This window comes from Acipenser ruthenus, chromosome 2, assembly GCF_902713425.1.
Source record: "Acipenser ruthenus chromosome 2, fAciRut3.2 maternal haplotype, whole genome shotgun sequence".
Lineage (NCBI taxonomy): Eukaryota > Metazoa > Chordata > Actinopteri > Acipenseriformes > Acipenseridae > Acipenser > Acipenser ruthenus.
This window is the reverse complement of record NC_081190.1, coordinates 81,634,795-81,706,883: the sequence shown is the minus strand read 5'-3', so window position 1 is coordinate 81,706,883 and position 72,089 is coordinate 81,634,795. Positions and strand designations below refer to the sequence as shown.

The following is a 72,089-nucleotide window of genomic DNA, read 5'->3' as shown; positions in this document are numbered from 1 at the left end:
ACAAACAATTTGTTCCTCTCAACAGTTTGTATATACCTGTATGTCGATGAATGAGTATCACAGTAAACATTCACATACTTTACATGCAAGTCTATATTTTTAGATGTATTTACCTTTACATTATTGCGTTGTTCTTTGTGTTGTTTGTAAAGCTATAGATTTTATCTGAATGTTCTGTGGCCATCTAGCTGGAGATGGTGCCCACTAAATACCTGATTGGTGGATGAAAGTTTGGAGGAGTATTTAGTAATACACACATGTCATTTACACAGTTTAACTCCTCTTACCTGGTAATATTATTTTAGGATAGACTTTAGGTTTATTCTTCTTTGCTGCACAGTAAAGCAAAAAATACACTGTGCTGGTGAGAAAGATCCCACAGAATTGTGCAAAAACGTAGTCAAGGTCTGAAAGGCATGACAAACAAAGAAAAGTTAGTAACATGTAACAACCCCCCACCCCCCCTACCCCCCCAGACTGCTCCATAAATTATATCCACACCAGATTCTGCTACTCTCAGTAACTTGCGGAAGAGAATGTAGCAATCAAGTTCTATCACAAATGCTGTTATTAAAGAAGGGTGTGAATTGTTACACGTAAAATATAATAATTGTTTGGTACTAATGCTGTTTACATATATATGTATGTAAACTGTTACCATATAGGTTAAAAAAAAAAAGCTTAGCTTGCACCCCTTGCTTTCGGGTTATACTTGTACTTTGGCCATTTCACCTGGGGAGGGAATTCTTTCCAACCCTTCGATGCAGACTTTTCTGTTATCAACCAAACTGCACTGCTGAGGCAAAAATGCCCTAAGCAACAGACTACCAGAAAGTACCGGTAAATGTATTAAAATGGAGAGCTTCTTACTAATATCATAGCAGATATTTGAAAAAATATTCAAATGAAAATACATGTTTGCTATAACAATGTGTAAAAATAAATATTGTAAAAATATATTTATGCAACCAGGCTTACCAAACTGGCTTGCTCCTGCATATCTACTGTCTTTGTTTTTGGCATGATTCTTGATATAAAGTACAGGGACAAAAGCAGTGCCATACAGCAGTCCAGCAACCACAGCTAATGCACAGCCTCTAAAGAAGGATAATACTGTTAATGAGGGCCGGCTACACATGCTACAAGTATACATTTAATGTTCAAGTCTCCTGAAATCAATATTGGCAACCTGTCCCAAAACACATATGCATATATTAAAGAGTTTTAGAAATAGAAACTTTCATTTACATCTATCACTGGTTCAAATAAATATGTGATTGATCTGTGAATATCTGTGATCTTGCTTCTGTTTCCATGACCAGAACTGCTTTGATCTTATGTGTGTCAATGAGTGGAGAACATCTCTGCAACTTAATATACAGGACTACAGTAAAGCGGTTTGAATTATTTTTCTGTTTCTATAATGATCAAATGGGAAAATATTTTAAAAATTAGCTACACAGTTAAAGGCAATCAAGATGTAATCTGGTAAACGTGTAGAGCTTGGTATGAACTAGCCTAACTAAACCCTTTCACTCTCTTATTTTTAGTGGTGCAATCAGCACCCTAATTTCGTATTTGATTATCGCAGGGCTTCTCAAACTCGGTCCTGGGGACCCTCTGTGTCTGCTGGTTTTCATTCCAACCGAGCTCTCAATTACTTAACTAGACCCTTAATTGAACTGATAATTTGCTTAATTATGACCTTTTTACTTGTTTTCAGCTCTTGAACAGTTGCATATTTCAAGTTAGCTATAGCATTTGATAAGTAACTGCAATGGTTTAAGAGCTGAAAACTAGTAAAAAAAAGTCTAATTTGATTCATTAGTACTGTAAAATGATCTAATAATCCAGTAGTTTATCCCAACTAGTATATATTGATCCAATAACTTTACAGAAAAAAACTACCCTAGGAAAAATCATTGACTAGTTTCAGTGTCTTAAATTGAAAAATGTTGACATACACACATATTAATTAAGATTATGATTAGTTTACTGTCTAGCTGAGTGGAGTTATCTTTCCTGAACAACATCATCAGTTTACAGTTGTGAGTAGATTTCCCACACCTGTATACAAGCCTGCAAAGCTGAAGAGTTTAAATGAAACTGCCTTCAAATCTGTGCTTTACAAAGTAAAAAGGAATCGGATCTGTTTACTTGAAATGTGTTCAACAAGAATGGTAGAGACTGAGAGCTTTGAAATCAGTAAACAAGAAATTAGAGAGTGTTAGAGAAGCCAAACTTCATTGGGGTCAATATAGGAGCTGCACATCTTTAAAATGTGCTTTCCCCATGCTACATTTAATTAAATACATAAATACATATTTACATAGTAATATGGAACATACATTTAACACGTATTGCATAGCTGCTCTTTATTTTATAACGGCAATGCTTTCTTTTAACAAAACCAACGTTATCAATATTAATTAGCTCAAACTAAGAAAAAAATAAGCATTTGTTTCATGTTCCATCCATCTCAAATCGAATTAGCAGGATTTAACAACGTGAAGGACAATACTGATGATAACATCAACAGTATCTGCAGCACAATCTCATTATTGTAGAGTGATTAAGCCCTGCAATGAGATAGCTTGGGAATATTGTATCCAGAATGAATATATTGGTATCCATGACTATATAATTCTACAGATGCAGACAGTTATACAGAAAGATAGAATAGTGTTTACACATACATAATTCGTTTCTTCTTTGGTGTAAGATTATCTACCCATGACTCATCCAAAGAACCCTGCTCATTATTGTTTATTCTCTGTTTAAAAACAAAGTCAAAATATATCATTAAACAAAACAGTTTTTTTGTGTAACATTTGAAAATACATCAGTAACAGCAGAATCCCTATTCTTCAATTAATACAAATAATAAATTAATCACACTAGTGCTATAGTTTAGGCATATTTGTTATCAACACTTACTTTGCCAGGTTAACTCTTGATAAGGTCAAATTTGATTTTATTGTCACTATTTACAGTAAGAGCAGTCCCATTGTAGTGATATTAAAAGGGTTTGCCTGCATATACTTTTAACATGCCATGTTTTCCAGTGTACATAAGACATCGCCTACAGACAGCCTCTAACACTTAAAACAGTGTGTAGCTACAGTGATTGCTCCAAGAGTCTATTTTCATAGCCATGCTGCAATAAAATATAAAATGAACAAAAGAAAACTAGCTGAAACTAAAGCACTGGGGGTACTTGAGAACCAGCGTTGAAAAACCCTGTTTTGAGTACTTTATCAAAAAATGAATGTAACATTTAAAATAAATACAAAAGTTAATTATAATGCTACATCAAGTTTACTTTTCGTATTGCAAGTGTATATTTTGTGTATAAAGCACTATGTAATAAATACGCTGTGTATAGGCTGCCTATTGTTGTTTTAAGACATGTCACTTTGTGCAGTTAGGTCTGCTCAAACTGTGCGAAACTACATCTAATAAGAGACACTCTATACATGGCGTATTAACTTATTATAAATGACAAAAAAGTGTTGTTTTAGAACTTCAGAATTATGTTGTATGTTCTATGCACAGGATGACATCTGCACAAAATATAAGATGGAAGCACTGAAATTCAGAAAAATCCTTATACAATGACTTATAATAAAACATACATATACTAAAATTGATGTGCTATACTTACACTATCCAGCAGTAATGGTGTTGTCTCTGTTGAACTTGTAGAACGCTGAACTTCACTTTTCACAAAGAAAAAGATAATGGCACTAATTTTGAAAGAAAATTAAAAAAAAAAAAACAAATCAGACTTTTTCAAATGACAGATATTTCCATTATGGCAAATGACTGTCACTATCACTGAACATTATGTCTACTCACTGTCTCAGGTTGTTGATTTCATACCAGTAAAAATGTAAATATGGGAATCAAACAAATTGTTTTACAACATATTTCAATGTTGTATAAATATTGAGACATACAAGAATTAGGTTTAATTAATATTTTGTTTTAAATAACCTATTTATTTGATTTTCTATAAATATATTGCTTTTATTGTTTATTGCTTGAACAATTATTTTGAACAAAAACATGAAAACAATTCATAGTGGTAAAATTGTATTCATAAAGCAACCTTCTAAAAAGCCTGCAGTCTGTTTTACCTCAACAAGGACAAGCCTGCTCCAGAGTAGTTCAGGAGGGGATGGGCAACTTCTTCAGGGTCTATCCCAAACCAACCAAACCTGAAAAAAAGCACACCTCCTAAAATTAGAGCTATCACAAAAAAGCAGACCAACCACAGGATGTATATAACAGCTTAGAAAATGTACAAACTGATCTTTCTGATTAGCTGAAATGGATTCCAATACATACTCCACGCACATTCATGCTGTACCGTATAAATTTATATGAGGGAGGGTTGCCGGAATAATTATTTATGGCCATCATCAAGTATTTAGCAATATATTTTCACTGCTGCCAGAGAGCCTTATTTAATAGTCAGAGGAGGTGGAGTAATACTTCATGGTGCAGCATCCAACTGAATTCTTGTGAGTACCTTTGCAGTCAGTTTGACAGATTCACCGTTTTACATCTGCAGTTTTTGACACGCTATTTTTGGACATCCTTGTGGAGTCGATGCGACTTTGTGTCAAAGCTGTGATCAAGACAAACAGTGGCCCAACCCAATATTAGGTACAACATATAACATAGCAAGGCAGTGTAGAGAGAGAGAGAGAGAGAGAGAGAGAGAGAGAGAGAGAGAGAGAGAGAGAGAGAGAGAGAGAGAGAGAGAGAGAGATTGAGACTGAGTGATTTAACATTTTGTGGACGACAAAATACACTGCGGTTTATACAATAAATAAAAATTGTATTAAAGTTCAGTAGCACCTGCCACTTGAGATCAGAATGCTTCTCTTTTCAGGCAGCTTACTTTTTAATTTTGTATTTTCCTTGTATTCCATACCCAGTGAAGAAAATAAAAACAGAACAAAACAACAACTTTGCTTCTGGATTAAACCAACCTTGAACTTGCCCATCCCATTAGCAGGTTAAATGATCCCCAAATTAAAACTCCAAGTCCTAAACCAATGGTTTTAAGTATTGGTACTACTGTAATGTTACCTGTGGCAGAGACAGAAAAAGAGAATATATACTGTATATATATACTGTAAATCAATAGCAACATACGTTATGCCATTATACTTCATATTTAGAATATGCTGTACATGTGCTCTAAACAATATTTTAAAGAATGATCAATCTCTGACATTCACTTTTATTGAGATTTTAAATCCTGTTATCCTGCAATAACAGGAAATGGTACAGTTTGGATTAACAAACGTCACATAGGTTCCTGTTCACAGCACAGCACATAAACATGGATTCATTCACATTAATAAATGGCTCTAAATGGCCTTACAGAAACCTCTTAATATGTTTGCCTGAGAATGTGGAAACAAAACAGTAAGTTATTCTCAATTTCTACTTTAGTTTAAATTGTTTTAAACATTAACACTGAAACCCTATTTTGAAAATTGAGCCATTGCTATTTAAAAATCATGTATATATCTCGATTTTTGTAAACATTAAAACATACCTCGCTGAAATTAAACTAAACATTTTTTCTTACCAGTGGCCCAAGTGACCCCCCCTACCATAGCAAGAGGCCAAAATTTGGGACATTGAAGTATTATATTCACAATTAAAGAAACAATCCATATTGCAGCACAGAGAATCCACTGGAAAAACATTCCTGAAATAACAAGCACACACGGTCAATGCAATCTTTTATTTATAGCAATACTTCTCAAATCATTAACTGGCACTTATTTTGAGATTAAAATGTTAGTCCATCGTATCCCTGGCCTCCTGTTGTGCTTAAAGGCAAACAAAAACAGTCTTCCAGAACTCTCCTTGTTAACAGCTCTCTGAAAAACTATCGCACCTTAGAGGGATCTTATATCATCAACACTTTCTGAATAATTAATTTCTTACCTATCATATTAAATGTTTTCTCTGCATGTTTGTGTTTACTGTTTTTTCTTTATAGATCATTGTTTACTACAATTTGCTGCTGTAGTTGTAATTTTGGAAACACAGGTGCTGCTACAAGGGGTTGTACCACATACTGGTATCTATTTTGAAATAAACAACTATTTGACAGAGTGGTTGCTTTGAAAAAAGGGCCCATTATGTCAGTCTACCCCAAAAGCATAATCAATATTTGCAAATTCAAACATCGTACACCTGTGTTAAACCAAATACTTCTATTATGCCCTGGATAAGGGCGTCTGCTAAGAAATAAATAATAATATTACACCAACATAGTATGAAAAATTTTAAAGAACTGTACTCCACAGATGTTTCTATTGTTACAATAATTATAACAGCTATGCTGGATGTTAAACAATTTCTTGTAGTTTGCATGTCTTAAAAAGATACAGATTTGTTGTATTTCCTCACCATCACCGGTGTCAAATTTCTTCACAGGAACAAAGTTGCTCCCAAAAAAGACAACAGAAACTGCACAGGATATGTAGCCATAAGCCAGTTCAGTACTGTTGTTTGTAGTCTGACTGTCTGTGACCAGGGACCAGGTTCTGAAGGCATGCTTCTCAACAATGGTTTGGTTCCTCACATCACCTGCTTATTTGAAATTACACAAATTATTTTTTCTGCAGTAGCACTAGCATAAACATCCCTTTGTTTGTGTCTTAATCCTTTCATGCATGAAATATTGTTTTTTTAAAAAGCTGAAAAAATAAGTTTTGGACACATAATACATATATTTTCCATTGCTTTATATGAGGAAAAAATTGCATCTTCATATGGGCTATCATGCATTTGTGTCTTCCAAATGTCCTCATATAAAAACCAGAAGAGGTCGCCATATGAGGTCGTCATGCATGTAAGGGTTAACATACTAGACAATTTTATTAACAAGGTCAGCTTTCTATAAAGTAGATGGCACAGAAGTATAAATTAGGAAGGAATGTTGCTGTGACTTTTGCTGAGGTCTAGGAAACGTCACAGTACTGAAATTCGATACCAGGAAGCAGAAATGTACTTTAAATAATACAATTAAATCACAGCTAAATGTATTAAAATGTTCAAAACAAGGTCCTGTATTTAGGCTACTGGCGTTATGCAGTGTTTAGTTTTACCCGTGACATTAGATTATTGGACACTCATTGGGTAAAATCACGTCAAATACATTTTGAATCATCAATAATCTGTATACTGCACAAAGTATGACCGATATTCACAGGCGTATGCAGTCAGTACATCTACTTTGCCTAATTTACCATAAATTCTTCTAAACGTGTTATAGCTGTAACTTGTGTGTACTTCTAAGCACTAAACAACCTTATTACTTTTTTATGTGAAAAAAAGTATAAATAAGGAATCAAACTTAAATGACTGTATTTAAGACCATATTTACCTGGTTTACTTGTAAGAGACACAGCCGAACAAAAAAAACAAAAGAAGAGGACAGAAATTATAACTTGGCATTTTCTAAGAACCGGCGGAATCATCGGATTCAGAAACATATTTCTTGTTTTGATTTGCGTTCTGTATATTTTTTTGTTATACAATACTGACACCCTCAATTAACTATTATATGAACTGTATTAGGAGTTCCTCAAAGACCACATGACAACTTTCAATCGCGTGACACACTGTAGCGCAGGCGCAGTTGCCGGTGACGTTTGCAGTTTACATCTTGCACACAAACAGAAAGCAACTGGATGCGTTTACGACGCACAGGTTTATTTCATTCTGTGCAAATTATGGGTGCGTTCACGGAGATCATTCTGTGCAGATTCTGTGCAGAATCCGACCAGTTTAGCCAATGATCTTCTGAGAATGATCTTCGTGAACGCACCCATTGGCTAAATTGGTCAGATTCTGCACATAATCTGCGAAGAATGATCTCTGTGAACTCACCCAATGTGAATATTCTGCGCAGAAACCGTTCGAGTTCGGCGCATCGGCAACCACATTGGGTCATCATCACTCACCCTGCTTCTGCCACATAGTCAGGGGTTGTGAATAACAAAAAAAAAATCGCCTTCTAGTCATGTCGTGTTTTATGTTTCATGAATGACATAATAGATACGGACCCTTAACTACACCCTTACAATCACTGCCTATACAAATGTCATTGATATTACAATTCCTAATAGTATCATTGCAAATGACTAAAAGGTATTTTGTAGTAACTTATTACAAATAAAAAAAAAGCTTCCAATGGCACCAATACTACAGATCCATACATGTTTAAATGCTGAAGCAGTTTCATAATAAAACATCGTATGTGGATGTTTTCCTCTACCCTTGTTTGCATGCATAAGGAAAATGAGTACAGCAGAAAATCATGAAGTAAACAATTTCAGTGAAGTTTAATACTTGCGATTTTAGAATAGATATGGCTAATGTTGAACACAGTATCATGTATATATGTGTCTTTTACTAAAGATGATTCATTGAATGAAAAAAGATTTCCATTTATATTTATCTTACTACATACAATGTGCATAACTGGCTGATATGCAATTCTAACAGCACCCCATTTCACCCTCACAGTCTGTTCAGAAGACCCATCAGAGCTTTCTCTGCTACCTTTCGGGGAGAGAATAGTCTGCCAGGTGCAATTACTACAACCTTGAAGTTATTAATGGAACTGCACAGGACCAGAGCAAACATTAACAGTTGTGCAATTGCAAAGCATTGAAAAGTGTAAGATGAGTAAAATGGAATGGTTTAGATAAATCTATATAGTATCAATTGTGCTCTTGCATGTGCAATTACTGGTAAAACAATCAGGTGTGAAACAAAACTCAATTGCTATGGTCCTCGTTTAACAGCTAAGTAGAAAAAAAACCCAAAACATATAGGTATGTCTTGTTATATTTGGAATGATAATGGGAAAATTGTGTATTTTATTCAAAGCACACATTTTAATATAAGTTAGAAATTCAAGAAATATATTTAAAATGTATTTTAAATATCAAAATATACACATTACAATGTTTTAAATTAATTTCACCAATCAATGAGTGTTCAAGTGTAACAATACACAATGAGAAGAACTACTTTTAAAAGCAAGAGTACCCTCTTACTTATTGAAATGACTCCACGGGGACCTCTTAAATTCAAACAAAGTGCAATTCTTCAACACGAAGTTACTTTCTGGTTACGTTAAAAGAGCCAAGGACAGGAGCAGAGAGACTGGCCAAGGAAAAATTAACTGGGAATACTTTGAGGTATTTAAGGGTCATTGAATGAGCTGTTTCTACACATCACTAAGTGTAAATGTTTATCATTAAAGACAGTCGTCACGGTTATTTAGTAATGCAGTACTTTCCACATTTTACATACTTCAGGTATGTGATTTGCAGTCAGGCTGTTGACAGTGTATTGTCAAAGACTGTGGGAGCACCACCAGCAACTGGCTCAATTTCCTCCACACCATTATTTCCCAGACCCAAAGCTACACACTCATGCCCAACTCCAGTAACATGTGCACCTCACATATCACCACCTTCTCTAGCACCCTGCACAGAGTCCACTCCCTTTCCTTCCCACATTCAAATGCTTCATACACCATGCCTTACCAGCCCTGCACCCATTATCACCCCATCCACTTCTCATTCACAAGCACATGCACCAAAAAGGAAAATGATTCAATCCACTGATGGCACATTGACTTTTTTACAGCAATATGAGCAGCATGCACAGCGACAAACTGCTGTTTATAGAATCAGTTCTGGAGAGACATGATGACAACCAAGGACGTGAAAAGAGAAGAAAAAGGTTGCGAGACAAAAGGGAGCAAAGAAAAGCGAAAATGTTAGAGTGTTTAAAACAGATCTCCACAAAACAGGACTGGATTACTTCTATGATTTATGTCCATTTTCTGCTTACAAATCTTTTCAATTGTAATCTTATTTTCTCCTTGTCTTTTGTGCACTTACACAAGCCTAAATATTTTACAAGGTATTCTATTTTGACTTAAATTCAACTAATGACTTTTGTGTGGGTAGAGTAAGGAATTGGACACACTAAACACATTTACTGACCAAGCAATGTTTATGAGTACTTGTTCCAAAAAAATCGAATTCCACATACAATACTATAATCTACATGAATGGGTTTTAGAACATATGCAGTAATACTGGAGATCAGTTTTTTGGCACATAATATTTATTATAAAGTTGTACTCAAAAGGAGCACACTGTGGCAAAACAATGAAAAATATTTTTAACAGTATTTACAGAAAATTTACATTATGTACACTGACAGTGTAATTTCAGTTAAATGTTATAATGATGCAGTTATTTCATTTATTTTATTAATGCCAGAATTATCATTTTGCAGAATATATGGTTGGTTATTGACATCCTCAGGTACATTGTCACCCACAGCCTCATCTAACCCTCTGATGCCTCCAAGCAGATACTGTGAAGGGTGCAAGCTGCTGTGACAGCTGTGCTGATGTTTTGGATGCTGTGCACGTGCAATCCTTTGTCTCCGGAATCGGTTCTTCAACAGTTCAATCACCATCCTGGCCGATGACAGTTTCTGTTTGACTCTCTTCTGTTGCAGTGTTAAATGCCCATTGTCACGGAATTGGGTCATCAGGTATTGCGACTACGGCTATGCAGCATCACCAATGATGTGCAGATCCCCAGGTAGAAGAGATTGTTGGTTTTCCTGGAGTACTCTTGCCACCTCTGTCATGTGATAAAACACAAGCATAATGCCAGCTTCCTGGATGACCAACATTCAACGAATGAAACGTGCAGTATTGTCACAAAAAGCAGTGAGGTTTACAGAGTGGAACTGCTTGCTGTTGAAATAGGAAGCTGGGTTGTCAACATTATGTGGCTTCTCCATGGGTATGTAGCATCCATCAACTGCACACAGTGTTTTAAAGAAACCAGCTCTCAGAAAACCCTGTTCAATTTCATTGACAGCAGGGTCTGTGGGCCAGGAAATCTTGTATGACAGGTGATTAGATCTGATGGAACACTCCTCATGAAGATGTGCACATATTAAAGATTTGCCGGTGTTGAACCTATCTGCCATTCCTCTGTAGGACTCCTGGTTTGCTACTGTCCAAAGAGAGGCAAGCACTGTGTTCCGAAATGGCAATTTTCTAGCATGTGGATCTGTGTAGTAGGGATGTAGAGCTCTCATCAGCTACTGTAACACTATTAAATAAAAGCATATTTTAACATGTTTGTTTGTTGTTGCTATTTGGCTAATTCCATACTCAAAGTTAACTGTACATGCATTATATATTTACTCTAATGGTATAACATGTATACAATATGCTGCCTACCTCAACTTGTCCTGGAGCAAGTTGAAAGTGATTCTGGAACTCAGTCAAAGTGTAACGAGGCATCCCTTCTGAGACATATTCTGTAATTTTAGCAACAGCCCTGGAGTTAAGTATAGATTTCTCATTTATTATATTAAAAACCTCACAGTGTAAAAATTGTAATTATCAGTAGCCAGGTATATTAAAATAACAGGCACTTGTGTAAAGATGTTAGACCACTTTGTGCTTTAGACATCTGAAAGAAAAACTTCTAAAATGTCCCACACATTTCACATTTTAAATAAAAGAGCAAAGCCAAAATCCCATTTGCCTTAATTTTGCTTGTATTACCCATGACAGCACTTGTCAACGATACAATATATTCAGAGAGAGACAAGACAGATTTATAGATTAGATCTACACAGCTTTTGTATATGTCACAGGTTGCTCAGGTAAGTTTATAACACTATTAGTCACAAAACTAAGGAAAAGGAAAACAAAAAATAAATAAAACAAACATGTCTACTGGCGCCATAATGTAATATTTCTGGGGATATATGAGTAGCACTGGGAGACTATAGTTAGCACACTGGTAGCACTGGGACTATGGGTAAAACACTGGGAATACTGGGAGCATTGGGGAGAGTGGGAGAGTATAAAGCACAGTACACTATTAAAATATTTTGATGCTTTTATATTTGTAACTAGATACAAATTGTATACTAGTGAGCACAATTAGCACTCACGTTTTGTACTTTTAACTTAAAAAAAGTTTAACCTTTCCACAGGTATCCTGGCAACGTTTATCTCCTGCAACCTTTATTTTTATGTTTATTTGCTCCATTCTGAAACAGTGCACAGACGTTTAATAGTGGTGAGGCGTCCGCTTTAATCTAAGTGAGGGATGAAATGTTTCCTATCCCTCACAAGCCTAATAAAGTAAACTAAACAAAAAAATGTGGGGAAAATGTTAAACAAATAAACTATTCATCATTGTTTTAATAATTCAAAACTCACCTATGTACCCAGTGGTATTTTGCCTTTTTTACACCAGAACCTTCATAACTCTTAGCTAATCCATCGAACATCGGCTTCAGGAAAGGATCATCCAATTCTCATTCATTACAGTACAAGATGACGTCAGCTCCACTTTTCTGGCAACTTTCCTGATGTGGTCAGATCTGATCACCTGCCCAAATGTGCCCTGCATACATTTGCTGATTGCTGGTTCCTGACGTTGATACTCCTGTAATAGACAGTCCGTCAAAAGCAGTAACTGATGTTCCACACCAGCCATCACAAGCCACCAATGTTTCTCTGACCATATACTCCATAATCACCATCCCTGACATTTTATTATTATTATTATTATTATTATTATTATTATTATTATTATTATTATTATTATTATTATTTGTTTATTTAGCAGACGCCTTTATCCAAGGCGACTTACAGAGATTAGGGTGTGTGAACAGAATCATTTACAACTACGTCTCACCCGAAAGACGGAGCACAAGGAGGTTAAGTGACTTGCTCAGGGTCACACAATGAGTCAGTGGCTGAGGTGAGATTTGAACCGGGGACCTCCTGGTTACAAGCCCTTTTCTTTAACCACTGGACCACACAGCCTCCTCTTCACAATAGTTTTACACACTAAGAAGGTAGGCAAAGTGTGCTTTCTCATATTTAAGGTGCATCAGCTCTATAGTCTAGTTTGCCGTGTCATTTGCAGATCTAGCAGAGCGTGCTTTTGAAGATTGTGCATTTTTGTAGCTGTATTCATTTCTTACTCACAATAAATGCAGCATAACCATCAGCTTGTGTCACCCAAATCTGTCCCCAGGTGTTTTCAGCACATGTTTCAAATCCTAACAGGTTGTGGTCTTCAGATTTAGCAGGTGGGGCATCTTTCTTGTGTGTCTCATATTTGAGAAGAGTTGTTATTTCATTATGAAGGCCATTAGTATGTCTTTCCTTCTGATGAAAGGACCCTGTAGCAGTGTGGAAGCCCTGCCGGTATAAGGGTTTGTGTATGGGGGGAATATTGGGTTGGCAGGGAAGGGGTTAAATTCCTCCCTGCAAAATGTGGATGGAGCCGTGACTTGAATAAGTGATGATTAATGAGGCTCCAGTCGCAGGTGTATAAAAAGGGTAATCACAGGTGTTAATGTTAGAGTCAGTGTTGTTGATAGAGGTGAAGGTGCGTGCCGTTGTGTTGTGTTGTGTTGTGTTGTGCTGTATGTTCATGAGTTTTGTAGATCTTTTATCTTTTTGTTTGTTAATGTGGGGCAGCAGTGTGGAGTAGTGGTCAGGGCTCTGGACTCTTGACCGGAGGGTCGTGGGTTCAATCCCCGGTCAGGGACACTGCTGCTGTACCCTTGAGCAAGGTACTTTACCTAGATTGCTCCAGTAAAAACCCAACTGTATAAATGGGGAATTGTATGTAAAAATAATGTGATATCTTGTAACAATTGTAAGTCGCCCTGGATAAGGTCGTCTGCTAAGAAATAAATAATAATAATAATAATGTGTTTTGTTTGTATCTAGGTTTGTTAATTAAAAAAGTGCATGAGCACTAAACCTGTCTCTCTTCCTGCCGGTAACAGATTGGGCCGTGACACTACCTCCTGTAAATTCATGCTCATGCCATTGTGTGTACCTGTATAATGTAAAAACATAAAATAGCTTATCATATGAAAATAAATCTAGAGTATAGCCCATTTTGTTTTCCAGTACAATACAAAGTTGGATTTGATATTCATTGGATTAGTATGAAAACCGTAGCATGGACCAGTTCACTACTGAGCTGTTGTTCATTCATAATTATCATTATTATTACGTTACATAGTACCGGCTGTTGTTCATAAAAGTAAGACATTTTATTTAGAATTTCAATTGCAGTTATATTTTTATTGATAAAATAAAAGCACTGTTACGAGGTAGTGGAGGTTCCATTCTCCGTCTGGTAAGACACACTTGTTATTTTGTATTACTGTTATATATATATATATATATATATATATATATATATATATATATATATATATATATATACACACACACAATATCAATAACAAGTGGTTTATTTAAATAGTACTGTATCACACAATTTAAGTACAAAGTAACACACAGTATTTTGACTGACAAGACCAATACAAGTACAGTAGTTAACTCATTGTAACTGTAGAGGTCGCTAGAATAAACTAAAATAAAACTATCCTTTCTTAGCAATAAAGTAGCTGCACTGTATCAGTATCATATATTTCACAGAGGTTTAATATTTCTGAACATGGATATACTGTAGCTGTATCTTTTAATATTACAATATGAACACTTACATGGTGTTTTCATAACAAAACGTGCCCTATTTGTACAATAAATGAACTGCAAGGTACAGGTAGTGGACAAAAAAATGGAAACACCAATGTAAAGTCACTTAATATGGCGTTAGGCCACTATGGTATCCCGCTCTGTGGAGTTCTCGGCGGACCGTTTTTGGTGAAACTGGCTGCTCGCGCCCCAGGTTGAAATTTGCAGTCAATTGATCTGCAGTTGCTCGCCTGTTTTGCCTTGCTCTTCGAATTAATGCACAGATATCACGATCCTGGAGTATGCGCTTCCGTCCACTGTTGCCCTTTGCTGATGATGTCTTTCCCTCGGAGTTCCATGCCAACATCACCTTAGACACCATTGCTCTTGAAACATCAGCAAGTTGAGCTGTCTTGGTCACTGAAGCTCCTGCCAAACGCGCCCCAATCACCCCTCTTTCAAAGTCACTGAGGTCTCCGCTTGCATCCATGCTAGCCATAATTATAGGCAACCAGGCCTGTCCAGTATTTTTATACATGACCCTAAGCATGCTGGGATGTTATTTGCTTAATTAATACATGAGCCACACCTGTGTGGAAGCCCTTGCTTTCAATATTATTATTTTTTTGATTATTATTATTTATTTCTTAGCAGACGCCCTTATCCAGGGCCACTTACAATTGTTACAAGATATCACATTATACAAATATCACTTTTTTTTTTTACATACAATTACCCATTTATACAGTTGGGTTTTTACTGGAGCAATCTAGGTAAAGTACCTTGCTCAAGGGTACAGCAGCAGTGTCCCCCACCTGGAACTGAACCCACGACCCTCCGGTCAAGAGTCCAGAGCCCTAAACACTACACCACACTGCTACACCAATATACTTGGTGTCCCTCATTTACCCAGGTGTTTCCATTTTTTTGTCCACTCCCTGTAGTTATTATATTATTCTTTACTATTTGTATTATTTAAGTAATAAAACAACATTTAAGAATTATCCCCTTAATACCTGATTACATTAAAACACACTGAAATAGAACACAATGATACATTAAAAAACTGATATAGATAATTTTTTAAATAATATTTTGTATCATGTTTTAAATAACAATGACAAATAATTATATCACTAATTGTATCTGTAAATGATCATGTATAAGGGCCATAAATAACACATAATATATGTAATGTACTAGTACATCCCAACTATAACTGAAACATTTGCAAAACACTTGTTTTAACATGGGTTATTCTTAATACGGGATAAATAGTTCATTAACTCAAAATGAAATTAATCATAAATACTTTGGACATGTGTAAATAACATATCCCAAAATACATAGATGCCACTCATTCATTTACTTTATTTTGTTCAGCTTCACTGTAAGATCAGATAACGCCTCTTTTTCGCTCTATGTTAGTTCACACGTTGGCTCAGTCAACTTTGTTTGCACAGTTGTCTGTTCAGTCTGAGAACCAAATCACTGTTCAGCCTGACTGATAAGACTAGAGCTAGCCTGCTCCTGGCGGGGTATCCCGTGTTAGTTACAGGCTACAAATCGCCACGCAAAACATTGGAAACGAGATTCCAAAGTTCGGCACCACGCTAAACAGAATCTGATGACATTACGTTTAGTCCATCATGTTTGATGACAATGGAGATGACTTTAATTCGTCAAGGCAAAATAATAAACTCGCTTGTATTGCACCCCTGTGCCAGGATTCTAAGGATATGCAACACAAGACGTCTGAGGTCAAAAAGGAATTTGCTGATCGGCAGTGCTTGTTTCATATATGCGTTTTTTCTTGTTGCTCAAGTAGGGCAAGGCGTCCCCCAGGACTTGGTATCTGAAAGACAGAAGTACAGAAGCAGAGAGATCCATGTGCCAAAGCTCGAACCCCCTTTGGAAAGCTCACAGGGTCCGGGGGCTGTGCGCGCTGGCGAACCCTCTCCGGATATATATTTTTCATTACAGCCCAATGTTGTATATATCACACTAAAATCCAAACGCAGCAAGCCTGCAAACATCAGGGGGACTGTGAGACCGAAACTCCGGAGGAAACACTCTATTAAAAAAGCACAAGTTGACCAAAATGGGTTACAGTTTCTGGGGGATGCCGGTCACCTCCGTGGGGGCAAAAGGTTGGTATCAAATAATAACAAGGGGTACGGAGATGAAAATGCTAAGAAAACGGTGCAATCAGATGTACAAGTTAATTCACATATTAAACGTGTAATTGCACGCCAGAAGACGAGGATAGATGGGCTAGACAGTAATATAAGGATATACAGTGAGAGTGCACCGCCTTGGTTGAGCAAAGAGGATATTGAAGCCCTGCGCATTCTGGCTGATTGTAATGTCACCGCGATTCAAGACCACCCTTCTAAACACCGGGGCTTGATCCTGTTTGAAAGTACAGGTGCATTGAGGGCCTTCGGTGAAAGCATCAACGGGGTGGAAGAAATATATTTTTGTCGAGGACGATGTGGTCTTATTAAGAGACACATGGATATGAGTGAAGTATTTGCTTTCCACCTGGATAGGATCCTTGGACTGAACAGAAGTGTTCCAGCTGTATGCAGGAGATTTACCCCTTTTCAAGGTAATGCCATGAAGAAAATCTTTATTTTATTATTATTATTTTTAATTAACACACAGTTACAGTAAAAGCGTACAGTCTTATTAGACTTGATACTTTCTAGACACAAATATTAATACAACAATGATGAAAACCTAAAACTTTGTTAAGAGGAAGCAAACAAAATGCCTGTTTTCACATATTTTAATGAACACATATTTAGTGCTGTCACTTTAAAAAATGAAACGTCTAGTAGAGTACTGTACTATGTATTATAGTTTTAGTTGGTACAGTATTTGGAGTCTCATTATCTCACAAGTTTTAACGCAGAAATCACATTTACTCTTCAATGATCTAACTAGAAAAGGAAGTGTGCATCTTAAAAAATTCCATTCAAGTCTGGTATTTCATGTATTTCATTGCACAAAAAAATACATTAGAATGCAACACACTGTACAGTACTGTACACTTCAAAGTGCATGGTCTTTAATGGCCAAGACCTAGGGATTTGCTAAACTGCACTGAATGGTAAACTAAGCTACATTCATCTCCCTATACTGTACATGCCTGGACAACACCCAACAGGGTATCAACTAGTGACAGATGATATTTACATTATTATTACTGTATTGACACCCCAGGGTCAATGTAAATGACCACGTGCTGAGAATTTATCATCTGTGGACATTTAAATAAATAAATAAAAAAGGTAGCTGCGAAAATAAGGACCATGTTCCATCCATGTTCTTGAACCAATTTGACTTAGATTAAGGTCTCAAAGCAGCTGATTATTTAAATACTGTAAACCTATTAAACCTGGCCTGGAATAGCTCTCCTGGTATTACCCATCCCTATGAACAATCAGCACATGCCATTACAATAATGTTTTCAACACATGCTGATCGCTATTTAGGTCAGTGGTATGTAACTTTAGGACCTGGGCAGAAGTTTAATTGGTTCAATTTATTATTAAAGGAGTAGGACTGGAGTTGCCCAAGTTGCTTCCCCCTGATTTAGGTCGTATGAAAAGGGTAATTCCATATTATTTAAGGTAACACCTTTTTCAAACTTTCTTAGTTTCAGCAGGCTGTATCAGCAAGCTGTGATTTCTAGCAATTTGTTTCTTGAAAGCTGTTTTAACTATTATTCAAATACAATACTGTAATTGTCTTATTGTTTATTGTTGTTATGTAAGGCCCAAAGCCAGAAAACATACTCCACTTGTAATTATTTTAAATCAAAATTAATATTTTGTCCAGGCTGTGTTTGAAAACATTGCTTTGACATATTACTGGAGCGGCACTGACGTTCTTAAAATGTTATGTAATACGCAGAGAATATCACATAATATTTATTTTCAGCAAAGTGTAGTGAAGAACGATTAAACGTACACTGTAAACCCAAATGTTAAACATTGAGTGCTTATTTTAATAGCTTTAGACTCTGCTGGTAACACACAAAACACAAGGGTTACCAAAATAAACAGTATAATGCAAAGTACTGTCAATCTCGGTTAACTGTCGATTGGTGGATAAGTCAACACCTTCGCTTAATTCGACAGACAGTCTTGCTGCCGAATTTTCTCCAAATAAAATACATTTTTTAATTCAACAACAATTACTGTTACTTGTTTTGTATTGGATTTAAGAGTGTTAGTTATTTGCTGCCACCTAGTGGTAGTATCCGCATAGCCCACAGAGCAGATGCAGTTCTTTCAGTGTATGTTATGAGGGAACAATAAAGTTAACGTCGAGTTAACCGAGGTTGACTGTATATACATGATTTCCATTACATGAGAGTAGATGTTAACACTTCATGCTGATTTGAAATCGGCTCTCGCCAAGATAAGCACCAGCCAAGACGTAGCTTTACAGTAAACTAATGTGATCCATCTGCGTCTCCATCCATTTGCGTTTCTTTCCATCTGATGATGTAGATATCCTTCTGCCTGGTGTTGATGGCTGAAGTGTAATGCTGGCTCCAGGGATCAGCTTATTTTGCCTCCCAGCGCATCAGCACACACAACGGCTGTGATGCTGGCTCCAGGGATCAACCACAGTGCGGTCTCCCCAGCGCATCAGCATGACAACCATCTGGATTAACTAAAATGTGTTTATAATCTGTTGCTAAGACAATGTTTAAACACTTTATATATAGTGTAGTTAGTATTATATATAGTGTAGTTAGTACCTTTGCCAGTGGTAAACTGTAGGGTTGTGGTAACTTTATTAATTTATAATGAATCAGACAATTCTACTTTATAATTATCCAAATTACACGGTTTATTGATTAATGAAAGATTATTCTTAACAGATGATGTATTCCATACATGATTACATTTGTTTGCAATAATGTGTAATAATGGTAGTCACCTAACTTGCAGTCAAAATAGTAATTAGCCATTACCTTCAACTAGGAATGCCCTTTCAGAACAGGTCCAGAGGTCCATTACAACCTGAGCAATTCACTGAAACATAATCTCCCCTAAGATTATATAGTTTTGCATTAATCTGGCTTTGAATAAGCACAGTCTTAATTCTATAGAATTCCATACTCTACCATCTGGTTTTGGTTTACATCAGTTTCATATTAGCTGATACAACAGTCTTCACATAGAATTAACCTATACAATGGTAGACCTTTTCACCATTCTAACCATGGATACCTTTAAGTCACTGCAATCGAAAACGTACATACACCCTAACACAAGGCTCACATTGGACTCCTTCCAAATGCATATCTATACATAGAATACAATATGACATGTTTATTACCCTTACAGCACTGGGGCTACAAGTACATTAGCAGCCCTATATTTTTTAAATAAAAGGTATCTGAAGTTGAATGTGACCAATATGGTATGTAGATTCAATTAAATTAGACTTGACCCAACAAGTGACAAACTCACTATTTATCTGTATTATCTGTATCTATATTGAACTTTTAACATGTTCACTGAGTTTAAGAATTTAATGTTAAAATATAAGTTCTGTTTCTGTGCTTATCTTCATATACATGTTCTGTTTCTGTGCTTATCTTCAGTCAATAAAGTGAATAACTGTTGTCTCTGATTCTATTTTAATACTACGTTTTTGTACAGTAGTTCAAAGTAACATTGCAGTTAAAATGGATGGCTCTTTTTTAATGCCTACCCCATTGCCATTAAAGACTGTACAGTATTTATCGAGATTACTCATGACTTCAAGGTAATGTTGCATTTTACTCTCTCAGTGTTAAAATTAGAGAGTAAATTACTCCCAGACCCAAAACCTTATCTGGAGCACTAGGCGTATTATTCAGCTTCACTAATTTTGAAAGAACATTTCTTCATCTTTGGCTGCAGGTACAGTATTTCATTTAAATATGTTCTCTGCTAAGCCGTAACATTTCTTTTGCCCCTTTTCATCCTGGATCTTGCAGTGGCTCTAGTGTGTTTCATATCCAGGGTACTCCTCTATTCATACAGTAGCTCTGACTGTATCTTTTAGTAAAGTTGAACCACCAAAGGGGGGTCAATCTCACAAACAAGATGATAACTATGTTAAAGAAGTAACTCACCTGAAGGTGAATCAATGTTGCTTAAATATAATCATGAATTAAGCTATTTGACCACCTAAATACGTTTGTTTTCAATATATTAAATTTAGGTAAATGATTCCTTGTATTATCAACAGGGGGTGCATACTGTATCCCTGACAACAAGGATAAAGTAGAGGTGTAAGTATGTGTGGCAAAGTGTGCAGCTGCTGGTGATCAATGAACAGACAGACAATTATAATCCAGCTGCAAAGGTTTGTTTTATTAGTTTTCTGTCCAGTGCCTGATGGCAAGACAAACAATAAACAATAAAGATGGTAAGTAATACAGCGGCGTGTATTACTTACAGTGCCGAGAAAAGGTTTGTGAACCCCAATGATAATTATGGAAATTCCAATGTTTTACCATGATAGCCTTCTTGAATCAATTGGATTCAAGAAGGCTATCATGGTAAATATATCCATAGGGTTTATATTAACCAATTCCATGTCTTTTGAAACAAAATGATGTATGAATTAGACAAACAATGAGTAATTAAGATTCAGGGTCTGTGAAAAAGTAAGTGAACCCCTGGTTTTATCAACTCAATTAAGGGGATAATTAGAATCAGGTGTTTAAATAATTAGGTAGATCTTTAGGGGTGAGTTTGGGAGGCCCCACCCTATATAAAGATCAGAAACTTTGTGAGTTTGGTCTTCACCATACAGGTGTGTGGAAACACGTCATGCCACGATCAAGAAATCTCTGAGGACCTCAGAAAAACAGTTATTGATGCTCATCAGTCTAGAAAGGGTTACAAAACCATTTCTAAGGATTTGGGGCTCCACCAATCCACTGTCAGACAGATAGTCTACAAATGGAGAAAGTTCAAGACCACAGTCACTCTACCCAGGAGTGGTCATCCTACCAAAATCTCTCCAAGAACAAACCGGAAAATCATCAAGTCACAAAGAACCCCAGAGTAACATCCAAGGATCTGCAGGCCACTCTCACCTTGGCTAATGTGAGTGTTCATGACTCAACTATCAGAAAAAGACGAACAAGAGTGGTGTTCATGGAAGGATAGCCAAGAGGAAACCACTGCTCTCTAAAAAGAACATTGCTGCCCATCTGAAGTTCGCCAAAGAGCACATAGATGAGAAACGTTGTGTTTGGCGAAAACCAAACGCTGCATTCAAACAGAAAAACCTCATCCCAACCGTCAAGCATGGTGGTGGGAGTGTGATGGTTTAGCGCTGCTTTGCTGCCTCAGGACCTGGACGGCTTGCCATCATTGACACAACCATGTATTCTGCATTGTATCAGAAGATTCTAGAGGAGAATGTCAGGCCATCCGTCTGTGAGCTGAAGCTGAACCGAAAGTGGGTCATGCAGCAAGACAATGATCCTAAACATACAAGCAGATCTACAAAAGAATGGCTGCAGAAGAAGAAATTCCGTGTTTTAGAATGGCCTAGTCAATGTCCGGACCTAAACCCCAATCGAAATGTTGTGGCAGGACCTGAAGCGAGCTGTCCATGCAAGGAAGCCCTCAAATGTCACCGAGTTGAAGCAGTTCTGTAAGGGGGAATGGGCCAAAATTCCTCAGAACCGATGTGAGAGATTGACCAACAGTTACAGGAAAAGCTTTGTTGAAGTCATTGCTGCTCAAGGGGGTGCCACCAGTTACTGAATCTAAAGGTTCACATACTTTTTCACACATGGATATTGAATATTGAATCACTTGTGGATAAATAAATGTTGAAAAAGTATCATGTTTTTGTGTCATTTGTTTAATCAGGTTATCTTTATCTATTATTAGGACTTTGATTAAGTCTAATTACATAATTGTACCCCCACATTAAACACAAAACACATACACAAGTCCGTTTATGGTGATACAAGTGCAGTAATGTTCTGGGTTTGTGCTGGCTCTGGCAACAGCTCCGGAACGTGTCAGCTGTCTAATAACAACAAGCAACAATTAGACAAGACAATCAAACACTCACAATACTTATAGTCAGAACACGGGTCCTTCCGGGCTGCCACATCATTTCTCTTCTGGGTCGATGAGTTAGTGTACCGAAGCTCCGCCCCTTTTCAAATGACTTCCTTTTAACCCTCGGAACGAAGTGTCAGGCTAAGTAGTCCAGGGTACTCTGTTCCCGTTACTTACAGGTCGGGAGGGAGATTTACCACCAAGAATCATTGTCTTTCTGTCACAGTATGTCATACTTCTTGAGATCTATTGTAGAACTGATCATTCATCCATTTGTAATGCAACTTGGTATAAACATTCATTAGAACAGATTCTTGCGAGTTTTGTAACCTATACTTGGCTATGGTGACCTACTTGGTCATGAGCACTGGCTTGTGATTGATAGCGCTTAGGAAAGCTATACAGTATATTTTAGACTCAATTTAATTTATGTAAAGATGTTATTCTCTATAAAGTGAATTTAGGTCACATTGTCTGGTCAGCTTTGGAACCTCTTGGAATTAACATTTTATTCTGACAATGAGGACCTCATCCACAGAATTCTTGAAAAAAAAAAAAAAACAGGTTCACTACACTGTCCGAAATGCCTGGAATACATATATATTTTTTAATTATTTAAACCTGATGTGTACATCCCAAAAAAAAAAAAAAAACTATTAATTTTTTTTTTCATTTTTGCACACTGCAGTTATACCTATATCTGCAGAACCACTAATTAACATTTTGATGATACCTGGAGCTAGATTCTCAAAACTTTTTCTCCAAATTGTCATTTAGCTAAAAAGATTCGGAAAGGAAAATGCACATCAATGAAAATCTCAAAATGAATAAGAAACCTATTAAGACAAGCCCCTAAATTAACACGTCTGAGTTGTTTATTTCTGGTTTGGTAAGTTTATTGGGTGCGCTTTTTCTTTCTGAAAAAAATGTGCTAATGAGGATTTGAATTAAATAACTCTGAGAATGTAACCCTTGGCTAAACATTCCTCACAAAAATAAAAAAATAAAAAAATAAAAATCTTGAGCTTCTCTGTTGACCCAGTTTTGTTTTGCTTTTTTATGACTGGTTTCTTATTTTCACTCCTTAACTGTATTATTGAGGTAGAATGGCTATAGTTTATCAACCAATATTTATTTTGTTTGTCAAATTGTTACTAACTGATAATGATGTCTTTTATTTTATAGATGGCCACCCATGTCCTGTTATCTTGTGGGATTCATCCCTCTCTCCAGCAGACAATGAGGCACAGTCTACAGTGAGACTTAACTGGGGATCTTACCAGCACTCACTTAAGCAAAAATGTTGGCACCGTGGTATTGTGCCCAAAGCAGAGTGGGGATGTTCAAATATACATCACTTTGAATGGAGCAAGTTGGCTCTCTTTGATTTTTTGCTGCAGGTAGATAAGACTTTAAAATTCCTTGTGCTAACATAGCTAACATATCAGTTTCTCATTCTGTTGATCTTCATATTTGTATCAGGCAATAATGCTGTTTTTTTTTGCCAACCTAACCACAGAACGACGAGGTATGAAATTGTTGTTACATTTTTTCATTACCTTGGAGACATTTACCTCATAACAAACAAGACTATACATGATTTTAAAAAAAGAGTTTAGCACTATTTTTCAGTAAGTTGCCCCAGTGTATTGTAGTGTCGAACTACATGGTCAGGGAAGCACAAATTGAAGATTTTTATAAAATGTACCCTGATACACAGTCATTAGCATGCTCCACAGCTGCCTGCTGCCAGTCCAGGCTTCAGCTTGCTTTACCCGCTGCTATGCAGGCTCTAAAAAACAAAACAAGAATAAGCAAATGGAAGTCAATACAGTTATTAAGCTATAGAGTGTCACCAATATTATCTCATCCCCATAGACCTGATTGACTCCCCAAAAACCCATGGCGTTTATCTATGCTACTTTGACTTTTGAATTATGTGATCTTTTAATTTGAGGGGATTTTAGCATTAAAAACTTGTCTGAACGGTACATAGATGAACAATGCTGTCTCACAGCACAAAAGGTCTTGGATACTTATTTTTCCATAATCAACTTCCTGGCTATGGTATGTAAAAGAAAGACCTCCTTGTAAGCATTATTTTGATAATGCTCAACAAGATTTGTAGCCTGATTAAGTCAGACCAAACTGAAGCGATATACTGTTAGCACGACATGGTTTTAGTTACTCCAGGCCTCATTGTTTTTGCAATAATATTTGTCCTTTTTGAAAGAAAACATTGGTTTATTAAATTTTTCAGATGATGCATTGTTGTGTATTTGCTTTTCTTAATCCCTGACCTACAATGGTAAACATTTTCTTTGTTAAGTTTTGGGGTAGTTAAAACTAGCACAAACAATGTTTTCTAATTCTAAAATTTGTATCCTGGAAAATTCTGGATTGCTGTTTCCACCTAAAACATATGTATGTATTTATTTATCACAGGTCTATAATCGCCTTGACAGGAATTGCTGTGGATTCAAACCTCGAAAGGAGGATACCTGTGTAGAGAGAGGCTTGTATCTGAAATGCGATGACCAAGACAACATTGAGCTGGTGCATATTATTCAGAGAAAATTGGATCCGAGGCATTTGGTTTTCATTGATAATAGGGGATATTTTGACAGAGGTGAAGACAATCTGGATTTTAAATTGCTAAAAGGCATCAAGGAGTGAGTATACCTGGCACAAAAATGGGTCTTCTAATTAGAACTTAATATCAAGGCATCTTTTGCATTTATTTCCCAAATATATATATATTTTATGTGTGTGTGTGTGTGTGTGTGTGATTTTCAAAACATGTTTTTTTTTTTATTGTGTTTGGAGTTGTGCTGTTTTGGTAAATAAATAAATAAGCCTAAATAAGGACAGCAGCATTAGGAGGGGGTGTAATGAATTGCAATCTTTCCCTGACTTAACATCCCTGTCATTCACATCTGCATCCTGCAGTTAAATTGAGCTGTATTCAGCTGTGTAAGTCTATTGTATAAAAGGTATAATGTCATAACTTTAGCCCCTGATGAAAGATACTGTAATGTACAAGATATTGGCATTGCTTCCTTTAAATGTCAGCGTGACAGAGTGTCAGTGGATAAAACTTTGTACCAAAACAGACAGACCTTCCTGTGCTTCTTGTACAGCCTTTAATGGTTTAAAATCAGCTGGTTTTTCATGTAAGTTTGGTGCCGGGAGAGCGGTTTTTTATTATTCACCCATTTGGCAAGTTACTGCATCTTAGTAGTCTTTAATGTCTATTGTGGGTGGGGAGCTTTAAAAATGTGTATTTTAATATAAAAAAAGTACTTTAAAAACGAATGCTGTGCAGTTGTTCGATTTGGTAACCGTTTTTGTGTAGTTCTGACTGGACCTGTAACAATACAATCACTTAGGAACGCTCTCCAGTTTGAACTACAGCTCCCAGAATGCACACAGAATGGCTGATCGTAGCTAACATTTCAAGCTTTTCACAAGCGTAACAAAGCATTATATTGTACTGTACAGAGTAAGTAAATAAATAATAGAAACCGTGTCAGTCAGTGATATAGGGTGAACGAGTATTTAAAACCTACATGTACACTTGTACAGGCTGAGAGACTGTGCGCCGGAGCAGCTGTAAATAATGGCGAAATAATATTCAAATAGGCCTAAAACTATTATTTACATTACATTAGGCGTACAAAAATCAAAAACACTCACCCATATAACCACAAAAGCCAGAAGAACCTCCAAAGAAATCATTTCTAACGTAAAACAAATAGCTTTGCACGTTGATGCTCTAGTGTAAATAACATGGCATGTATAGAATTAAAAAAAAAATCTCAATTAGCTGTCATAAAACAAAAACATGGAAATGCTAAATATACAAATTTGAAACACTGTACTGTACAGTCGTGCTCGTTTAGCGCAAACACATGCTTTATATACATACACATGGAATGCAGAACTTCTTAATCATGCACAACTAGTGTATCCCTGTGATACATTTAAAAACACAATTGCACAATTGAAGCCCTCCCTTACGCTTGTGCAGGAGGCCGAAGAGGAGGAAGAAACATAAGATTTAGTCCTGTGTCCAAGCACTAATAAATGTTAATAAAGCGTAGGAAAAAATGTAATTTTTTTTTTTTTAATTGTTACATCTTTGTTGTTCCCCACAGGCTTCCTGAATCTGCAGTCTCTGTGCTGAAGAGTCAACGTCTACGAGAGAGGCTCCTCCAGTCTTTGTTTCTTGATAAAGTTTACTGGGAAAGTCAGGGAGGCCGCCAAGGAATCGAGAAGCTTATTGATGTGATCGAGAGGAGGGCAAAGATTCTCCTTACTTACATCAATGCACATGGGATCAAAGTGATACCTATGAATGAGTAAAAGCTGCAGTGCCTCGTGACCAGACAGCTGCATTGGTTATCTTGCACCTGCCTAAGTTACATGAAGCTGTAACAGAGCTACAGTACAGGGACACTTTTATCACATGTAATGCCTATTGCTGTTCTGAGAATGAGAGGTAGATGATCAGGGTACATCTTTACTTTTGGCAGGATTGCCTGTGATTTACATGTGGATTACTTCCAGTCCCGAATGGAAAGGGATATCTTGAGATCCTTTCAAAACAGTAAAGCACTATGTGAAAAAAAAAATTAGAGCAATAGCTAATAGAGATCAGTCCTGCTAATGATTCCAGTTTGTATTTGTGTGGGAATCCACACCCCCCAGTTTTGGTCTGACATCACAATTGAGTTTTTCCCGACTGGGTGTCGTACACTGCTAAGACTGAATTACTGACCACAACTAGATACTGGTGATTACTATGTACTATGTATTAACTTAGCCCAACATAGCAACCCTCATATTATGCATGGCATTGTATGCTGATTAGATGGCGGAGACTGCTCCACGAGGCAACCTAAAGAAGAGCTTAGCCTATTAATCTAGCTATTGACCATTTACACTGTGCAAATGTTTCAGGCAGTGTTTGACTTCTTGTATGGTACATTTTAGCCTGTGGTAAATAAAATCCAACCTGTTGATTTTTATTTGACTTTGGTGTTTTTTTCTCAGCGTGTGGATCTAGGGGCTTGTGATTTGTGACCTATTGGAGATCGACACACCGGTTACTTCTGTTTTAGTGCAGCAAGAAAATATAGGCTGCCAGTAGATTGATAATAAAAAGGTAAATTGATAATTCACCTTTGATTAGTAAATGCCTAAAAAAAACTATTCAAATGTGCACATATGTGGTATTTTTGAATTCGGGACACTCAGAGCAATTCAGGACAAATGTATTTTTACCTGTGGAACTAAAGCTGTCAATATTCCGCCATCTTGTATGACAAGTTACATGACAAGCTACATCACTTAAACCTGCTTCACCATTGGTTGAAACCCTTATGACTAATCGGTCTCAGTCAGTCTTGGTCGGCAACCGCTGCACACAGACAGACGGATCACATCTGAACGAAACTGCTTCTGAAAAAGATTCAACATGTTCAATCTTCAAATCTGAAGACATCCCGACTGAAATCTGCATAATCTTGGTTTTAAGGGCACGCACACTGCTAGGTTTCATCCAGACTCTGTACAGCCAATTGAGATGAGATGAGATGAGATGAGATGAGTCGGGAAGGCTTGAGTCGGGCTTTTCTACTCTTCTCGACTTCTCTACTCAGAATGGCTGAGATGATCAGGGTTTCTAAAATAATATATTTCCTTGTGTCTGTTACTACCCAGTCTTCCAGTGTTTTGCCTTCTGTGCTTTAGTTACATGCTATCAGACAGCACACCTTTTTGACCAGTTTGTTTACATTCTCAAAATGTGGTTTTAGTTGCAGGAAAACAATGGCTCCATCTGCTTGCTTCTACCTCAGTAGATTCCATATTTTAAACATATACTTGCAACCATACCTTAATATGTAAAGCATAAGAGACACTACTCATGTAATATGCATACACTATTCATTGTCAAGCTTTATTAAGGATTTAATACTCTATTAAACAAGCTGACCAACATGCTTTTACCCATTTCATATCAACAGTTTGTGGGGCACATGCTATTGTTTGTCATGCCTCTATATGAGAAGTTTATGTACCGGTAAATATCTTCTTATAAAAAGGTAATGTAGAAGATTCTTAAAAGCCTTGTGCCTAAACCTGTTCATAGTACCAGAAAGAAATAGTTCAAATCAAGCAACTTTTAATCAATAGCGATGCATTTGAAAAACCAACATTCCTGAATTCAAGCAACAACAAAAAAAGATCTTCAGCACAAGAATATAGGATTAGTGATAAATCTTCCTAATGCATATAAGCTGTAATTAAATGGATTCTTAAGCATGTTATCACTCTTTTAAGACTCATACAGTATTAAAGCATTTAGTAGTATGTGATTTATAAATAAAAACAAAACATGAATGATATAGCAAATAAGATATATGTTTACAATTACAACTGTTACAATTTAAATACTGCATCCTATTGCCATTACCTTTTAAAAAATACACTGTAGGCCTATATATTGTAGACCATATATTGCTGTGCTAATGCTTTTGTATCTTCTACCCTTTTCATGTCTTTTTTGTTGTTTTAACCCCTTTAGATCTGCATTCACCCAGAGCCATCAGTTGTGCTGCTCCTCCTGTTTATTTAAGCCAAGCTGTTTCCGGGAGAGCTCTGCTGAGCACAGACTTTTCACATGCTCTGACTGCCTGGCGTTCTAAATGAACATTGGGGCTTGCTTTTCAAAGAAGTGCATGAAGCAAAGTCTATTGAGTATCTACAGGCTTATATATACTGTAGTACATGCATCTCATGTATAATCTTCTTGTGTGTGACAAATCTAGAAACAAAGACATGCTCTCCTTCCCACTGTGTCAGAGCTATAACTTAGTGTAGTGTGGGGATGTTTCTGTATGAAACCATTATTATTATTATTATTATTATTATTATTATTATTATTATTATTATTATTAATAATAATAATAAACATGGAATAATTACATAAGGTGCAATTACATTGTACCTCAATTAAACAAGTCTCTAGAGAAGTGTAAAACTAAGCGCTCAACTACAAATGCTGTGGAATCAGAGTAAATATTTCCACTGTACATCTGTCAATGAAATGTTCAGACCTTCACATGGTATTGGTAGTTCAAACCAAACTGAGATTGCATATGCAAGCTTTGTTGTTGCTAAGAAAAGCTAAACATAAATGTAAATAGAGGAAAAACAGAAGCCTTCTAAAACAACTTTTTAGGCCAGTGTGGCAGTGTGCACAGGTGTGTGAGGGGAATTTCCTATCCCTGCCAAAATACATGTGAGAATGTGGCTGGAGTTAATTGAATAATTTATGATAATTAGGTTCCAGCCACATGGTATAAAAAGGGGAGAAAATCCTTTGTTTGGTGGAGGGAGTTGGTGAGGGAACAGTTTGTTACTGGATGGTGGTGCTGGTAAAGGGTGGATGGAACAATTTTGCTTAAACCTTTGTTTTGGCCCATGTGCCTTTTTTGTTTGCATTTTGTGTATTAAAAATGCACAGCTGCGCTTAAACTGCAGCTTCCAGGCCGACACCATCTGGGCCTGCAACTCTACCCTGTCACATTAATGTTTTGCTTATTTTTCATTGTGTTCTGCCTCATCTGACCCACTTGTGCTATTTTTGCTTTTGTATATTTCTAAACATACAATCCAACAGCCATCATCGTTGAGTTTAGGAGTGATTTTTAGTGGCTTTGCCATTCAACATTGAATTTAGGTATGCACCAGTTATGTAACATTATCAACTTGTCAAGTCTGTGACAGCCTGGAGCTAATAAACTCATCATAATGCCAAGCAAGTTATAGGCTGCAAGCTGTTTACAAACAAATCATTAGGTGGATAAGTCAACCATTCATCAAATACACAGCTGTGTCAATTAAAGCAGTCCAGAATGCTACACAATACAGTGAGGAACAGGGGATCCGTTATCAAGAGCTAGTAAACCATCGGCAGTTCAATTTTGAACTGACAGGCATTTTATAAATATGTTTCTGTTTGTATTGCTATCAATTGTGACTCTGTCATGGTGTTGAGAAGTGAAGTGGTAGTGCTTATTTATTCCCAGGTACTATTTACCAGCCTGGAGTAGCTGTTTGTTTTCTCCATGTTCTCCATTTAAAGATCAGGCAGCATTTTAATCATTGCCAGTATAAACATCAAGGTGTCATAACTTAACATCCAAACAGTAATACTTCAGAGCACATTTGTAGATTTGGGAAATTTGTAACCATGAAATATAATTATTGAGTTATGATGTACATGACGTACTACAGCATTAATGTGAAACTGGTTGCTGCTGCCCTTGACAAAATACATGAACATACTAAGTAAAGTGTGGCTGTGTGAAAGGAAGGGTCTATCTGTACACATGGACATTATTGTTTGTAGCTGAACTTCAATATTTACAGCAGTTATTTTATTTTGTTTATTGTTATACACAGGTAACAAATGATGGCCATACCGATCTCTGAGTAAAAGGTAATGTAGCCTTAGGAAATAGCTTTAAGACGTGGCCATAAAATGTTTTGCCCCATTCAAAAGGTTTCAGTAATTAGTTATACTGTATAAGGAATGTTTTATTCTGTTTTTCAGGGTCATCATACAAAATATGGGAACTTTTATGGACTGTCCATGTTCGTCCATCTTTCTGTCTATCATACTCTACACAATAACTGCCTTGATTTAGCATTTTCACCAAATGTTTGTCATTCACTGCTATGGACTTCAGATTGGTTTTGGCTATAATCTGGTGATTTTATATCTGGTGCACACTGTTTTATGAATATAATGCAGTTTGATATTAGAGAAGCTCTTCTTGACAGGATTCTTTAATGACAGTCTATGAATCACTTCATATTATAGTTACTATGAATAACTCGATGACATACAAGGGCGAGACTGAAGTCTAGACCACAAACAACTGTACAAACAGAACCCTTAAACCTCTTTGGGTTTAAACTTTAAAACTTATTTCAAGAACGAAAGACTGTAGTCATAACACATGAACTGTCTGCATTTGTTTGCACCACCCAGATAAGGATAAAGGCACCATGCTTTATAAGACATGCTAAGAGTGTAAAGAATAAACAACCTGGGATCATAAGGGATATTGTTAAATGCATTATATATTCATATACAATTAATTATAAAGACTTTAGACTGAAAATTATCTATTTGTATAACATTTACATACATTATCAACATTAGAAAGGTTGTTCAAATAAAACAAATTTGTTGTACAGTGAAGCATGATAAAATCCCTGCTGCTTGTAAAAGCATATCTCCATTGCGTGCCTTCTGCAAAGGCTATTTTATACATATAAGGATTTCTCTATACATGCAGCTGTCATTTCTGATAATGCATGACATGGAAATGAACCCCTGAAAAGACTTGATAGCTATTTGCTCAGAAGGCAGAACATATTTAGGACTTTTTGACAGTTTTAAAATTCTATTTGTATATCTCATTTCCTTACCTTAGATCTTCAAGTTAGAATCGTGTAGAGTTCCTGTATACTATGTACACTGTTGTTGTTAATGATTAGAAACTATTTAAGCAATATAACCCTGATTGGAGCTTTATCACTGGCATTACCTTGGTAATTTACTTTGTCAGTACACCTGTTACTTTCCTGACAGTCAACTACCACATGGTAAGCCCAATAACAGGGTTTTTATTGTAATTAGAAACCTATTTTAAGGATTTAAAATGTTTAATTCACAGATGTAATTCGATTTTTTTGCTTCTGTAGTTAGTGTTTATTTAGTAGTTAGTGTTGATAGAAAATATTCTTCTTTTACATAATTCATATTTTTTTAGAATTATTCATGAAGAGATATGCAGTGCTTTGAAAATCTGGCTAAAGTGTAAATAATTAGAACCTCACATTTCTATTTTTATATCATAAACAGATTTAGGAACCAGTCATAAACTTTCTCTTTAATCTCAACTCATGTTTTCAATAAGATGGCATAGCTATCATTTGATAGCACAATTACAAGAAAACATGCACTGACATACAGACAAAGACTAAGCCTGGAGATGTGTCACAATGTGACTTTCAGTAAATAAACAGGTAGAGCTCTCAACAAAAGCATCCAAAAAAAATAAATGCTGCAGCAAACTGGAATGCAAAATTAAACGCCAACACACACAATAATACATGGAGAATTGTACAGCACTGAAATGTGTTTTTTTTTGTCGAAAAGACTTATTTATATTTAAAAGATGAAAGTTGGGAGGTATTTCCTAGACTGATCAACAACCATTCACTCGGAAAGAATCATGTCATCCTTACAAAATGGTAGCAGACAGCAAGGCAACATGATGTTGCCTCGGAATTCTGAACACAATGGAAATGTGAGAGGCCTAAAAATAGAACATTTGGGAATTGTTCTAATCCCTTTCTAAATATTCAGCAGTTTAGATGAGAGAACCACAAAGCTTTAGGCCAGATTTGCTGGCCTTTTCTCCAGTGGGAAAAGGCTTATGATGTAATGTTTTAAGCAGAAAAAATAATATTAATGTAATGAATGTCAGTTGTTTCATAACAGTTGTTTTTTTTCCTCAGAGAATATCACATTTGTTAATTATTAACATCATTTTATTCATGTTAAACCTCAATTTAAGAACAACATGTTTGCAATAAAAGTGATTGATTGAGAAATAATCTGAAGGGCAGCAGGGTAAATGAGTACATTTATTATACGAATAGCTAATTTTTCAGGGTATTGACATTATATTAAAATGTAAAAGTCTACAAACATTTGTATTATTTACCAATAAACAAAAAGGGTTTGTATTAATTTGGACCCTGGCAACATATATTTGTGAGGTATCAGTACAGTATGTTATAAATACATACGAATCCTACAACTTTCTGAGAAGGATTAATGAGAGCAGAACAAAGAGAATAAAATCAGCCTCTACTCTGGGTATTGGAATTATCGGCACCTCAGCAAAGCCTCCTATTAGAGAAGCATTTTTGAACGGTGAGCTCCACATGCATGATTCAGTTATGGGCTAAACATCACACATCTCATCTGACTGACTACAAGTGTGGGGCATGTGAGGGAGGGTGCTATTGCATATTTTAGGGATAGACATCCTAAGAATCTGCAGGAGAATATATAGGGCATACAGGACATTAAGTCACAGTCCAAAAATAATACCCTGTGGGAGAGAAAAAAAACAAATTTGTACTTTAAGGAGGTGAAGCTGCACATAAAATATATCAAACAGACAAGTTGTTTGTACTGTTAAATGATACAAACCCTGGTTATAAAATGCGATATCTTGACATAAACTGTACACTTCTTATTAGTTAATAAATTAATCAGTTTGCCAGACCAGCTGCCACTATAAACCCCTACAAATCAAAATAATTTGTGCCATCATGCCATCAGTCAGTATTCAATGTCTTTTACAATAGGAACATAGAAAACAAAATAATTACATAAATCTTACCTGTCATTATAAAGGTCTCAAATGTTCACTTTTGAAAGACATTCATTTTTTTTTTATTATAGGAAACATGTTTAATTGTAATTTCTCATACTACACTGGGTTAAAGAAAGTTTTCTGTTTCCATGCCTTACTCTCAGGAAATCTGTTATGACTGCACTTCCAAGGTCATTTTAATCCAGCTGTGTCTTTGGGGTCAAAGCTTATCAGTGGCTGAAAGCATGCCAGTCAGTAGGGGAAGCAGCTGGTTGCTTATTGACAGAAAAGGTGTTGAAAAGATGAAATGATGTGCAACACTACTAAGGCGAATAATATGAATGGACGTGTACGACTAGTAACATTAATACAATTATTCTGTACACTCTACTTTCAGTGTTAGGGGTCCGTACTGATTGTATTAACAAATACAGAGGATATGGGATGGTGTTGAAATGTATGTTAAAATAAAGCATAAGAGAGCCACTATTAGATTGCATAATTGGTATTCAATCCCACAGTAAGGTGACGGAAATGTTACTCTCTGTGAAACAGATGATATTCAAAGTGTGGATGTTCCTACAGCATGAATCGACAACCTGCCTGTCATATAGTGTTACAGCATTTGCAGTAACTATAAAAACCAGTAAAGGAGAATGATAGTTATCTGACTTGTCCCCTGACAGGCAGATAATAAGGTCAAATCAAATGTCAAGAAAAGCAACAAACTAAATATGTTGTGAAGATTCAGGGTGTTAAATTACACTATGTAACACAATTTTTGTTCCTGGGTAGTAAGTGTTATTTCCTAATTGCTTATGCCTCAAAAGTATAGAAAATGGCTATTATTCCCCACAAACTTTGCTTTTGTGACCAGGAGTGATATTTTGAAATTTACCTATTTCCAATGAGAAAACGGGCGAATTTGTGTCTTTTCGTTCACATAAAGTCCGAAAAAAACAACATATGAATCCAAATTAACATGTATTTATACTAAAGTAATACAAAAATGACTACAAAAGATTTAGAAGTGAGTAGTTTTTCGAGATTTACGATTATACTGTAAATCACTTTCACGAATCAGCCCCCAAATGTAGTCTCCCATCATGTTCTCGTTATACTGTCCTTCATTGACAGCTCATCCAGGAGCCTCAAAGCCATGCTGCTCCATAATGGTAACAAGTACCCGTCTCTTCCCCTGGCTCACTCGGTGCACCTCAAAGAGGATTACAACAGCATCAAGACCTTGCTGGACGCCTTGAAGTATGATGAGTACGGCTGGGACCCCCGGAAGGTGCTGATGCCACCACTGCACATCAAATTGGGCCTTATGAAACAATTTGTCAGAGCTCTAGATAAGGAGTCGGCAGCCTTCAAGTACCTTCAAGACTTCTTCCCTAAGCTGTCTGAGGCAAAGGTCAAAGCCGGTGTCTTCATTGGACCACAGATAAAGAAGATCCTGGAGTGCAATGAATTCCCCAAGAAGCTCACTAGTAAGGAGAAAGCGGCTTGGAACAGCTTTGTCACAGTGGTTCGGGGCTTCCTGGGCAATCACAAGGCCGAAAACTATGTGGAGCTGGTTGAGACGCTGGTGAAGAACTACGGCACAATGGGCTGTAGGATGTCCCTCAAAGTCCATATCCTTGATGCTCATCTTGATAAATTCAAGGAGAACATGGGAGCGTACTCGGAGGAGCAAGGCGAGCGCTTCCACCAGGATATACTGGACTTTGAACGCCGCTACCAAGGACAGTATAACGAGAACATGATGGGAGACTACATTTGGGGGCTGATTCGTGAAAGTGATTTACAGTATAATCGTTAATCTCGAAAAACTACTCACTTCTAAATCTTTTGTAGTCATTTTTGTATTACTTTAGTATAAATACATGTTAATTTGGATTCATATGTTGTTTTTTTCGGACTTTATGTGAACGAAAAGACACAAATTCGCCCGTTTTCTCATTGGAAATAGGTAAATTTCAAAATATCACTCCTGGTCACAAAAGCAAGGTTTGTGGGGAATAATAGCCATTTTCTATACTTTTGAGGCATAAGCAATTAGGAAATAACACTTACTACCCAGGAACCAAAAAAAAAAAAAAAATTTGTTACACTGTGTTATTTTACACACAGTGGGTCAGTAGCTGGGATTGAACCTGTATGCAAGTGCTGATGGGCACATTTAATAATAATACATAAAAGGTTTGAACAAAACAAACGGCACAGTGGCCAAAACAAACAGACAAACAGACATAGAACCAAACAAGTATCTTGCCAGTTACAATTAGCATGAGTAGTAAGTGCCTCTTTTAGTTTCACTTTGATTTCTCTCACGACTCACGTCTCTCGTTCCACCTCTGAACACACTAACTCTTTTCAGCCAAAGCTGCAAGTATTTGTAGCCAAAGGGATTAACTGGCTATCAGTTACTTAGTTTATCCCTCGACCACATTCGGTACAGATTTTATCATATGAGTGGTCAACAGCCAGTTTATCAATAAGCACTCGCTGGGTGGGGCATTTCAACCCCATCCAGGCAGTCAAACAATAATAACAATAAAACGCACAATAAAACAGTAAAAAATATGCACAGGGGCAGGGAGTACCCCGTCACATGGTTCCAATCCAGTTTCACTGATCCACTTGTTCTTTGTAGATCAAGTACAGACAGGCTTCATTCAGCAGTTGCTCAACTTTGCAACCTTTTAACTTGGTAATTCTTCATAGTTACAAACACTGTCCATTTCTTTTCCAGTATCTATTAACAAAGTCTTAAACTCATTCTCCCTTGTGCAATTGTTTTCTTTAATTAAAATGGAATTAGGGCTCTCCACTTTGTTAATGAAGGGTCCTTACTTTTGTACCACAGGGGTGGGGTCTCAAAGGTAACTTTATTGTCCAAGTTACAGGTTTTCATAAGATGATTTACAGTCACTACAATGCTTAATATTCATGATACTGAACTTTATAGTTGAAAAGAATGTTCAAGAAGTTTTTTACACATCCAATGTTTGACAAAACATATTTCCATACTTTAGATATAGCAGCTTCAGTTTTCAGCACCACCTCTTCTGACAACCAATCAACAAGTAATTTGTCCTCTGACTTTAAATTTAGATGTTTATAGAATAAAGAATGGCGCATGGAAATCCTAGCACTGTGGGAAGGACTCCTGTGTGCATGCATATGCCTAACATAGCACACACTGTCCACATTTCACTCAAATTATACTGGCTGTTGATTTATGTCCTGCTGTTAAAGAGCTTGGTTGCTTTATTTTTTATAACACCATCCATGCAGATCTCAGTGTCTAACTTGTAAACACAACTGTTTTCCAGATAATGGATGTAAATGTCTGTAAATAGATGGAAGCCTGGCACCATTATGGTGCTATTAAGCTTTCGAGGTATGTTTCTAGCTTTGTGTGAGTGTTTTCTTATTGAAAGGGACTGCTGCAGAGCTGTGCCTTTTTAATCTCTGGCAAGCAACAGACTAGCTATCTTTAGTCAACCTGAATTTTTCATTCCACGCAGTGCTGTACAGAACTTAGGGGGTGTAATTTAGCCTGCCATGAGTGGGAATTCAACCTAAATCCTGTCCCTCCTCCTGCCCACAAAACCACAAAATGCCATTTTCATGACCGGGTTAATACTTTCATTTTCAAATATATGAAAATCTGCTGACTGAAACTGTAAATCGCAGAGGGCAGTGAGTGTAGATACCACTCATTTAAGGTATTGTGGCAAAGTGGCTGCTGATTAAGACCAGATGCAGAGGTGATGCAGTGCAGAAACAATCACACGTGAAAACTGTAATCCAATTTGGAAAATGTTCTTTTTATTTTTACAGAAATCCTGGTCTGGCGACCAAACAATAATCCTCCGGCAATACACCCCTGGAAAATAATAACGATTTGTAAACACAAACAAATAATAACACGTTATCCGCTCCCTCAATACTACTAACACAAATCACCGGTCCGGGTGCGTGCAGTAGTGCTCAAGGTGGGTGATAACAAATAACAGTGACTGTGGTGTTGTTGTTCCAGGTAGTGCTGGCCCAAGGCGACAGCTCCGGAGACGTGTTAGCCGTCTAGTGAATTTACAAACAAAAGACAATTACTAACAGTGCTACAAACAAACAAAACACTCACGAATATTTATTATTTATTTTTGGGAACTCTCCTGGTCCTTCCAGTTCCGTGCGTCTCTGAAAACCAAGCGAAGGAACCGATTACAAGTCTCTGTCCCCCTTTTATGCTGTCACGCATGACCCCTTGGTAAACTAATGCAGCTGCCTTACAATCAGCGGCTGCTACATTGTTCACCTTCCGGGTCAATACGTTCTTGCAACAGAGACTCGCCTTCTTCCAGACTGGCCAACTCCCCGACCCAGGAAAGAACTGTCAGTCCAGTCCGTCAAAAGAACTCTGTCCTCGCTGCTTAGCGCCCTCACAGGTCGGGAGGGAGATTTACAACCAGAACTCATTATATTTCTGTCACAGGTATACACATCAGATCTGTATATTTGTACAGCTATGTCAAAAGTTTTGCATCACCCAGAATTGTAGGATTTAGACATAATTAAAAAAAAAACACTATATGAACATAATTTAGATCTTGTATTTAACATCATATAAATTAAAGAAACTACAAAATGATATCGCAAAAGTCAGGGGCGTAGTTAGGTTGGAATGGGCCCCGGTGCAGAATTTTTAAATGGAACCCCCTCCCGTCCCCTTCCACATTCACCTAAAAGTTAGTTTCTTATTCCAAAGCAATATATTATTACTCTGTAAATAAAGAAATGTACGCACTATTTCAGTGGTTTCTTCCTTGCTTTCAACTCGGCGAAAACATCAATGATTTTCGACACGTTCAGCTTCTTTGCATGTTCATTCTTGGTTGATAACATGAGCTTCAGTTTTGAGAAGGAGCGCTCACAAGATGCCACTGTAACCGGTATGGTAAGAATCAGAACCTGCCTGATCAAGGAGGCGCAGGCAGCCTACCAGGCTATGAGTGACATCAATGCCGCCAGCTACGACCTGGTCAAACAGGCCATTCTCCGTCGCCTCAAGATCACGACAGGGACCCACCGGGTACAGTTCGGGGAGCACAAAAAATCCCTGGAGACACGCCCCAGGGTGGTTGCGGAGCGGTTGCATGACCACATGGTACACTGGCTGACCCCTGAGAAGAAAACCAACCTGCAAATGGGGGAAGCAGAGGTTATGGAGCAATTCTGCTATGTGGTCAGCACCGATAGCCAAGCCTGGATACGGTGCCACAACCCCCACACCCTGGAAGACGCTGTGAATCTAGTCGAGAATTACGAGGACTCCCTGGTCTCCGCCCAGACAGGGATACTGTCGGTGCCTGCCCTTCAGAGCACCCGAGCCTCTCTCTCCTCCACCACCACCACCCTCAACACCGGGGTCCAGACCTCCTAGATCTCTGGCCATTATGGGCAACCTTGCCTCCTCTTCATGGAGATCAAGGTTGACCCCCAGCAGCGGTAAAGTTGCCATACCAGCAGTGAGACATGTGTTTAACCAATGCTCCCTCTGTACACAGCGTTGGTGGAGAAAATCGGTCTGGTGATCCAGACCACAGTACCAACAGCATCCGTGATGATGGCCCCGAAGGCGAGGGCACTGAAAATGATGGCGGAGGACGACACCGAGGCTTACCTGGTCGCTCTTGAGAGGCTGGCTACCACCATGTCATGGCCCAGGATGTACTGGGCGAGCCAGCTGGGATCCTGCCTGATCCGAAGTACCAAAGATCCCCAGATACACGCCCCAGGGTGGTTGCGCAGCAGTTGTATGACCATGCCACCCTGGAGGCAGCAATAAAGCTGGCAGAGGATTTTGAGGACTCCCTGGTCTCAGCCCACACCAACCTGGCCACAACTCCCGTCCACCCGAGCAGTGGCACACCACCTCCTCTCTCTGCTTCATCTACAGCACGGGGACTGAGACCTCCTAGATCTCCGGCCCCTATGGGCAACCTTGCCCCCTCTTCATGGAGAACAAGGTTGGCCCCCAGCTGGGGTAGAAATGTTGACCCTGCCCCATTGCCATGCCAACAATGGGACAAATATTTAACCATTGTTCCCTGTGTCCCCCCAACTTGTTTTAGGTGCAACCAACAGGGACATCTGGCCAGGTCATGCCCCGCGGCCATGGAGTGTGACGTGGTCATGTGTAATTGGGCACCTGAGATAGGTAAGTGTGGGGAAAATGGAGACGGAAGTTGGAGACGCGTTGCTAAGCAACCAGTTGAGTGGCAGGCTTGTCCTGAGCTAAAGTGATTGGGAGGTCTGGATTGGCTGGGGGGCGTGCCTGGGGATGCTGCGCAGAGCTCAAAAAGCGGCTGCGCTACAGCTCGGGGCTGCTGCAAGGCCATTGCTGTACAGACGAGAGCTGTGAGTTTGTTTACATCCAGGAGGGAAGCGTCCGCTCTGCGGGAAAGACTACTACGGAGCTCTTTAACTGCAAGACGGGGCCTGTGAAGGCAATTGCCCAGCCAGGACCGTCAGAATGGCCCGGAGTCGCTGGAAGGCCAGGACTTCAGAAATAACACAACAGAAGTAGGTCAGCTTAGGGGAGGTGGATCCCAAAACAGTATAAAGAGGGTTACCGTAGAGTAGTAGGTTCCTGGAGCGGGACGTTCCTTTTAGTGGGACTAGCGCTCGTCATTTTGTGTGGCAAACTTTTATTTTTAGCTTTTGTTTTTTTGTTTTTATTGCTTTATTAAATGTGACACTAGGTCTACCATCGCTGGTACCCTAGTGTCGGTTCGGTGTTAAAATTAAATCTGCACGCCTGAGCGGCGCATCAACACCAATGCTCTGTGTCTGTGAGTATTTCCCAGTGACTACCCACACATGTAACACGTCACCCTGTTACAGACCTCAAAATGGGAGGGGCATCACTGAGGCAAGGCTGGGGTCTGGTGGGTTAGGGTTAGGGTTAGGGTTAGGGTTAGGGTTAGGGTTAGGGTTAGTGTGACCAAGAGGGCGAGGTTACTGGGCCATCCAGGGCAGATGTTACTCTGGCCCCTCTCAATATACCGGACATGTGGCACTCAAGCGCGGACATAGTGTGGGGCAAACATAATGACCCGTCACTAGTGCACGCTTGGAGGCAGGTCCGGTCTATTGAAGGTAAGGATGTTGATGGCGCTGGGGTGCTAGTATATCCACACTTCAGTATCAAGGGGCAATTACTGTATAGGGTAAATCTAGCCGTGGGCACAGGACAGCCTGTAACACAATTATTGGTTCCCCCGTCTTGTCGGACCGAGGTCATGAGGCTTGCGCATGATATCCCTTTTGCAGGACACCTTGGAGCTGACAAGACAAGGGAGCAGATATTGGCTTGATTCTATTGGGTAGGTCTTCATACTGATGTGCCAGCAAGTAGCGCCGGGTCGAGTGCGCCCGGCCCATTTGGTTCCACTGCCGATTATTTCCACTCCCTTTGAACGTATTGCAATGGACATAGTGGGCCCTTTGCTACCTTCTGACTCTGGGTATACGCATATATTAGTAGTGGTAGATTATGCAACACGATACCCAGAGGCAGTTCCATTGAGGTCCACTAGTGCTGCTGCAATAGCCACCAAGTTAGTACAGATTATGGCTAGAGTAGGGATCCTCAAGGAGATCTTGACTGATCATGGAACCAATTTTCTGTCTAACACGTTACAGCAGGTATATAAAATATTAAAAATACGTCCCATCAGGACGTCTGTTTATCATCCACAGACGGACGGTTTGGTGGAACGCTTTAATCAGACCTTGAAGTCGATGCTGAGACGGTTTGTAACACAAGAGCAAAAACATTGGGCATTGCTTCTTCTCTACCTCCTTTTTGCAGTAACAGAGGTGCCGCAGAGTTCGATAGGGTTCTCCCCGTTCGAGCTCTTGTACGGCCGACAGCCTCGCGTCATCCTTGATCTGTTGAGAGAGGGGTGGGAGGAGCAAAAAGGCTTGTCCAAAAATGTAGTGAAGCATGTGCTCCTACCCAGGACAACCTTAAATCGGCTCAGCACCGACAGCAGCAGCATTACAACAAAAATGCACTAATTCTAACCTTTCGACCAGGAGACAAGGTAATGCTGCTACTTCCCTCATCAGAATCCAAATTGTGTGCTAAATGGCAGGGGCCATATGAAGTGATTCGGGCTATAGGGAAGGTGAATTATGAAATTAGACAGCCCGATTGCTGTAACGTGAAATTTATCATGTAAATTTATGAAAACCCTGGCAGGCAAGGGAGGTCTTGTTTATAGCCCCAGGCAATATAGAGGATGATTTAGGCCTGTGATAGAGAGAGAAAGGATCGATGCTGTAAATCTCCCTCCTGATAAGAAAGGGCACTGTGTAAGGGGGAAGGTATGCTGCCTCCTTGATCTGCCACCTTGGTGGTAGTTGGAAACCGGAAGGTGACCATATTAGGAGGGGCGCATAGCTGCAAGTACTCAGGACAATTCCATTGTGGTCAGCTGCGGGGCAGCCCTCTATTGGAGAAACCATGGCGACACGTTGACTGCAGGGAGGAGTTTGCTGGGCACAAAGGGGAAGCAGCTACGTCAAAACCTCCCCTTGCACTGAGTTAAACAAAGCGACCGGCCAGAGCCGATGTTTGTATTTTTGTGATTACGTGTTTTGTTTTGTGTGTCAACAGAGGAGCAGGAGGACGGGAGGCTGTAGCCAGCGAGCCAGCACATACCCTAGAGCATGCCCCTCATCGCACAGCACTTCACAGCACATCGCATGCACCACAAACCCTGGAAGAGAAGAGCACATTTTCGTGCACGGAGGACTGTGGTTATTGGAGTGTGTTTTGTTTACTTTTGTTTTGGCGAGGACGCTATTGAGTTTTGCCCCAATACCATCGCTGGTACTGGGGCTTATTATTTTTCCAAGTGGATTTATTTTATGATCTTTTTGTTTGTTAATTATTAACACCTTTTTGTTATTGGGAGAATTCAGTCTGGACATTCACTTTCTACTGCACCACACCACTCAGCGTGTCACAAGGCCCCTGTCCAGGGATTCCTAGCACAAAAATAATTTTGATGGGGGAACAGGTTCCAGATGAGCAACGGGAGCTGTGTAAGCTTATTGAGGATTTCAGCGATGTTTTTTCTGACTTGCCTGGAAGGGAAACGACGTAGCAGCTGCAGATAGTAAAGACAGCTGCATTCGTTTACCAAGGGGTCATGCGTGATAGCATAAAAAGGGGAAGGAGAATCGCAATCTACTCCTTCGCTTTGGTTACGGAAACATAACCCGGAAGGACCCATGCAACATTTTATAAAATATCGTGAGTGTTTGTTTGTCTTGTCTGTAATTGTTACTTGTGTTTTATAGACAGATAACACGTTTCGGAGCTGTCGCCCTATTGTGGATATATAGGGTTTTAATTTGTGATTTACGGTTGAGAAACTACAGTGGTCATATCCACGCTCATATATGGTAATTTTAATACCGCACTATAGGGTTAAAACCAAAGTTACTAGTGGTAGGGTACCCAGCGGGTGTGTGCTGGCTCGTGGAAAGGTGCTGGCTAGTCCTTTATTCGTTAGGCCTTACTGTTTTAATTTATCTTCTGAATATTTTGAACAGAACAGTTTAAAAATGTTCACATATTTTATTTGTTCCTTTTGAAGTGTGAATGGGCCCCAAAGGCTCATGGACCCTGGAGCAGCTGCACCACCTGCACTTATGATAGCTACGCCCCTGGCTAAAGTCTACTGTAAGTCATTATAGTAGTACAGTATTTCATGTTAGATTTCGAAATGTCCCATTTTTCAATTTTTGTCAGTTTTTTGTTAAGTATATGGAAAAATACAACACGGTATGTCATTCGATATGTTAACATAACTGTGACAGGTTAGTGTCACGGCCTAAGCTGTTACTGGCAGCTCACCCTAAGAAAGGATTTCTAACTCCTTTTATACTTGTTTGGGTCTGTGTCTGTTTGTTTTGTAATTGGGGAATGGCCACATCTGTGATTGCTGGCAGGGACAGATTTAACCTCATCCCTGCCAACCTTACATTCACACACACACACACACACACACACACACACACACACACTACTTACAGCAGCAGGGCTTCTGCCCTGCCACAGTAACATTATTCAGCAGGTTTCATTCGACTTTCGGGTAATACAAAACGTTTGGCCAAAGCTGTAGACTTTCAGACTAATGTAGTCTTTATTACCAGCACCACAAGAGACTAAGCTGGTTGTACCTTGAACAAGTTTTTAATTTGAATTGCTTGGATTTCATAAACCTTTCATTTTCTGTAATTAATGGAAAACCCCCCAGAAAAGAAACAACAGTTTCTTGTTTTATAACTCCAGCTGTGTTTGAGTAATTGTAAACCAAACCCGAGGCTAATGGGCAGTTTATTTAATCTTTAAAATCACAGTATTCCTAGATTGATGACCGGACTTTCCTAATGCTACATCAAGCTGTTTGACATTGCAAAGAAATTGAGCTGGCAGCCTCTAGAGCCTGGGGCTCTTTCAGTGGTTCAAGCTCTGGTCAGCTGCAAGTTTATTTATGGGAATCTTCCCAGCATGACTTAATGAACCCTATTAACCCTAAAACCAACCACAGTGAAAAATCCAAGTGGTTTCTCACCACAGAACAGTTTCCATTGTCAGCTAAGCTATTTTAGCATGGTGGGCTACCATGAAGCAACAGCACATTAGTTCTATTTCATTAGGAAGCTTTGCCCTGTGCTAATTTTCTTTAGGAAGCAAATGTGGCAGTACATTGTTCCCTTGAGGCAGCTGCAGCCTGAACCTGGAGATAAAAGTTCACTGAGTGCTTAGAAAGGGCTGAGTGTCAGACACTGTTCAACAACACTGTTCTCCAGGAAATTACTCCAGCAAGTCATAAAATAGACATGATGAAAAAAATGCACTGGAGCTTCCACAAACAGACAATAAAGTAAAGGCCTCTGAGGTAAAAAAAAAAAAATGCACAGACAGAAAACTCCACGGAGAAATTGTGAACTCTGATTCAAATAGTTTTGCTCTGAAAAGAATGTAAAGAATGTGTATTCGGTTCTGTGGGAATATTGTAATCACGCATGAAGGAATAACATACTGGACCAGATGTATAAAGAGCTACATCCAAATAATACAAAACAAAAAAATACTCAATATTCCTTTCGCAGAAAATAGTGCACATTGCATTTTGGAGTGAAAGACCTGACTTATTGTATTTAATGTCATTCTTTTTTAATTGTTAAATCAAATAATAAAAAGTCATATTCAAGACAGTCTAAAAGAAACCTGCTGTTAACCCACCAGAAAACACCATGTTCAGACTTATCTAAACAAGGCAATGCAGTTCTAATCCAATACAAGTAAACGATGTACAAGACATTTCATAAAGCACGTGCTAGTACACAATGAAATGAAGTCTTTTCACCCCCACAAATTTTTTTCTCAAGGCAGAATTGAGGTAAAGGAATCCCAGCAACCCCCTTTTTCAACTTTCAGCTCTTGAATGTCTGGCCCGATGGTTATACAACAAATTCTGTATATAACAAGTTTCGTGATCTTATCCTACAATAACATCTTCAAAACAGAAAAATAGAATAATATACAGTTCAGAATATATTACCACACAATAATATGTCTCGAGTTTTGAGTTTTGAGCCATAATGCACTCGTGGCACAGCAACGAGTGCATTACTAGCTTTAATCCAATCACTTCCGTAATTAATAGGAAAGTAGACACACCATGAGTTGAATCTTAAACTATGTAACATGATAGAATGGGCAAATAAGGCGTAAAACTTTCTTAATAGGTAGAAACAAATAGTTATTAGAATTTGAATGAAGCATGACTGGACAAGACAGAGTATCTGTGTCTCAGACTATAAATGCAAACGGGAAACCAAGAACCTCTGACACAAACTTTTTAGTAATGGCAATAGTCCCTGCTACTGATCAGTCTACTTGCCTTTGGAATCAACTGCTCACTGATAAGGGAAGACAAGGGGATTAGATAGTTGTAGAACTGTTTCGGCCAGAATAGTGCACACCCTGTATAAAGCAATGAAGGACAGCAATAGGCACAACTGACTTGTCTGGCATGTTACCCCTCAGCCTACACCAACAAAGCTGTGACACGGAAAACTGTGACATGGAAAAGGAAGTCTAAAAACAAAAATCTGTGACTTTCAAGAACATGTTGTTCTTGGCAGGGGTATTTTCCCGGCTTGTGACGGAAGCCAGATTGAATCTGGGAACAGTCCCATTGGTGGAAACACCTGCAGCATTTCTACTTTTTTTTTTTTTTTTTTTTTTTTCAGGGGAAGATTTTAAAAAGTGGTTGTGTGAAGCAGTGCTCAAATTATGGGACAAAACGTGTGTGTGTGTTTGTGTGTGTGTGTGTGTGTGTGTGTGGGGGGGGGGGAGGGGGGGGGGGTCTAAAATGTCAGCCCGAAGTGAATTCGCACAGCCAATCAATGTTTTCCTCTCTGACTTCACAAGCACATATGAACTCCAGTATGTAAATCACAATATTCCAGGGCACACAAGAAGGCCATTTATAGAAAATCAACATATTTGTCATGTTTGTTTGATTTATTTATGGTTGATTTTCTTTTTTGTTTTATTATTTTACAAGGAAATAAAAAGGTTCAATATTTAGCTTTATTAAATTGAAGAAAATCAGATATTTTACTCTAAACATCATGTATTTCCCTCTTTTCAATGCTAAAAAACATAAGTCTTTAAGGCTGACAATGTGCAACAAACTGATAAAAATGCATGATAAAAATCAGCCACCCTCACAGTTTGCAAACACAAATAATCAATGGCGCTCAAGTGAATGATAGACTGTTATATTCTTACAAGTAAATACTATATTATATTATATTACTAATTACCTTTGACTTCATTTAATATATGAATTATCTTGCTTGTATTACAGATCTTTGTCTTGATCATATCGCGTCCAACCAAGGCCGGATTGAGTTTAATTGGGGCCCGGGGATTTTATTGTTTTGAAAACCAAGTTATCTGGAAATGTGTTGTACTTATCTGTTATGAATATGTATGTGTATAATAGGTTTGTAGTAAAAATATATGCAGTCAAAAAATGTTCAGCAAATAATACAAGGATAGCACACAGCGCTTTCTTATGTAATGTTGTTTTTTTATTATTATTTGTGTCTTATTTTTTGTGGGGGGGAGGGTTTGGGGACCAAATGAGACTGTGTTTTAAGACAACCTACAAACTTCATGGAAACCCGTTTTAAGAAAGCTGTACGATATCATTAAGTCACGCAAGGCCAAATTGGAACTCGGGCACAGACATTTAAATATAGCCTCCCTTATTTTAATATGAGTTTATTTGTATTTGGAACGAGAATTTCTCACTCTAAAAGAAAACTACATGGAAACACACACAACCTGAAACTACTACCAAAACAGAGTGAGAAAAAGTTGAGACTTATTTTGAGAAAACAAGAGAGACTTATTTAAGTAATTCAACTGCTTGCGCTTTCTTGCGAAATGCCCACTTATTGTCTGGTGTCAGAATTTACAACAAAGTGGTGTCTCGCTAAACGTTCTTGCCTAAAAACATTTCAAACCAGAGCTTCGCTTTTAGTTCTCCCACAGGACATTTTTGTAGCGATATTTGAGTCGGTAAAACACCTGGGTGGAGCGAGACAAAATGTATAATGGGCGTTCGTAAGTGGATGAAGTAACAAACAGCCACACCTGCGTGAAGGTTTAATTCCAGCAAGGAACAATTCTGTTTATTCTGTTTAGCCATATTTTTGTTGATTGAGACATGAGCCAGATTGCAGCAGGGATGAAGAAACATTTGCTCTAATCAACATTTGGGTGGACAATTATTAATCAGTTTTAACCTTTAAGTTAGGTTAAAACTGATTAATAAAATTCATTTAGATTTTTTTATGTTTAATTCTAAAAATACATTTGACCACCCTACTACCAGACAGAGGAAATTACCTCAGGCAATTACAACACTTACGGTGAATAATGTGGAAGCCACATGAAATACTAGGGGCCTCAATACTAAGCGGCAGTAATTTGTCCAGAATTGCAGGAGGAAAATTGAGATGACTGCGCATGTTATTTCCAAAAGTGTCACGTTCTATTTACTAACTAATTAGAAGCAAAAATATGTGTCGGAAAATTTTTAATTAGCATACAAATTATGGGATGGCAACAGGTCTGAAGTTGCGCACACTATTCTATTAACAACAGGTGAAGGAGCTTACTTACTGGTGGCGGCAGGGATAAAAATATGCGAGAGAAAAGAAAATATCCTGAAATAATTTAGTTTCAATTTAAAATAATATTTTATTATCTACGCGTCCTACAAAAGTGAAGCCTACACTGCATCAGCATGGTATGTTTGGTATTGTACTGCATGTAGGATAGTGTACAAAAAAAGCCTGCTAGGTATATTCATTTGATTTTACTACTGTGCTGTTTAAGCCTATTGTACATATCTATATTTTTACTAAACAAACATAAATCGATTGAAAACATACAAATATATATATACAGTGCTCCCTCGCTATAACGCGGGTCTTGGGGGACACACAATGTGAGTGTTGTAACCGAAGAGCGTTATAAACGGGGGAGTGGGTGGGTGGCGCCGCGGGACACATAACAACACACATCTGACTAAAATACAAAATATAAGAAGTCCCTCTCTATAATGCACATATAGTGAAGCAAAAGATTTTGTGAATTAACCATGCATAAAGCACAATGTAATCAATACTATATATTTTTTTAAAGTAAAAAAGGTAATATTCCAACTCGTGGATCATTTTAATTAGCAGTTTTTAAACTATAAATAGCTTGGCTAAATGGCAGTTCAGAGTTCAGTTCGAAGCGACAGACATGCAAACCAAGTGCAAGAAGGGGAGCGGGTCAGGAGAGGGAATGGGCACGCCCCAGGTTCGGCTGCTGGAGCGGGACTGTAGCGAAGTTGAAGCGTCTCGTCTCCCGGAGAAAGCCGCAGCTCCTCTCACAGCAAAAAAGTAAATACATTAGGAAAGGTAACCACGTAATAGGCCTAATATTTATTTAGTTATAAAATTAATGTTGAATAAGGTGTTTGTGTTATAAATTGCCAGCGCAGCTTTTCTTCAGTTCAGATACGGTATCAAAAGGGAAAGACAGAAACGGAAGACTGAGAAGTTGTTTTTTAGTTTGAACAACACTGGTACTGTATAATATATGGCACACATACACAATCCATGTCTCAATTGTGTCAAGGCTTAAAAATCGTGCCCGCCCTCCGCCTGTGTGTTGATTGTCTCGCCCTGTGTGATGCGCCTGCCTATAGGAACCAGGATCACTACAATGTGTATATATATATATATATATATATATATATATATATATATATATATATATATACACAAATATATGAATAACAAACTAGCTAAAATACAGATGAATGTGCTTGGGGTCAGTGAACGTAATAAGCGCTGCTGGGAAATATGTTTTGGCTCCAGTATTATTATTATTATTTATTTCTTAGCAGACGCCTTATCCAGGGCAACTTACAATTGTTACAAGATATCACATATTATTATTATTTTTTTTTTTTTACACATTATTTTTAGATACAATTACCCATTTATACAGTTGGGTTTTTACTGGAGCAATCTAAGTAAGGTACCTTGCTCAAGGGTACAGCAGCAGTGTCTGCCACCTGAAATTGAACCCATGACCCTCTGCTCAAGAGTCCAGACCCCTAACCACTACTCCACACTGCTGCCCAACTGTACAAATAGGTACCAGACTTTGAACACAATTCAACTGTCTGACAATGATTCAAGATTCATTGTTACATAACCTCCCAATTTTGTTAAAGCCAGAAAGAACCTACACAAAAATGTACATTGTAACTATGTTTACTTACAATTTTAGTAACAACTGTGATGAATCTTGTAACATTGTGTCAAACAGGTGAAATTTGCTTCTAACACTGTTTGATCAATAAAGGTATTTAAAGGTTGGTTGGGTAGATTTTTTCAGTGGTATTATGTTATACTCATTTAGTTTTATTACTGCATCATTTTCATTATTACCGTATTTTATTATTTATTTCTTAGCAGACGCCCTTATCCAGGGCGACTTACAGTTGTTACAAAATATCACATTGCAAAGTATCACCTTACACAATATCACATTACAGGTAAGAGCAGTTATAAAGTATAGTAAAATCAGTAGATAGTAAGATCAAATACAAATAAGAGCAAAATACAAAATAAAGAACACAGTAAATAATTACATTTAAGAGCGAATTCGACTAAGAGCAGTAAACTTATAATACAAATGTTTGCTTACAAGAGTAAATTCCATTAAGAGCACATAGTAAGTACGATAAATGGATAAGAACGATTTCAAACAAGAGCAATTATAAAAAAATGTGAATGCAGATATATTTAAGAGCACAACCAATTACAAGATCCCAAATTTTCATCCCAAATAGAAGTTCGGAACTGAGTGTTCCGGGCGGTTTTATGAATAAAGGTAGGCATTTATCATAAGGTATGTGAAATAAAGGTTGGTTTGAGTGGGTGCTCTCGCCTATTTATGATAAAAATAATAATGTATTTATCCGACACTTTTTTCAAAAGCGAGTTACAATTAGTTATTTTACATACAAATTCTGGTACCTATTTATACAGTTGGGTTGTCACTGGAGCATTACATTGCTCAAGAGTACAGCAACAGTGTACTGGTATTGGCCATTTTTGCCTGTGCAAAATCCTTGTCAGACCTTCTTGAATAGCTCATGAATGTATGGCAGCTCATTATCTGTGTTTAACATGCTGCTTTGCATACGTAAATACTATGAATTCAATGCAAGACGGCAGCGCTATTCCGCCCCTTTCATTTTGCACCTGCTAAATCCTGTTTTCTGCACGGAAATGGGAATAGTAAATAGGATGGGGACAGAACTGCACACGGTAATCATGTTTTGCTATGGTAAGTGCTTTGTAAATGAGGCACTAGGTGTTGCACTAAGATAAAGGAACATTTGCCTCAACATATTTTTCTGTTGTCCATGTCTACCCAATACAGTTGTCGCCATCAGCACAGTTAATATTTTTTTTTAACAATCATTAGTTTCATGGAATGTTTTCTTGGGAACATGTATCACCCTTTTACTTGTCAGAAGGTACCTAATGAACTGCCTATTTTCACAATACTAACCCAAGCAGTAGATGCTGCCAGTCTTGCTGGTCCCTGCTTGCACTTGTCTGGGGCTTGATCAGTAGGAGTTTCTGTAACATGGTGAGGGGACCAACCCAAGCTGGTTTTTCTTCTAGCCTGCGGGAGCACAATGGCCAATGTGTCCCCACACTAACCCCACATTCCTTATGGTAGTGTGTTTAATAGGTGAGTAATTGGGGACCCCATTAAGGGAAGTTAGTTAAAGGCCTAGAATGGGGGATACAAAGAAAAAAAACAGACTCTAAATAATGCACAATGTTATGCCATTTAGCAGTTTTTATATGATATTGCTGAGAAAATAGGAGACCTGTTCTATATGAATGAGGGAATATGGAAAATATTCTTCCAAAAGAGTGTACCAGGCAATGTTCCAAAAGACTGCTTCCACATAAATGGCTCTATTATTATGTCTCCTAAAATATTATAAACAGTATTTTCCCAGCTGGTTGTCAATGGGTCTGTAGGGAAAAGGAAAAGGAGCACTGTCACTGCCTTGCTTCTACTGGAAATACTTGCAATGCTGGATCAAATGGGGTGATGAGCCTCCATCAGTAATTTTCCCAACTGTAGCAGGGCTGGGGCCATGCTCATAAGGAGAGGCGTCTGTAATTCTTTATATTGTAAATACAAGTGTTGTGAATATATAAATAAGAATGGGATTGTTTTTTAAGAGGGAACCTGATGCTCTGTGTGTGGCAGCCTGCCTGCTGTGTTTAGTTGCGGGAATGAGCAGCGTGTGTATGTTTACCAGCTGCGAGCTCCTAATCAGCAGGAATAAAAGGATCCTGATTGGGGCTGCTGTAAGCAATATGGGTCAGAGCGCTGCTCCTACTGAAGCATCAGTCCATCTGTGCTGCTGAACAACTGGGTTAAGGAAATGGAGCGACCATCTCCAACGGCAATCAAGTGTATATCTGAGGTTGGAGTTGGGTGAACTGCCTGAGAAACAGGGAGTTAGTTTCGGGATATTAGATCCCACCCAGTATAGCACACAGGTGTGGAAGCGGGACCTCCATTTATTAGCAGAGTAGCACAAGCTGTTTTCACTGCACCTTTATTTCGATAGTTTTTTGTACAGTGTTTATTTTGCTTTTTGTTCGATGGGCCGTATGTCCCACACGAGTTACCATTTCTGGTAGTGTCATGTGTGGTTCCTGTATAAATAAACCTGCATGCCTGCGGGGCATGTCAATCTCAACTGTCTGTCTCCATCTCCTGTCAATCAAGCAGTGAACACACATGCACATCATCCAGATCATTCAATCAATCATTCATTGCAAGTACTCCTTACATCGCGGGTTGCAAGACCCCTGTTACAACTAACTATGTATCAAATAGCACACTTGACCTTAACCAAATGTACTGTATTAAAAGTTAATATTATTTTAGATTACTTTTAGCTTCAGCATTTTTATGTCAGTGGAAACCTGGGATAGTTACATTTGCTTTGTGGAATGACAGGAAGAGAAGCCATACTGACGCACGGGTGGTGTCTTCTTCCTGTATGTACCTTTCTATCTTAAATTATAATCTAAACCTGGGGTGTCAAACTCCAATCTTCGAGGGCTGCAAGATCTTCTGGTTTTCCTTCCAACTTGAGCTCGCAATTAACTTAATTGATTTAATTATTTGTTCAAGTGGACATATGTAATATTTTTTCATGTTTTTTTTTTTTTACAGCTGATGATTTAAAAAAGGCACTTGACTCTACCTATAAAACATTTTGAGGCCTGGAAAGAAGTGTTAAATTTGTCCAGTTAATCAAATAATTAGACCAATTAAGTAACTGAGCGCTTTGGTGGAACGAAAGCCAGAAGACACTGTGGCTATCAAGGAACTGAATTTGACCCCCCTGTTTAAACCGATGGGAATGGGACTAAATTAAATGAGACAGATTTGCATATTTCATTTTAACAAAAAACATAAAAACTAATAAACTACTAAGATTTGGTCTGAAGATTTGTAATATTAATAGTTTATCAAAACAAAATGACCCTGTGGTAGAGTGTCCAGTAAAGTAGTAGAGGGAAGAGACACAGGGCTGTGATTAATGCACAGATAGTACCATTGGTAAGAGAAATGCAGTCCTGGTTTTAAGTCTGGGGAAAGAGACTACATTTCCCAGAACTCTGCTCGGTAGAAAATGGCAGAGCTAAAAGAGCTAAAGATACACAGGGTTTTCTAATGCGTCTCACCTGATGGTAATTGACGTGTGTATACAAGCAGGTGAAAATGTTTGGGCTTGGTTGGTATTAAGGCTGAGACCTAAAAAGAGACCCAAGGAGATTGCGTGTGAGTACCAGTGTGGTTAAAAACATTGTGATACTGTGTTAAACAAATGAGCTGCTTTTGGTAAACGGCTTATCCATCCAGTTGTCAGCTAGAGCTGGAATCAAGTTTAGTGTAGCACTCCTGGAAGGAGTTAGGATTTTGTTTGTTTTGTTTATTTTGTATTTACTTGGATAAATAAATATACAGGTACCACCCTGTTTTCCTGAACTTTGTTGTCTCACCAATTCCATTTCCTGCACTAGAAGACGGTGTTTAAGGTGCCATAAAGACTAGTTATATCACATATGGTAGAGAATGTGGGCAACACCTTGAAGTGTCTGTGTGCAGAGAAAAAAAAAATCCATAACCGAAAATGGAAGTGCTTAAAGGCATTGCTTCAAGGTACTGCAGCTTTACAACAAATGGCTGCATCGCAGCATGATATGAACCAGCTACTCCAGGAGGAGCAGAAAATTGCTCCCCAGAAAACCCAGCAGGACCTTCAAGCACTGAATGAGAGGCTTGACATGATGGCCAGTGGAATGCAACGTGGTCCCCAACCCATCCGGTCTAGTCATTATATACAAAAGATGACTGCCATGGATGATGTTGAGGCATACCTGATGGCATTCAAGCACACTGCCGTGAGAGAGGGCTGGCCAACGACACAGTGGGCAGGACTGCTGGCACCGTTTTTGAGTGGTGACTCACAAAAAGCGGAGATACTGGACCGACTAGGTGTTACAGCTGCAGTCAGAGCCCAGAGGTTTCACATTTGGGTTTATCAACCAGAAAAACCAACCCGGTCACAAATGTATGACCTGATCCACCTTTCAAAAAATGTTTAAAGCCCGAGGTCCACTCTACTGCTAAGATCATCAAGCAGGTGGTGATGGATCAGTTTTTGAAAGGTTTGCCGCCAACATTGCGGAAATGGGTCAGTCAGGGAGACCCTTCCACGGCCAAAAAACTAGTTGCCCTACACGGCAACTGGAGAACTACTTTAGACAGTCGGACCAGAGCAATCCCAATACCCGAAGACTCGAAGTCCTGGCAAATCCGATAAGACTGCTCTGGGGTCAGGGGGAGCTAAAGAGCGGCACAGAGCTGTGAAGGGACTCAGGGACACTTGGTATTTTAAAAAGCAAAACCTGATAGGGTTAATCAGGGGAATTACAGGAAAGAAACAGGGCATATAGCTACCTATTGTCCTCTTGAAGAGGAGCCCATGCAGTGTAACCTGGGGAAAAGGGAGATAAATAATCCTTTTACATCTTGTACTGTGGTATCAGTGTTAACAGGGGTTCAAACGGGTGCAAATACTTGTGTCAGGTGGAAGTGGAAGGCAATAAGGCTAAAGTGTTACTTGATTTGGGAAGCATGGTCACTTTGGTATCTGCGCATTTAGTAGAGCCAACCAAATTAGAACAGGCCCAGGAACTTAGTATTACCTGCATACATGATGACACATAGCAATACCCCACTGCAATGGTTCATGTACGGACCAACGCTGGCTCTGTGAACTGCTGGGTTGGTGTAGTAACCACATTGCCGTATCAGGTAATACTGGGGCAGGACTTCCTCCAACTTCCTTGAGTTGTGGGACAAAAAGGTAAACTGGATAAGCCTGAAAAACTAAAACGTATAGCTGAAAGTGAGCTAAAGAGTAATGAGCTTGAAGTCTTATTCCCTTTTGATGGGGATCTATTTAAGGTAACACAGGGGAAGAAAGTGTTACAAACCCTGCAGATAGTATGTTGAATAACCCTGTTACAGTAATAGTAGGAGATGAACCCGGTCATGATGTCCCAGGTTCCTCCTATGGAAATGACACAGTTTTGGAAATAGACCTTACAAACTTTGGGATCAATACTGAGAATTTTGGTTCCTCCCAGTTAAGGGACTCCATGCTAAGATCAGCCCAGGAAGATAAAAAAGTAATAAACAGCACCTCCAGTAAATCTGTAACTCGGTTTCTTATCCACAATTATTTTTTTACAAAATTATCTTTTGCATCATATAGACAATCGGGGGATGGATATCAGCAGTATACACACACTGTGTTAGATTTAGGTCATAGTCATGTGCTTGGTGGACATTTGGGGGTTGATAAAACCAAATAAAGAGTACTGAGAAGAGTACTGGGTGTACACACAGATATCACCAAATACTGTCCACACACAGCATAGACATTCTGAGGGCATGTGGGCGTCCTCCAATCTCACAAGCCTAAAGCCAGAATCACTTTTATGCCGAGCAATCCAGGGCAGAGGTGGGCGGGCTACCCATCCCGGAGAACAGAGATCAGCTGTATTTTTTATCCACTCTGAATGTGCTCGGTGTCTGGCCAGTAGGGTTCATTGTTGCACGATGAGAAGAATGAGTCCCTGCCTGTTTCCCATCACCCACACCGGGAGCGTCAGAGCCAATGTGACGCCTCCTTCGGAGTCCCCAGCAAAGTTCAGCCTCTTTGCCCAAAGACATTCTTATAATCAAACTGCCAGAGTCAGAGTCTTTCAGCCTGGGGATAGGGTTTTGGTTTTAATTCCCACTGTAGAGAGTACATTTTTAGCCACTTGGCACATGCCGTATGAAATAAGCGAAAAGGTTGGCGAGGTAAACTACAAAGTGCGACAGCCAGGGAGAAGGAAACCAGAGCAAATCTATCACTTGAACTTATTGAAAGCGTGGAAAGATAGGGAAGTTTTGGTAAGACGCTATCGGGTGACCAAATACAGGAAGTCAGGGCTTTTATAATTAAAAATAAGAACTTTTTTTTTTGGCCATTCCGGGAAAAACGGATGTCATAAAACACAACATCATAACTGAACCAGCACAGAGAGTAACTTTGAAGCCCTACAGAGTTCCCGAGGTCAAAACAAAGAAAAAAATGCATTTTCCACTCCAGACGGGTTGTTCCAGTACAAAGTACTAGCATTCGGTCTGCATGGAGTTACATTTCAGTGGTTAATCCTTTAAGGACCTGGATTGTGTTAACATGATAATACTGAAGTGGGCTTCTAGGAGCGTGGTTGTGTAAACTGACGTTTACTTCCTGATACTTTTTCTTTTTTCGTGTGATCTCTGAGAGGGGCATTTAGGGCCCTATTCATAAAAGTACTTGCCAACTGCCATAATAAAACAAATTTAATTTAAACTAACGAAAGTCGTCCATATAGCTATTCATAAAATGATCTGAGCAAATGGGCGACTGTCGGAAAGCACTTTATGAATGGGTATATAGTCGAATGGGTATATACATTAAAAAAAAAACCACACAAAAACACAATGAAATATTGTGTTGAAAAAAAAGTGAAAAGTTTGTATGGTTTCTGAAGTACTTTATAATGTTCCCCAGAGTGTTCTGTAAAAAGGACACCATTTCCAAGATGCTACTGTAAAGTGAATTTTTATAGGAAGAGAGTCAAACACATCCAAAAACCACCTTGTCCTGGGGGAACAACCCACTGGAAAATGTTTGGTCCTGGAAGGGTTAATGGACAAGATATTAAGACCACACAGAGTGTAGGCTGCCACTTATCTTGCTGACATGGTAATACATAGCTCAGATTGGGACACTCACCTTTCCAAAGTACAGTTGGTACTGGATTCCATACGTGTCGCAGGGTTAACTGCTAATCCACCCAAATGTGCCATAGGTCTAGAAAGGGCTAAATATTTCAGTTATAACATTAGGCACAGGTTAGTCAAATAATAATAATAAAAAAATAAAAACAGGTGAGGGCTTTCTTGGGGTTAACTGGATATTACCGAAGGTTCATACCCTGATTTTTCCCCACTGCTGCACCTCTCACCGACCATAACAAAGCCCGAGGTACAATCATGATAAAGTGGAGCCTGGAGGCTGAATCTGCATTTCAGGAACTTAGACACCCTTTGTGCAAACCATGTTTTAATCACTCCAGATTTCACAAATGACTTTATTGTACAAACTGATGCCTCTGAAGTTGGGATAGCCCTAGCTGACAACCTGTCGGATTGACTACTGCAGTGCTCTATGTGCTGGGCTCCTGGTCATGCCCTAAATCGTCTGCAGCTTATACAGAATGAGGGTTCCTAGAAGAACTAAAAAAATAGACCATATAACTCCTTGTTGGCCTCACTACACCAGCTCCCAGTAAAGGTTAGAGTTGATTTGAATATTGTACTTTCAACTTATAAAACACTTAATGGTATGGCACCAGATTATATAAAGGGGCTTTTATTCATATGTATTCTTCCACGTGATTTAAAATGAGCTGATGCAGGCCTGCTGTGTATTCAAAAAAAGGAAATGAGAGAGAGAGAGAGCTTTTAGTTACTATGCGTCGAGACTGTGGAATACATTGCCACCTCATTATAGAAGTGCTACACCAGTTAATGGGTTTAGTCAAAATTAAAAGAAAAACGTTTTTTTTAAATTAACTTTTAAACTGTGTTTTACAATTTGTACTCTTCTTTCTATTTACTTTAACATACCAAACTGTTTTTATTTTTGATCTTGTTTTCTTTTTACTCTATACAAATGTAGTTTATTTGAAGTAATCTTATTTTCTAATTTCATTATTTAATGATGCCACAGACAACCAGGCTAGTACATTTCTAATCTGTTCAGAAAAAATGAAAATAAATATTTTAGTATGCCCTCTGGTGGTAACCACCTTGCAGCAAGCCTTTTTCAATGGGGAAAGTATGGGTTAGCCACCAATCTAATACCGACAATAGCCCATGTGCTACCATCACTAATAACTTTGCTAAATCATTCTAAATCTTCAGCACTTGCAGTGTAGTGCACTTGAGTGTAACCTCCTCTGCAGAAGGAGAATGAGGCCAATAAAGTCATTGAAATCTATCACATGGTCAGTCTTTCTTTCTGAATAATAAAAAAGGATCAAACTTCTAAAAAGAAATAAGGTTATCCCCATTGATACATCCTTTTTTTATTTGTTTGGCATAGGCTAATCATCAATGCAAATTTTAAAGTGACATTTCTGTATTAAAGTAAAATAAAAACAGTACTATAAATATGCATGTGTAATAATTACGTTGCACGTAACATAGGCAAATTCAAATAAATAAACTACTATTACAGTACATCTAGTTCAGCACATCAGGAAATGTTTTTGTAAAAATTGCCTTGAGATTTGTACAGTATGCATTTCCTTTTTTTTCAATCTCCTGTGAAAAATCAATTAATGAAATAAATAAATACACGATTGCATGCATTGTTAGATCTATAGTTTCTATTATTATTATTATTATTTATTTCTTAGCAGACGCCCTTATCCAGGGCGACTTACAATCGTAAGCAAATACATTTCAAGTGTTACAATACAAGTAATACAATAAGAGCAAGAAATACAATAACTTTTGTTCAAGCAAAGTACAAGTGTGACAAACCACAATTCAATAATACAGCAGATAATAGTGATAGTTACATCAGGATATGATTAAATAGTGATAGTTACATCAGGATGTGATTAAATACAAAGTACTACAGGTTAAACACCTGGCAGATTACAGTATTCTGAAGTACAGGATTAAATGCAGTAAAATAGGGGGCAGATAAGAGCAAAATAAAGCACATTTACATGAAGGGTGATAGTGTCCCAGGATACAAACAGAGGAGTTCTACAGGTGCTGTTTGAAGAGGTGAGTCTTAAGGAGGCGCCGGAATGTGGTCAGGGACTGGGCAGTCCTGACATCTTAGGAATCTATACACACCTTCTGCACTGACTAGTCACTCTTATAGTTTGGCCCATTCCCATTGTAATTTTGTGGTTTTAGTATGTTTTTCTCATGCATATATCAACTTTGTTGTGTTTAATCATGTACACTTTTAAAAGGCCAAGAAATGCATTTTATCAGGATTCTGCAGTCTTTCCAATAATACAACAGGAAAGAGGAAAGCACGTCTGTTCTGAAAGTTCTTGAAATTTGCATTGCCTCTTTATAATGTTATTTTAAAAAATCCTCAAGGGTATTTATTATGAACTATAGAGCTCAAAGGTCCTGAAGCTGATGGCAGAATAGCAACTACAAGATAAGCTCAGGTACAGATGGACACTTCGCACAATATCTATATTTTTATCACATTTTTAAATTGCAAAGCCCAGATTGACAAAGCTTGGTCAAGTTTCTTTGGGTATCCAGACTAACTTAAAATGTATTTATAAATTATTAAGATTTGCCAGTGGTGTACTGTAACTACAACAGAACAGTATGTTTTTACCACTTGGTGTCACTGTAAGTCAACAATGCAAACACACTAAGAAATGCAGTCTTCTCTGCTATTTCTATCCTCTAAATCAAACCCTTATCATGGATTAGCACATCTCCTCTGTCACCCCTTTAATAAAAAGAGCCTACAATGGAGGGTGGCATTCTTTTCTTTCTTTTTCTAACCTTGTTGGGATATTCTTCGCACACAGAACACAATACTACAACGTCTTAACTTTCTTACTTCTAACCGATATAGGCCGATTTCTACCTCCATTCCTCTAATCGTTTTTTTTTTGTAGTATAATGAAAATATACCAAGGCAAGAAAAAAATAACTCGTAAAACCAGAACCCCATACAAACTATATATTTACAGTAAAAACAAGGATAATGTATAGGTTAATTGAATATCACTTAATGTACTGCAGTTGTCAAAATACAGATGGTTATAGCTCTTCTGGCAAGGGTTAAACAGATTTGGTCACTCCCAATTATTTGCCATTTGCACCAAACCACAGTTTCATCTGCCCACTAGTCATGAACACATACAATAATGTTAAGATAGGTGGTTAGATAATGAAGTGTTTGTTACATACTAATGTAAAAGCAATTCAGATACAGACTTTTATACAGAGCTTTAGTGTGGAGAATTTAGCACTTGGGAGCTTGTAACTATGGCAACCACATAAATGCTGAGAGCAGAGGCGTTGCACATAAAGTCCTGATTTGTAACACAGAAAGTGAGGCTTTCCAAATCCAAAATGTATATATGCATATTAAGTCGTAGGCAGAGAATACATTAAAATGGTTCACTTTATACTTGCAAGCTTTCTGATTTTTAAATCCAAAGTTTTACTAATAAACGAGATTGGGAATCATAGCAAAAGGAAAATAGGTTGATTGGATTGACAGCTATAACCAAGGCAGCCACACAGCCAACTTAAGTAAATTAACTCATTTTACAAACTGCAAAGATAAGGCTTATGGAAATCAATTCCCAGTTATATTTAACAGTTACGGGGACTGTTGCACTTGGATTTCATCCCATTAGGATGATGGAGCTATTTAAAATGTGACCTCGACTTCTAGAAACTAGCTTGGGGCAGTGAATTCTGGAGCCAGAATCCCAAGATATCAGTTAGTTAACAGTGACAAACACAAGGGACTCCACAGATTTGTGCACTATACCCTTATTGTTCTTAACCTAGATCACAGAAAAACCAAAGAACAAAGCAACAACTATACTTCACATGGTGAAGTTATTATGAGAGAAGCTTCAACAACTGAGATTTGGCATCCAATTTGAACTGCATGCTGAATACTGAACTACTTAGAGCATCACATTCATATTTTGGTTAAAAAAATGTATGCTATGCTTAATTTATTTAGCCGTTATTAAAATATTCAATTTTACCAGCTGTGTATGATTATTATTATTATTATTATTATTATTATTATTATTATTATTATTATTATTATTATGGTAGTTTATCATGCTGTTGCAATTTTTGAATAACTGCACAGTTTTGTTGGGTAGACAAATTATCATCATAAAGCACAGCTGCTCTCCTCTCCCAGGCATTAAACTGGTAATAGTGTTGATTCCCCAGTTCTCTTCTGGGGGATTGTTTTGTACTCTTCTTAGTACTGGACTTTCTGATTTGGCACTGTAGTTGAAGTTAAGGTGGCTGATGTAAGGATAGGTGCACTGCAGTATCATTTAAATGGATTAATGATGGCAAAGAGCAAATTTGATAGTGGGTGCAGAACGGCAGGTGAAAACCATTCTTTACATACGCCGCATTTTTAGTGACCGCTAAAGCCCCACTTTACGCAATTGCAAATCACTTTGCACGTACCCTTACATCAGCCCCAAGGTGTTATATCCTTTGAAGGGCTGCCTATTAGTTGCAGCTGCCAGTCCTGCCTGCTGGGATGTATGCATTGGTGTTTGTCAGTTTCTTTTTTTATTTATTTAGTGTTTATTTGTTTACTATTGTGCCAACTGCTCTAAAGAATTAGGTTGTGGAAGACATTTAAATTAAATGTATTTTAATATAGAGAATAACTCAAGAAAAACCACACCATATGTTTTTTTTTCTTTTTCTGCCATGGGCTGGGTGTGGCGATAAAAACACTTTTGTCATTAGCAAATGATATTAGATGTTAGTTGCAATACCTAGCAGAAAACCATATTCTGTGGTGACGGCCATGCTGTAGAGTCGTGCAGTGAACCAACTCCGATAGATTATTGTAGTTAACAAAGTAACCTGCTACACCTTTCTTTATTTTTTGGTTTTAAAGTAATAAAATAAGTTACATTAAAGATTTCTTACCTGTACCGGGATATCTAAACCTAAATCCAAGCATGTTCAGTTGGTAAAGATGACCTTGGGGAATCCTGTTGCACCTGCTGTGGCTGGGTATGAGGTGATGCTGAGTCTAGGCCCCAAAATGACAGCGATGTTTGAAATTATGTAAAAGACAATCAAACAGTAACCCCAAAGCAAGTTTTTGGCATTTTGTGTGGAAAATAATGGGATGATTGCTGCAATGCAAGCCTCACTTGATGCTTGGGCTAGTCGGGTGAAGGACATGGAAGTCTCGCTGGCTAATGTGGAGTTGCTGAACTGGAATCGTTGTGTAGCAGTTTGGTCGAACAGAATAAGTTGTTGATATAAAAAACTGACAATTTGGAAAACCGCTGCCTGAGGGGGTTGAACAGAGTTGCCAGGTCCGTGGTTTTCCCGCGGAATTGGGCTACTTTAAAAAGACAGCCGCGAGAAATATTTAAGAATCGCTGGTTGCTTTTTTGTTTTTTGTTTACGGAATCTACTTTTCTCTGTATTGTCAATGTCGTAACATGTAATATGCCCATTTTATTTATGTTGTTCAAATAATGAATACATCGACATTGCGTTCTAAATAAACCATTTAATCATCATTACATTTCTAAAGGCAGTATTAATTAATGCGCTTACGTTTCCATATAATATATACAAAAGCAGTAATCGTTAACTATTTGCGGTATGTAATGTATGTAAAAAAAAAAAAAAAAAAAAGAAAATCTGCAAGCATTGTTGGGAATGGTCTTGATGTCAGCGAATTTTAAAAATATTGCTTGATACTCTCTGATTAATATACTGCCCTCCGCTTCTTTGGAAACTGTTCAATTATCCGTTTGTTTCTATTGCAACAAAACTGTTAGAACGGAACCCTATAAATATGTACCCCTGGATTTTGGAACAAGGTACGATGGTATCTGTGAAAGTACAATTGTATTGTATAATATATGTATCCTACACCATCAATGTACAATTCCCTGTGTTACAATAATGCAGTACAACCATAATAATAACAGTATAGCTACACTATAGAACCGTGGTACATTTTTATAGGGGTATAGCTTCACACAATCTACATTTATTTAATCGTATTAAAATAAGAATTATGTGTGTCATTCTCCTCTTATTTACAATGTAAAATTGACATGCTTACATCTGTATAGGTTAGCCTAGGTATACGCAATAAAATATAGGAATCTGAAGTTCAGGTAGTCACTCGTATTATTTGCATCCCAGTTTTTGTTCTGTCCTTTAAGCTCATATGCCAATTGATTTATCAAAGTTGAATGATTATCCCTTTGTTTAAGTCCCTTTGGTCATATCCTGTTGACCTGCTTTTTGTCTGTGAATATCCCACAAGGATCATCCCTTCTACAAGTGCATGTAACCTGGCCCAACATGGATTTGTGTGGCACATATGCCAATGGAGTTTGTATGTCATAGCTAAATACTTTTTTTATTTTTCTTAAAAATATTTCCCAACATAAAACCAATCTCACCTTACAATAATTGATTTTGAGTTTCAGTGTTTTAAAATAAAATATCAAACATAACGAAATTTCATTGTACCATTTGTAATTCAGTAATATGAGAGAATTGGTCAGGGGTCTGAATACTTTTGCAAGGCACTGTATATATATATATATATATATATATATATATATATAAAACATTACATTACAATGCAAAATGTAAGTTTTAAGTTTTGTTTTCTGGGGACACAAGCCTGGTGTAACCTGAGCTGTTGCAGTCAGATCAAGACAGTACAAACTAGTTTATTTAGGGAATGTCACCTCTGATAAAAGGCCACTGTCCGCTGTAAGTCCAGAGTAATTTATAGGGGAAAAATATTTATATTTATATATATATATATATATATATATATATATATATATATATATATATATTGTAACCCGGCCTGCACTCACGGTCGTTCGTTTGCCCCTTTCAAAGCAGACCCAGGACACAGGAAATGGAGTTTCAAGCACGGTTGCGCTATTTTTAATAAACACAAAAATAAACACAAACACAAAACAAAACCTAACTCCGTTTTGGAGTACTTACTAAACGGGTTATTCCCTGACTAACTTGCAGGATGGCTAAGCTGTTTACCAGGCACCACGGAACATAAACCAAAACCACACAGGTTTAACACAGCACATACTTCTTTTATGACTGCTCGGAAGCAGAGCACCTCTCTTCTGCTTCCTTCTACTCAGCAGCCTCGTACAGACAAGCTGCACGTCTTAAATACCCTGCACCTGACATTAATTTACAATACAATCAGGTGTGGGTGATAATTAAAAAATAAACAATTAGCAAAACTAATAAAACAATTAACCAAAATGTGCATACGCACATGTTTTCTGCAGGGAGGATATTAACCACCTCCCTGCTGTGTTACTATATATATATATATATATATATATATATATATATATACTACCGGTCAAAAGTTTTAGAACACCTCCATTTTTCCAGTTTTTATTGAAATTTACGCAGTTTAATGTCTCAATGTACTCTGAAATTAAAGCATAGAACAAATAAACAATTGGAGATAAAAAAGAAAGTGTACTCACTGACACCTTGGCTTTCTTTGCAATTTCTCTAAAGGAAAGACCTACACTTTTAAGGGTTATAATGGTCTGTCTGTCTTCCTTTGTTAATTGCCTTTTTCACGCCATTATGAGAGCAATATACTACTTCCTGCAGTACAATACTGTCCAAATAATGCTTAAGAGGGTGTAGTAACACAGTCTTTTCCAACACTGCTTTTATACAGACAGAGGGTTTGTAAGTAATCAACAAAAGTTGGGACACCTGTAGGAATTGTTAGCATCAACTTTCAAGGCTTAATTTACTTCCATTGCTGCAGAAGAGCTGTAAGTTGTTAACCCATTACTTGTTCCCTGAAAAAGGCCTTTTTGTATAACTCTGAAATGTACATTATTTTTCAGTTTTTGGTAACCTAAAATTTTTTTTTTAACCTCTGGCAGTTTACCGCTTACCTTTGTACCATTTCAGGTTATTCACTGGACTTGAACTGCTTAGATTTCAATAAAAACTGGAAAAATGGCGGTGTTCTAAAACTTTTGAATGGTAGTGTATATATATATATAATTAACCACAGATGACAAATGAATACATTTGTAATATATATATATATATATATTACTCATGGATAATTAAATACAACTGCGAATTTAACAAGTTATACATCTCTGGTGTGTCCTCTTCTGTCAAAATTTAAATGCAACTGTGCTTGCAAAAACTGTGCATGTGTTTCTCCTTCTCAAATGTGACATCTTTCTTTTTGCGTCACTGTAGAGGTGTAGTTAGAGGCGGAGTTAAAGGGTGCCAGGCTTGGGGCGTGAGGCATGTTGTCGTCCGTCTTGCAAGTATACCCTTCTCGGAGTGAGAGACGAACGATTGTATTAATTGACAGTGAAAAGCAGCCATTTTAAGAAACAGGATAGAAACATCGAACCCGCTAAAAAGCAGGAAAAATAAAGAAGTTTAAGTTGAACCAGAGATGCCACTGGGTAAGTAGGCTAAATTCAGAAAAAAATACTGCAAAGACTGGGAGAAAGAAAAAGGGTTAAAAGAATGGCTTAGCAGTGTACCTGGCGATGACGTACAAGCAGCGTGTAGGTACTGTAAATCATGTGAAGTGCGAGCGCATCACAGCGATCTGTTAGCTCACAGTAAGACAGAGAAACATATTAGAAACGTGGCTCTCTATTCAAATGCAAGAAGCTTATTTGACACGGGATTTAAGAAACAAGTTGACAATTCCGTTAAAATACGTGAGTTGAAGCTGGCAGCCGATATTGCTTGCCATTCCAGCATCTAATTGTGGACGAAAGCACAGACATCAGTGCAAACAAGCAACTCTGTGTGGTGTTCAGGTACTTCAGCAGAAAACTTGAACGTATCGTGACATCGTTTGCCGGGATTGTTAGCTTGCCAGCCGGTGATTCTCACAGCATTGCAACAGCCTTGTTCAAATTCTTAAAGGAAAACAAATTGGAAGTGGAAAGATGCATTGGTCTGGCAACAGACGGTTGCAATACAATGTGTGGGAAAAATAATTTGGTACTAACAAAGTTAAGGGGGTTGTTTGTCATTCACTGCAGCTCTGTGCATCTAAAGCAATGGACGAACTTCCTCGAAACATTGATGGTATCACAGGCGTACTCGTGGTTTTCCCACAGCACTCAGCGTCAAAAGAAGTACCGCGATCTCTATGCCACCATTAATGTTGGAGAAGCCCCGCTGAAGATTTTGCAGCTTTCTGACACAAGATGGCTTGCAATTAGCCAGTGTGTTTGTTGATCGAGTGCTTTCTCAGTATGAAGAGCTAAAGTTGCACTTTCAGCTTACAAAGGACACTGAAAGGAACTACAGTGCTGAACTACTGTACCAGATGTATTCAGACCCCGTAAACAGAATGTATCTGGTTTTTCTTCAGCCCCTCGTCACTGAGGTCAACAAATAAACAAACTGTTTCAGCTTGACAGTGCCAATCCAGCGGAAATTTTTGCTGATTTAATGACATTTTACCGCAGTTTGATCCAACGAATCATGAAACCTCACGATTTTCCAACATGGTCATCTGTAATGGATTTTGACTTAACGTCCGCCAGAAACAGCTTGCCACTTTCAGCAGTGGACTTCGGGATCAAGTTCCAGTTAGAACTGTCAGAATCAAAGATCGAACCTCAGAAAGCAGAGGATATCAAACGCAGATGCAGAAATTACATGTTCAAGTTTCTGAAAGAGATCAAAGATTGCCTCCCAATATCCAAAAAACCACAGCTGGCAAATTTATATTTTTGCCACTTTACAATGGAGATCTTGGCAAACTCAAACAGCAATGGCGAGCTTTGAACAATGTACACTGGGAGCACACTGAAGACAGCCAAATTGAAGAGTTCTGGGTTGAAGTGGCTAAACACACCGATGGAGCTGGTGATAAAGATTTCACTGAACTTGGTCTTTTTTGCCTTATCTCTTTTAGCCCAACCATTTAGCAATGCATCACTGGAACGTGCTTTTTCACAAATGGCCCTAATCAAAACCTAACGAAGGAACCGAATGCAAGAGAAATTGTTGGAAAACATTCTTAGGGTCAGAGCATATATGCAGCGTAATAAGTGTTGCTGCAACCAATTCCAGCCGTCCAAAGCAATGCTGTCACAGTTTACAAGCGACATCTATGAAGCAAATAACGCAGAAGATGGTGCTGACTCAGAGGAGCTTTTTTGAAACTAAAACAAATATATATAAAAAAAAACAACAACAAAGTAAAAATATTTTATTTTGTACATACTTTTTTCTTTTGGACTTTTTTCTTTGTACATATTTAAAATTGACTTGAGATACACCTGCGTGATGATAACAGCTGGCCCTTGCACAAGGAGTTTGAAGGTAAGAAGTTAAAAATGTTTTTTATGTGTTATTTCAATGCATGGGGCATACTTTCAATTAACTTAACTTTTTTGTGTTTATTTTTAAAAAAAGGCAAGCTGTTGGCTCTATTTTTTGCAATTTGTTAGGTGCATTTAATTGATGTGGCTGTTTAATTGATTTAATTGATGTGATCATCTAATTAGATTGGTGGCATAACTTTAAAAGATTGAACTGTTTTCTTCTTTGGGGAACAGTAGCAGCATTAAAGGATAGGGCTACATGTTAATAGTAATAAGCTTGGTTTCAGTAAAAAAACAAAAACAAATTGGGCTAGTTTTGGGCTAGTTTTGAAGTAACTTTGGGCTATAAACACTGTAGAAATCTAGAAGTTCTATAAGAAAGAAGTTCTATTGTAGAAGTTCTATAAGAAAATCATTCCCCGATCTGTAATTTACCTCATGTTCATTTATTCCGCTACCTGCAGAGTTAGCATTTTGTATGTAGCAGTGTGGAAGGGTGGTGGGCAATTCACTGACACAAGGAGACAGTACTTTATTTGTAACGCCACTCAGGCGCACTGATTTATTTCCTGCGACAGATGTAAACTAGCTCCTGCTACCCTTATTCATATGTACTGGTCTTTCTGGACCTCTGTCTTTGAGATTCTTTCCCAGATTGTGCAGATGCCCACTGACCCCTCCCTGCTTACTGGGCTTTTCGATATATCTTTGTCGACATTACAGTCTGACTGTGGCTTTCACACCCCTATTGGCCAGATGGCTGATTATAGTTGGTTGGAAGCAGGCTGCTCCACCCTCACATGTTCACTGGGTCGGGGATCTTATGTATTTCCTTAAATTGGAGAAGAGTAAATGTACGCTTTGGAATCCACTAAGAAGTTTTATAAAGCCTGGCAACCCTTTCTAACGCAGTTCAACCAGCTTAATCTTCCATAAATCCCATAGACCTATAAGCTTTCTTTCTTTCTTTCTTTCTTTCTCTTTCTTTCTTTCTTTCTTTCTTTCTTTCTTTCTTTCTTTCTTTCTTTCTGTGGGTATTTGTACTTTTATACCGTGGTATTGTTTTTGATGCGCAAAACAATTACATCCCAAAAGCAGACAAATCTAAATCTAAAACAAAATGGCCAAAATGGTTTAATAGATTAAAAAAAATATTCAGCGAAAAAAGGCACTTTACAGAGCGTTTAAAAGGGACCTGTGGCAGAGTGGTTGCAGTGCTGATGTCACGGACCAGGAAGATGCAACACAAAACAAAGGCAAAGGTAGGTAGGGGAAACGAGACGCGTTTGCGCTCGGGTTTTAATAATAAATCAAACAATAAAACAAAACACTTTATACCAAACAAAAGGGCTCGATGGCCAAAAATACATAAACAAACAAATACCGAGTGGTACAGCGGTAGCAGTTGCTTCGGATGTATGATCTCGTTCCAAACCGTCCTCCCGTCTCTAACTCAAAGGAAATATCTCTCCCTATTAGCCTGGAGCTGGTTCTTTTAAGCTGTGGCTGGAGCCTTAATTAATTATCAATAAAACAATTACCTTATTGAGGCTCCAGCCACATTCACACAGGTTTTTTAAATTAATAAACAAAACTAACAATAAAAACACGGCTTTCCCACCGTCAAATACAAATATAATAATAATAATAATACAAAATATACAAATACTAATACAGGGACGAGGTGTTACCCCATCACAGGACCAAAAACAAAGTACACAGAAAGAGTACTTGGAACTGCAAACACAAGTCAAAAAGGAAGTTAGAAAGGTTAGAAATGAAAGAAGTTATTTACAAACCACTAACCAAGATCATGCAACAGTCTCTTGATCACAGTGGTTGTACCGACAGACTGGAAAATAGCAAACGTAATACCGATCCACAAAAAGGGAGACAAAACCGAACCAGGTAACTACAGACCAATAAGCCTGACTCCTATTATATGTAAACTTATGGAAACTATAATAAGATCCAAAATGGAAAATTACCTATATGGTAACAATATCCTGGGAGACAGTCAGCATGGTTTTAGGAAAGGGAGATCATGTCTAACTAACCTACTTGACTTTTTTTGAGGATGCAACATTGAAAATGGATAATTGCAAAGCATACGACATGGTTTATTTAGATTTCCAGAAAGCTTTTGACAAAGTCCCGCATAAAAGATTAATTCTCAAACTGAACGCAGTAGGGATTCAAAAAAATGCATGCACATGGATTAGGGAGTGGTTAACATCTAGAAAACAGAAAGTACTGATTAGAGGAGAAACCTCAAAATGGGTAACCAGTGGTGTACCACAGGGATCAGTATTAGGTCCTCTGCTATTCCTAATCTACATTAATGGTTTAGATTCTGGTATAGTAAGCAAACTCGTTAAATTTGCAGACGACACAAAAATAGGAGGAGTGGCAGACTCTGTTGAAGCAGCAAAGGTCATTCAAAATGATCTAGACAGCATTCAGAACTGGGCAGACACATGGCAAATGAAATTTAATAGAGAAAAGTGTAAAGTATTGCATGCAGACAATAAAAATGTGCATTATAAATATCATATGGGAGATGGTGAAATTGAAGAAGGGAACTATGAAAAAGACCTAGGAGTTTATGTTGACTCAGAAATGTCTTCATCTAGACAATGTGGGGAAGCTATAAAAAAGGCCAACAAGATGTTTGGATATATTGTGAGAAGTGTTGAATTTAAATCAAGGGAAGTAATGTTAAAACTTTACAATGCATTAGTAAGACCTCACCTAGAATATTGTGTTCAGTTCTGGTCACCTCGTACAAAAAGGATATTGCTGCTCTAGAAAGAGTGCAAAGAAGAGCAACCAGAATTATCCCGGGTTTAAAAGGCATGTCGTATGCAGACAGGCTAAAAGAATTGAATCTATTCAGTCTTGAACAAAGACTGCGCGGCGATCTGATTAAAACATTCAAAATCCTAAAAGGTACAGACAATGTCGACCCAGGGGACTTCTTTGACCTGAAAAAAGAAACAAGGACCAGGGGTCACAAATGGAGATTAGATAAAGGGGCATTCAGAACAGAAAATAGGAGGCACTTTTTTACACAGAGAATTGTGAGGGTCTGGAACCAACCCCAGTAATGTTGTTGAAGCTGACACCCTGGGATCCTTCAAGAAGCTGCTTTATGAGATTCTGGGATCAATGAGCTACTAACAACCAAAGGAGCAAGATGGGCTGAATGGCCTCCTCTCGTTTGTAAACTTTCTTATGTTCTTATGTTCTTAAATAATAATAATAATAATAATAATAATAATAATAATAATAATAATAATAATAATAATAATAATAATGTGTTACGCAATTACAGATAAATAATAGTCAGTGATGGTCTTTCTAGGTACAACAATGACTGCTAAACCAATTTAAGTAATCTTTGTGGATTTTAAACAGTAATAAACATATAGTTTTGAGTTATCGTAATATTGGGCAGAATTATTATGCATGATTTTTTGCCAGATAGGCTAAACTTTGCTGCTTGATATGATACATTTTGCAAGAACAGATCCTGGGCGGACCTCATTAATTTTACTTCTCAATAACTATATTTTGTGAGGCTAAGCCTGAAATTTCTGGTACTTTTAGGGACGATTCATCCCAAGCTTGCCCACATGGCTATAAAGAGTTTTTAGTCCTTTATTACTTTTTAGTGCTTAATGCGGCAATTTACCTGGGGTCTTCAGATAATGTCAGGCATCTAATTTACCCTGCCTATCAAACTTGTATCCAGTGCTTTCTTTGAGTCAAAGGGCCCATGCTGATAAACAGGGCTGAAATAACATTTAGACAGCACAAAAGACCTTGCAAAACCTTTCCTTCCTCAGGGAAGCCAGAGAATAATAACACTGCCTTCTCAGTCAAAAAACAACGAGCTGTTTCAAGGCTGTGTACATGATAACACAATCCTTGCTCCCAAAACTAGGAGTCTTCAATCATTTGCACAAATCTAAAGAGTTTGTTGCTGTTGTTAAAATCAGTACCGCTGACATGTAATATGTGAGTTATACTTTCAGCCTTTACCCAGGTTACTGCATTTCTTTTAATATATGTTCACTACTCTCCACTTTGTGAGCTACTTACAAATCCATCTCATCTGAGATAACAACACACACACACACACACACATACATACAGACAATACACACACACACACACAGACACAGACACGCACACACACACAGACAGACAGACACACACACACACATACAGACACACACATACACACACACACACAGACAGACACACACACACACATACAGACACACACACACACACACAGACACACACACACACATACAGACACACACACACACAGACACACACACA

At 38.0% G+C, this 72,089-nt stretch overlaps 2 protein-coding genes across 3 annotated transcripts in view; one reads left to right on the top strand and one right to left on the bottom strand.

Annotated features, from left to right (window-relative positions):
- tmem144a (transmembrane protein 144a) overlaps window positions 1-7,726 on the bottom strand; it is an 11,292-nt gene extending 3,566 nt beyond the window's left edge. Inside the window, exons 1-9 of one of the 2 annotated variants that reach the window (XM_034015463.3) lie at window positions 7,421-7,726; window positions 6,442-6,624; window positions 5,609-5,731; window positions 5,001-5,100; window positions 4,140-4,220; window positions 3,665-3,746; window positions 2,697-2,773; window positions 979-1,097; window positions 288-407 (exon numbers count right to left, since the gene is read on the bottom strand). In XM_034015463.3, the coding sequence (XP_033871354.2) occupies window positions 288-407; window positions 979-1,097; window positions 2,697-2,773; window positions 3,665-3,746; window positions 4,140-4,220; window positions 5,001-5,100; window positions 5,609-5,731; window positions 6,442-6,624; window positions 7,421-7,529 (994 nt within the window). In that variant the 5' untranslated portion in view covers window positions 7,530-7,726. The remainder of the gene's footprint in view (window positions 1-287; window positions 408-978; window positions 1,098-2,696; window positions 2,774-3,664; window positions 3,747-4,139; window positions 4,221-5,000; window positions 5,101-5,608; window positions 5,732-6,441; window positions 6,625-7,420) is intronic. The other variant, XM_034015464.3, reaches the window with a different exon arrangement.
- An 8,356-nt stretch (window positions 7,727-16,082) lies between these two features.
- On the top strand, window positions 16,083-27,746 carry LOC117408881 (Golgi-associated kinase 1B-like). Its single transcript, XM_034014266.3, has 4 exons — window positions 16,083-17,225; window positions 23,902-24,116; window positions 25,162-25,388; window positions 26,874-27,746. Exons 1-4 carry the CDS (start codon window positions 16,271-16,273, stop codon window positions 27,079-27,081), a joined length of 1,605 nt encoding a protein of 534 aa, XP_033870157.3. The 5' UTR covers window positions 16,083-16,270; the 3' UTR covers window positions 27,082-27,746.
- The last annotated feature ends 44,343 nt before the right edge of the window (window positions 27,747-72,089 follow it).

What these genes read in the sequence shown, in the direction of transcription:
- LOC117408881 (XM_034014266.3), top strand. Translation starts at nt 16,271, where the DNA reads ATGACAATGGAGATGACTTTAATTCGTCAAGGCAAAATAATAAACTCG. An exon ending in GAGATTTACCCCTTTTCAAG is followed by an intron (nt 17,226 to 23,901) that starts GTAATGCCATGA and finishes TTTATTTTATAG; the next exon opens with ATGGCCACCCATGTCCTGTT. An exon ending in TTGCTAAAAGGCATCAAGGA is followed by an intron (nt 25,389 to 26,873) that starts GTGAGTATACCT and finishes TGTTCCCCACAG; the next exon opens with GCTTCCTGAATCTGCAGTCT.